Here is a 72089-nt window from a genome sequence, read left to right as displayed (position 1 = left end):
ACAAATTATCCTTAGTTGATCTGTCAAGTGGTTTACTGGGAGATCCACTCAAACGTTTGTCTTTATTTTGCCTGAGTGGAACTCTCACGTGCTAAAACCTGTACTCAGAAGACATTCGTTGAAAACATTTACAGATAAATATTTTAGTCTTTGCTGCTGAGGCAATGGATAACAGTGGGGCAAACAATACACTAAGCAAAAAGCTTGTGAGGAAAGGCTGGGGAGTGAGATGTTTTGGGGGAATAAGGGCTTCGAAAAGTTCCAATATATTCCTGGGATTATGGAAAGCTCTCTGCATGCCAGGATTCTGCCCATGCTCAGGGAAGACCTGAGAATGTCCTAAGCTCTTATCTCTGGTTGACTTTGAGGCCCTGTGCAAACAGGTAATGAAGGTTAAGTCAGAGTTGTAAACTTCTTGGCTAAGTGTTGAAGGCATGCTTTTTCCCCAGAACCAATATGCAAAACTGGGATATTTTTTGGTTCCAGACTTTAGGGAAATCTCTATCTGATCATTAGCTGACCACTAAGATAATGGAACAGAAACTTCAGTGAGCACATATGATAAAGAATACATATTTTACAAAATTAATTCACATGAGAAAGAACACAAACTTTACAAAATTAGCTTACATGATAAACCATACAAACTTTACAATATTAGCTTAGAAAAGTCACTAAACAAACAACCACAATAAGCACAATGACAGTAAATCCCAGAAAGGGAGGAAATCTGATTTTCAGAGTTCCCACATTATAACATTCAAAACGTCCAATCTTCAGGGAAAGAAATGAAGCATACATAAAACTAAGAAAGCATGAGTTATTCAGATCAAGAAGAAAGAAAGTAAAGATTACAGTGAAGGCAAATGTAAGACTGAATAGATAAATAATAGAGAAAATTAATTAAATGAAAAGTTGGTTCTTTGAAGAGATGAAAAATTGATCATCATTTAGCTAGATGGACCAAAGGGGGAAAAAAGACTCAAATTACTAAAATTGAGAATGAAAGTGGGGATATTATTATTTTCCTTACAGAAATAAAAAGGATCATAAGAATACTTTGAATAATTATATGCCAGCGAATTAGATAATCTAGATATATTGGACAAATTCCTAAAATTACACAAACTGTTATAGGAGAAAAAAGATTTATTTTCTAATCCACTGCTAGGTTCATAACTGAGTGCCATATAAGAAAGGACAGATTAATAAGAGAAAAACATAACAAATTTATTTAATGTAAGTTTTAAGTGACATAAGAGGCTTCAGAAATGAAGATCCAAAGAAACAGGAAAACCTATGTCTTTGTATACTTAGGATTGATAAAGAGTGGATAGTCATGCAGAAGTATGATTGGAGGGCAAACTGGTATGATCTCATGGTAATAAACAGAAAGAAACATAGCAACACCTGTTAGCACAGATTCTTCTCTACATCCTGTGTCTTCAGAGATAAGTACATTCCTTTCCTTAAGGTATATGGTGGGTACCTCTGGAATGGTTTTATGACCTATTTCAAGAGACAGTCAGCTCGGTTTTATGGCCTGTTTCAGGAGAGAAGGGGCAAGAAGAAGATGAGAGCAACTCTGTTGCTTCAACTCTTTTGTCAAAGGCCAAGGTGTCCTATTTTGGGGTAGCATGTACTGAACTGTATCACTACCAAAACAGACTCAAGAATAAATAGAAAATCTGCTATAACAAGTAAAAAGATTGAGTAAGTAATCAAATCGTTTCCAATAAAGTACAGCCCAAGGCCAGGTGACTTCATAGATAAATTCTATTAAATGTTTAAAGAAGAATTAATACCAATCCTAAAATTATTCCAAAACATAAAAAAGGTGTGGGAACACTTTCTAACTCATTCTACATGGCCAGTATTACCTTGATACTAAAGTTAGAAAAATACACCAAAAGAAAAGGAGGCTACAGACCAATATCCCTTATGAATATCAATGCAATCACCATCAACAAAACACTACCTAACCCAAGTCACCAGCATACTAAAAGGAGTATACACCATGAGTGAGAATTATCTCAGAAATGTAAAATTGGTTTAAAAATACACGAACATCTCAATAGATGCAGAGAAAACATTTGACAAAATCCAACACCCTTTCACGACAAAAACACTCAACAAACTAGGAATAGAAGGAAACTTCCTTAACCCGATGAAAGGCATCTATGCAAAACTCACAACATCAAACTTAATGGTGAAAAACTTTTGGTTTCTGTTGTAGTGATAGAGTTCTAGTCTGAAGGATGTCTACTCTCACCATTTCAATTCAATATTGTACTGCAAATAATATCTAGATACATTAGGCAAGAAAAGGAAATATAAGGCATCTGGACTGGCAAATAAGAAGTAAAACTATATTAGTAGATGACATAATCTTATATATAGGAAACCTTAAATAATCCACCAAACCAACCAACCAACCAACCGACCATAACTCTCCCAGAGCTAATAGTTTATTTCAGTTGTGTTTCAGGATGCAAGGTCAATATTTTGTATTAAATACAAAAATTAATTGTATTTCTATACACTAGCAATAAACAAATTGAAAGTGAAATTAAGAAAACAATTCAATTTATAATAGCATCAAAAATAATAAACTACTTAAGAACAAATTAAGCCAAAAAAGGCAAGCCATGTACACTGAAAACTACAAATCATTGCAAAAGAAATGAAGAAGTCCTAAATAATGGAAATATATCCCGTGGTTATTGACTGGAGGACTTAATGTTGTTAAGATGGCAATAGTACACCAAGTTACCTACAGATTCAATGCAATCCCTTTCAAATTTCTAACTACCTTTTTTTTTTTTTTTTTGCAGAAATGGACAAGCTAATTCTAAAATTCATATAAAAATGTAAGAGACCCAGATACCCAAAACAATATTGAGAAACAAGAACAAAATTGAAGGGCTCACACTTCCCAATTTTAAACCTTTCTAGCAAGTTTTAAAATTGGGAGGTCATTACAGTAATTAAAGCAGTACGATACTGGCATAAGGATAGACATATGGCATAAAGGCAGACAATGGAATAGAATTGAGCTTCTAGAAATACACCTATACATCTTGGTCAATTAATTTTTGACAAAAATACTAAGATCGTTAAATGAGGGAAAGAATAGTTTTTTTCCACAAATGGTGCCGGGGCAATTGGATATCCACATACAAAAGAGTGAATTTAGATTCCTATATCACACAATATACAAAAATTAACTCAAAATGGATCAAATCCCTAAATATAATAGCGAAAACTACAAAACTTTTAAAAAGGAAACAACTGTAAATCTTCTGACCTTAGTTTAGGCAATGTATTAGGCTGCTCTTGCATTGCTATAAAGAAATACCTGCCATAACAAAGTACCCGTAGACTGAGTGGCTAAAACAACAGAAATTTATTTTCTCACTGTTCTGGAAGATGGAAGTCTGATATCCAGGTGCCAGCAGGTTTGGTTTCTCCTGAGGCTTCTCTCCTTGGTTTGTAGGTGGCCACCTTCTTGCTGTGTCCTCACATGACCTTTTCTCTGTGCACCAAATTCTAATGTCTCACTCGTCATATAAAAGCACCAGTCAGATTGGAACAGGGCTCACCTGTATTACCATAATTGTCTTTTTAAAGGTCTGATTTCCAAATGTGGTCCCATTCTGAGGTACAGTGGGGGGTTGGGACTTCAACATATAAATTTTGTGGAGACACAATTTGGTCCATAACAGGTATATATATCCAAGAGAATTTAAAATATATGTGCAGCCTGATTTTACCTCCACAATTAAAGTTGAAGAAATTCTGAAGTTAAAAAATAAAACACATACTCATACAAAATCTTGTACAAGGCAGTTCATAGCAGCACTCTATACAGAAGCCAGAAAGGAGAAACAACTCAAATATGTGTCAACTGATGAATAAATAAACAAAATGTGGTATATGTCCACACAATTGAATATTTGGTCATAAAAAATGAAATACTGAAACATGCTCCAGCATCAATGAACCTTAGAAACATCATGCTAAATTAAAGAAACCAGACACAAAAGGCCACATATAGTATATCATTTATATTAAATATCCAGAACAGGCAAAATTGAGATAGAAGGCAAATCAATAGTCATCAGGGGATAGGGGGAGTGTGGAATTGGGAGGCACAGGGTTTCTCTTAGTGATGATGTAAATGTTTTGTAATTAGATACTGGTTATGTTTGTACAGCATTATGAATATGCCAAAAATCAGTGAACTGTACAATTTAAAATTGTTGAAATAGTGAATTTTATATTATGTGAATTTTAGCTCAAAAAAGTAAAATTAACATAACTTACCACAATTGATGAAATACTACAAATATTCCAGTAAAAATGTAATAATCTCTTTATTCTATTTTCATGCTCCCCCATTAGCCTGGGAACCAATGTACACAGCCTGATGTGAGTCCATTCACACTTTTTTACTCTGCCCACTCAAATAAGAATGTATGAGCATACATGTGCACACACATACATTTTTTATTATTTTATTTGCTTTAACACTAGTGGAATCATACCATATGCTTTATATTACAGCTTACGGACATCCTTCAGGTCAATAAACAGGGCTCCATCTCATTCTTTTTTGACAGCTGTATAAGAGTCCATAATTGTGTACTAGTGAGGGTTCTCCAGAGATACAGAACCAATAGGATGTATATATAGAGAGATAAAGAGATTTATTTTAAGGAATTGCCTCATGTTATTATGTAATCTGACAAGTCTCAAGATTTCCAGTCATCAAGCTGGAGACCCAGGAGAGCTAATAGTGTAGTTCCAGTTTGAATGTGAAGGCCCGAGAATCAGGAGGGCTGATGGTGTAGTTCCTAGTCTGAATGATGAGGGAAGGCTCAAGACCCAGGAAGAGTCAATGTTTAAGTTTAAGTCTAAAGGCATTTGCATTTAAAGCTTTAAATCATGGTTATTTTGGCATCGTGAAATTATGTTTAATTTTTATTTGAATTTGCATCTTCTTGGTTGCATTTACAGTGTCTTTTATCATGCTTTTTCCTTTTTGTTTTTGTTTCATAATGCTTTCAAATATTCCTGATTTTTTTCATTATGGCTTCAAAATTCCTTTCTTCTTTAGGATGATAATTCTCACCCTCACTATAGAGATTATGCAAATATTCTTCCAGTTTTCATATTTGTATTTTTAAAATTTAAATTCTGAATTCATCTGGCATTAATTTTTATATGTGGCATAAGATAAGGATCTAGCCTTTTTCCTCCAGATGGAAAGTCAGCTATGCAAACACTTCTGCTAAAATAAGCCCTCCATTTTCCACTAAGTTAGAATAAAACCATTGATGAACATAAAGTCTTCACATTCATTTGGGTCCATTTCTGTACTTTTTATTGTATTTCACTTATCTGTTTATTTTTGGGTCAATACTATTTTGAGTATATAATTTTATAGATATTTGGCAAGGCAAGTTCCTCTTGCCACTCTTTTTATTTTTGATGATGTGCTTGACCAATCTTTGGCTATTATTCATGCATATAACTTGTAAAACCATTTCTTTTTTTGAGATGGAGTTTTGCTCTTGTTGCCCAGACTGGAGTGCAGTGGTGCGATCTCTTCTCACTGCAACCTTCTCCTCCCGAGTTCAAGTGATTTTCCTGCCTTAGCCTCCCGAGTAGCTGAGATTGCAGGCATCCACCATCACGCCTGGCTAATTTTCTGTGCTTTAGTAGAGATGGGGTTTCACCATGTTGGCCAGGCTGGTCTCGAACTCCTGACCTCAGGGGATCCACCTGCCTCGGCCTCCCAAAGTGCTGGGATTACAAGCATGAGCCACCACGCCCGGCCTGTAAAACAATTTTTTATGCAACTCACATAACAGAAATGTTAATTAGAACTTCAATAATGTTCTTCATTAATTAGAGGATTATTTACATTTTTATATAAAATGAAATTCAGGTGTGGTGGCATGTGCCTGTAGTCCTAGCTACTTAGGAGGCTGAGGTGAAAGGATCACTTGAGCCCAGGAGTTTGAGTCCAGCCTGGGAAATAAAAAGAGACCCCATTGCTAAAACATATAATTAAAAGAAAGATTACAAAAAAAAAGATACTCCTATCACTCCTGTCACTCAGGAATTACAAAAGATTCAGGGGCTCCGTGTCAGGAACTGGAGACAAAGGCCAAAATATATATATTTTTTATTAAATATCCTGGAAAATCAAGAAGTAAATTTAGATATATAATTACAATGGTCAAGTAAGTATAATTTCTTTCACCTTGTTTTCATTCATTCATTCAACAAAAATCTATTAATTAGAACCGTCTGTAAGATTACATATAATAGAAAGCTTTCAGACACATAATAATTATTATTTTTATTATATTTTAAATTCTAGGGTACATGTGCACAACGTGCAGGTTTGTTACATATGTATACATGTGCCATGTTGGTGTGCTGCACCCATTAACTCGTCATTTACATTAGGTATATCTCCTAATGCTATCCCTCCCCTCTCCCCCGACCCCATGACAGGCCCCGGTGTGTGGTGTTCCCCTTCCTGTGTCCAAGTGTTCTCATTGTTCAATTCCCACCTATGAGTGAGAACATGCGGTGTTTGGTTTTTTGTCCTTGTGATAGTTTGCTCAGAATGATGGTTTTCAGCTGCATCCATGTCCCTGCAAAGGACATTAACTCATCCTTTTTTATGGCTGCATAGTATTCCATGGTATATATGTGCCACATTTTCTTAATCAAGTCTATCATTGATGGACATTTGGGTTTGTTCCAAGTCTTTGCTATTGTGAATACTGCCGCAATAAACATACGTGTGCATGTGCCTTTATAGCAGCATGATTTATAATCCTTTGGGTGAATACCCAGTAATGGGATGGCTGGATCAAATGCTATGTCTGGTTCTAAATCCTTGAGGAATCGCCACACTGTCTTCCACAGTGGTTGAACTAGTTTACAGTCCCATCAACAGTGTAAAAGTGTTCCTATTTCTCCACATCCTCTCCAGCACCTGTTGTTTCCTGACTTTTTAATGATCGCCATTCTAAGTGGTGTGAGATGGTATCTCATTGTGGTTTTGATTTGCATTTCTCTGATGGCCAGTGATGATGAACATTTTTTCATGTGTCTGTTGGCTGGATGAATGTCTTCTTTTGAGAAGTGTCTGTTCATATCCTTTGCCCACTTTTTGATGGGGTTGTTTGATTTTTTCTTGTAAATTTGTTTAAGTTCTTTGTAGATTCTGGATATTAGCCCTTTGTTAGATGGGTAGATTGTAAAAATTTTCTCCTACTCTGTAGGTTGCCTGTTCACTCTGATGGTAGTTTCTTTTGCCGTGCAGAAGCTCTTAATTATTAAATACCATTTTCTGTGTGCCTCACAGAAAATTGAAGTTAGGAAAAAAATTAAAATGTTTAATATATTGTGTAAACACAGTAATTTATAAAACAAATCAGATTTACTGGTGTTCAAAACCTCAGTTTGGTAAGTTTTCTCATGAATTATTTTCCAAAATGTTTATAAGAAATTCTTAGGAGCCCTAAGTCTCCTTTATATTATTTGCAAAATATAAATGTTCAAATTTGTGTACAAAGATGTTCTCTGTAACATGGTTTGACTAGTGAAATTGTTAAAACAATCTAAATGTCATTAAAAATATATTATTACATATCCAGACTTTGTAATTTTTTTGTAGGCATTAAAAGAATAATGTATAGCTATATATTATGACATGGAACACTTCCAGTATATACTAGTTAAGTAAAAAAAAAGCACATGGCAGAGAAAATATGCACAGTATATTCCTATGATGTAAAATTTTTGCAGACACATGTGTATATAATACATACAATTTATATATGCATATAAAAAGGCCTGGAAATATGTATAATAAATGTTAACAGTAGTTACCATTGGGAGTGGGAGATGGGGGAAATGGGATGTAAGGGAATTTCACTTTCATTTTTACATGTTTGCATTGCTTTAATTTTTTTCAATGCACTTGTTAAAATAAAAAGCAACTTTAAAGTAAATAAAAAAGTGAATACAGTGTGTGTCTTCACTTTAAATGTTGTTTTACATTCTGTAAAATAATTTTTAAAGGTGTCTAATACAGTTTCTATAGCTTTCTAGTTAGATGTATTATTAGGCAATTTCCGTATTAAATGGTTATTGCCAATGTAGATAAGAGGAATTGATTATTATATATTTATAAGTATATACAGGGTTTTACCAATTATTTAAAATTAATTTTAGCAGTCTGAAAGTCTCTTGGGATGTCTAGATATAGAGACTAGGCAACTCTATGTAGTTGTTGTTTTGGTAGTTTCACTATTTTAATCACAGATTTTGTAATTTTTAAGTGTTTTACCATAGTTTTTATGGTAAAATATTTTTACCATACAACTGTTAAAATCAGAAACAAAAACTATTTCATAGAAAAGCTAGTCTTAAAGTTGATTTTAACTAAAAATAATATTTTTTTCAGAAAAAATAAATTGAACATGAGTTGAACTTCAAAATCAATAGGAACCATCATGATTAATATGACTTATTGATTATGCTTACATCATTTAGAGTCAGTTTTTCAGATTTTCAGTAATTGTGTCTTTGGTCAAATAAAAAGGAAATAAAAGGGGAAAAAAGAGAAACAATGATCACACAAACTATTTGATGCAATCTGGATCGTATGAAGTAGATACAGCCTCACCTGTAGAAGAACATTCTAAGTTTCAGACTCTTCTGTCTGCTCCCTCATTATTAGCAGCATCCATTTATTCATATGACAGTAGATATAGAGTTAGAAGTCCAAATTATTACTATCAAATAGAACAAATAGAAGTTCATTTGAGGAGTGCAAAAGAAATTTAGATGTATTCTATCTCTTAGGCTGAACAGTTGATATAAACAAGTCAATTTCCATACTCCCATCATTTAAAATCATAGATTATATGGCCGGGCGCGGTGGCTCATGCCTGTAATCCCAGCACTTTGGGAGGCCGAGGCAGGGGGATCACAAGGTCAGGAGATCGAGACCACGGTGAAACCCCATCTCTACTAAAAATACAAAAAATTAGCCAGGCGCGGTGGCGGGTGCCTGTAGTCCCAGCTACTTGGGAGGCTGAGGCAGGAGAATGGCAGGAACCTGGGAGGTGGAGCTTGCAGTGAGCCGAGATCACGCCACTGCACTCTAGCCAGGGGGACAGAGCAAGACTCTGTCTCAAAAAAATTAAAAAAATAAAAAAATAAAAATAAAATAAAATCATAGGTTATGATTATCATTATCATCATCATCATCATCATCATCTATGTTTCTAGCAGTTAAGAGGAATTGCCACAACATAATTAAAGAAGGAAAGAAGTATTCAGTTTTCTTTGTTTTTTGAGACAGTTTCCCGCTCTGACATCCAGGCTGAAGTGCAGTGGCTCAATCATAGCTCACTGCAGCCTCCAACTCCCGGGCTTAAGTGATCTTCCCTCCACAGCTGTCAGAGTAGCTAGGACTAAAGGTTGGCACCACCATGCCTGGCTATTTTCTTTTAATTGATTTTATTTTATTTTTTCATAGAGACGAGGTCTTGCTATGTTGTTCAGGTTGGTCTTCAACTCCTACACTCAAGCTAACCTTCCACGTCGGCCTCCCAAAGTTCTGGGATTACAGGTGTGAACTATCACCCCCAGCCAGTATTCAGTTTCCATTCGAGAATATTATGGAGAAAAACCCCTTTGTAGCTCTGTGTTTGGTGGATTTTCTTTTAATATGTAGAACTAAATAATTCTGGGTAAACCGACCATATAAGTCTGAAAAAGGCTATCCATTAAAAGAATAAGAATATCTCACTTATAAGCTAATGCTGACCACATTTTCATGAGTTGAAAAACATCTGAAACAACAATTCTTAATACACACAATGATAGCTCCTTCACGCGTTTCCTACCCTATATCCGGAAGATATTCACAAACAATACTTTTTAAAATGCCTTCTACAACAATGAATTTGTACTTCAAAAGTTACATAACTCATCCTGGCCAACATAGTGAAACACCGTCTCTACTAAAAATACAAAAATAAGCTGGGCATGGTGGTGCGTGCCTGTAGTCTCAGCTACTCAAGAGGCTGAGGCAGGAGAATTGCTTGAACCCGGGAGGTGGAGGTTGCAGTGAGCCGAGATCACGCCACTGTACTCCAGCCTGGCGACAGAGCAAGACTCTGTCTCAAAAAACAAACAAACAAAAAACAAAAGTTACATAACTCAAAGAGTAGGTCTATTGCAGCCTTATTTTATTCTGTCATGCTTGATTGTGACAAGCCCCTCAAGAATGCATCCACATGCTAATAGCCACAAAATATTCATTAATCATTTGTGTCTATCTGCAAGGAAAATAATATCAAAACCATTGGCAACAATAGATAACAGGCACCACAGGCTAGCCAGGACCCAGATCCTGCTTGGGTCTTGGTCCTGCTTGTCCATGGAAATTGCTAGATACATGAGTCCTTATGAAATATACCATGATAGTTTCTAAGGATCATCATGACAATAGTCTACACCTTAGGCAGACAAAGTATTAATGATGGGACAATTATCTTTCTCAGCTATTACATAGTTTTTGCCAGCTGCACATTCTGGTCTCTGCTGCCATCAGATACATGGCTTCTCTGAACTGAAACTGAAATTGTCTTTACTCCCAAAGCACCCTGAACTAATCTCAGTATACCATTCCTAGTAATTCCAAACATACTTGAGACCCTTCAAAACAGCCACAATTAATTTTAAGAACACTAGATCTTAAAATTTTAATATCTTATAACAATTAAAGATATGGTAATTGCCTAGAAAGTTAAGTGTAACCTAGCAGAAAAATCTCTAAGCAAGCCCACTATAACTTTACATACAAATAATTGAAAAATGAGTTAGAGATGTCCAAGAAGAGATCAAGGCAGGATTTTACAGGGTGGCACAATCTTGGTGGAATCCTATAGATTGGACACTGTTACTCATATTTGCAGATCTGGCAAATTAATTTGTCAGTCTGCTTTGTGCTAATTAAGGTATCAGAGACAAACTACATCTAACCAAACTTATAAGAGACAGATGTATAAACTGCATTCAAATAAATGTATTGCTAAAGAGTTTCTCATAAACTAAAGTGACTACACAATTTATTGTCCAAACTGACACGGTTAAGATTGAAAATGGGGAACTATTAATAATTAAGCTGGAACAAGAGTTACAAACTATGACTGTCCAGGACAAATCAGGACATATGGTCGCTCCACCCATGATGCAAATACTCATCTCCATGGTCCAGTGCATCTCCCATCTACTGTGTATTGAGGTCTCCAAGAATTCAAAATAGTAATTTAAATTTACATGGTCAGCATAAACTTAGACAAAGGAGATAGACAGTTCTGGCAATCGATACATCTATCTAGTAGGGTAGGCAGGCACAGTGCATCAGAATCTATTTGTTGATGTGCATCAGAATCTACTTGTTGACTGTAACATAAGGATGCCACTCAGGCCCAGTGTGTCATCCTCTTCGGACAGAATTTTTTACTCCTCCTTTCTAGGTCCAGCTTTCCTCTATTTATTCAGATTGGATACAATTCAATTGATCAGATTTCAAAAATTTAGGTTACAAAAACCATTTCAGTCTTGTCTCCCTGAAGAGGTATCCTCATCACTTGAACTCAGGAATTTTCCACATCTTGTCACCTACATCCACATCAACCATATCTTAGTTTATAGCTACAGATGTTTATTTTTGTCTGTTAAGTGTTAAAAATAAAATAATCTTTTGAAAATGAAACAAGGGAGAAGAAAATCTGAAGTTTTTATACTTCATCTTTATGTACTGATAACAATCTTGCTCTGCACTGATTTATACAAGATAATATTAAAGCTATGTGTAATTTATAGCTAAAATAAAACATATTATTAAAGGAGATCAAAGGGTTTGTGTGACAATTCAGAATAGAGCAATTACCACTGAATTTATTTCAAGCTTGGTTAATGATAAGTTAAGAAGATGTATAACAACTGGTTAAACAACTAAACCTACAATTGGAGGAAGTAAAGCTTTGGCATCAGTGAGATGTAGATGAGAATGACGAGCTTAATCAGAACTTAGTTTTGATACCAACAGCAAGCAACCTGCAAGCATGTGCTTATACAAGGTGTCTTCAATATATCCATGAAAAATGCTTATTATAAAAAAACTATGCACAGATCTCAAAAATTTTTTGCACCAAAATAGCTTATACCAATTTCTTATAATATGTCAGAACAGAATCTAGTTGGAGGCACTAAGAATAGACATCAGTTTGAAAAAAAGCCCGTACCAGAGAAGCATGAATTCTGATAAAATTGAAGCAAAAACAAACATCAAATGTATGGTGAAGCTTGGGTAGAGGAATAGTGAAATCATTGATGCTTTACAAAAAGTTTATGGGGATAATGCCCCAAAGAAATAAGTTTCTAAATGGATAATTCATTTTAACAAAGGACGAGATGATGTGGGAGATGAAGCCTGCAGCAGCAAACCATCCACAACAATTTTTGAGGAAAAAAATTAATCTTGTGCATGCTTGATATGGTTTGGCTGTGTCCTCACACAAATCTCTCATCTTGAATTGTAATTCCCACAACTGAATCTTGCAGGCAGGTATTTCCTGTGCTGTTCTCGTGATAGTGAATAAGTCTCATGAGATGTAATGGTTTTCAAAACGGGAGTTTCCCTGCAAAAGCTCTTTTTGCCTGCTGCCATCCATGTAAGATATGACTTACTCCTCCTTGCCTTCTCCCATGATTGTGAGGCCTCCCTAGCCATGTGGAAACGTAAGTCCAATAAACCTCCTTCTTTTGTAAATTGCCCAGTCTCAGGTATGTCTTTATCAGTAGCATGAAAACAGATTAATACAGTGAATTGGTACCAGTAGAGTGGGGTGCTGCTGGAAAGATATCCAAAAATGTGGAAGTGACTTTGGAACTGGGTAACAGGCAGAGGTTGGAACAGTTTGGAGGGTTCAGAAGAAGACAGGAAAATGTGGGAAAGTTTGGAACTCCCTAGAGACTTGTTGAATGGCTTTGACCAAAATGCTGATAATGATATGGACAATGAAATCCAGGCTGAGGTGTTCTCAGGTGGAGATGAGGAACTTGTTGGGAACTGGAGCATAACTCTTGTTATGTTTTAGCGAAGAGATTGGTGGCATTTTGCCCCTGCCCTAGAGATTCATGGAACTTTGGACTTGAGATAAATGATTTAGGGTATCCAGCAGAAGAAACGTCTAAGCAGCAAAGCATTCAAGAGGTGACTTGGGTGCTGTTAAAGGCATTTGGTTTTAAAAGGGAAACAAAGCATAAAAGTTTGGAAAATTTGCAGCTTGACAACGCGATAAAAAAGAAAATCTCATTTTCCGAGGAGAAATTCAATCTGGGTGCAGAAATTTGCATGAGTAATGAGGAATCAAATGTTAATCGTTAAGACAATGGGGAAAATATCTCCAAGGTATGTCAGAGGCATTTGTAGCAGCACCTCCCATCAGAAACCCAGAGGCCTAGGAGGAAAAATGGTTTCATGGGCCAGGCCCAGGGTCCCCATGCTGTGTGCAGGTTAGGGACTTGGAGCCCTGAGTCCCAGCTGCTCCAGCTGTGGCTGAAAGGGGCCAACATAGAACTCAGGCTGTGGCTTCAGAGGGTGCAAGCCCCAAGCCTCGGCAGCTTCCACATGGTGTTGAGCCTGTGAAGGCACAGAAGTCAGGAACTGGGGTTTGGGAACCTCCACCTAGATTTCAGAGGATGTATGGAAATGCCTGGACGTCAAGGCAGAAGTTTGCTGCAGGGGCAGGGCCCTTGTGGAGAACCTCTGCTAGGGCAGTGTGGAAGGGGAATGTGGGGTTGGAGCCCTTACACAGAGTCCCTACTGGGATACTGCCTAGTGGAGCTATGAGAAGAGCTCCTCCAGACCCCAGAATGGTAGATCCACCGATAGCTTGCACTGTGTGCCTGGAAAAGCCACGGACACTTAACACCAGCCATTAAAGCAGTCAGGAGGGAGGCTATACCCTGCACACCCACAGGGGCGGAGCTGCCCAAGACCATAGGAACCCACCCCTTGCATGAGCGTGACCTGTAAGTGAGACATGAAGTCAAAGGAGATCAACTTGGAGCATTAAGATTTGACTGCCTTGCTGGATTTCAAACTTGCATGGAGCCTGTAGCCCCTTTGTTTTGGCCAATTTCTCCCATTTGGAACAGCTGTATTTACCCAATGCCTGTACCTCCATTGTATCTAGGAAGTAACTAACTTGCTTTTGATTTTACAGGCTCATAAGCAGAGGGACTTGCCTCATCTCAGACGAAACTTTGGAATGTGAACTTTTGAATTAATGCTGAAATGAGTTAAGACTTTGGGGGACTGTTGGGAAGGCATGATTGTTTTTGAAATGTGAGGACATGAGTTTTGGGAGGGGCCAGGGGCAGAATGATGTGGTTTGGCTGTGTCCCCACCCAAATCTCATCTTGAATTGTAACTCCCACAATTTCCACATGTCGTGAGAGAAACCCAGTGGGAGGTAATTGAATCAGGTGGGCCAGTCTTTTCTGTACTGTTCTCATGATAGTGAGTAAGTCTCACGAGATGTGATGGTTTTAAAAATGAGAGTTTCCCTGCTCAAGCTCTCTCTCTTTGCCTGCTGCCATCCATGTAAGACATGACTTCCTCCTCCTTGCCTTCCACCATGATTATGAGGTCTCCCCAGCCACATGAAACTGTAAGTCCATTAAACCTCTTTCTTTTGTAAATTGCCCAGTCTTGGGTATGTCTTTATCAGCCACGTGAAAACGGACTAATACAGTACCTTAACTGAAGATGACTGATGATTAACTGCACAATAGTCAACATAATAAACATCTCAACTGGTTCAGCTTACACAATTCTAACTGGAAAATTAACATTAATCAAACTTTCCACTCGATGGGTGCCAAAACTGTTGTGCCCAGATCAGCTGCAGGCAAGAGCAGAGCTTTCAATAGAAAATTTCAATAAGTGGGATCAAGATCTTGGAACATTTCTTCCAAGAATTGTAACAGGAGATGAAACATGGCTTTACTAATATGATTCTGAAGACAAAGCACAATCAAAGCAATGACTACCAAGAGGTACAAGTGGGCCAATCAAAGCAAAAGCAGAATGGTCAAGAGCAAAGGTCATGGAGACAGATTTTAGTGATGCTCAAAACATTTTGCTTGTTGACTTTTTGGAGGGCCAAAGAATGATAACATCTGCTCATTATGAGAGTGTTTTGAGTAAAGCTATCCAAACCTTTAGCAGAAAAATGCCCAGAAGGTTTCACTAGAGAGTTCTTCTCCACCGTGACAATGCTCGTGCTCATTCCTCTCATCAAACAAAGGTAATTTTGTGAGAGTTTCAATAAATCATTAGGCACCTTACAGTCCTAATTTGACTCCTTCTGACTTCTTTTTGTTTCTTAATCTTAAAAAATCTTTAAAGGGACAGATGTAATGGCTCATGCCTGTAATTCCAGCACTTTGAGAGGCCAAGGTGGGAGGATAGCTTAAGACCTGGAGTTCAAGATGAGCCTGGGCAACATAGTGAAACCCTGTCTTTATGAAAACGAAATGTAAAAATAGCTGGTATGGTGGAATGCACCTATGGTCCCAGCTACTTGGGAGGCTGAGGGGGGAGAATTGCTTGAGCCCATGAGGTCAAAGCTGCAGTGAGCCATGATCACAATACTGCACTCCAGCCTGGGTGACAGAGCGAGATCCTGTCTCTAAAAACAAACAAAGACAACTTTAAAGGTTGCCCATTTTTTTTTCCATTAATAATGTAAAAAAAAACCCACAAAAAACAAAAAACTGCACTGACATGGTTAAATTCCCAGGACCCTCAGTTCTTTAGGAATGCACTAAATGGCTGGTATCATTGCTTGCAACTGTCTTGAACTTGATGGAGCTTATGTTGAAAAATAAGGTTTATATTTTTTATTCTTATCTTTTAATTCATTTTTTCACAAACTTTTTGCTGTTCCCTCATAAGTGCATAAACAAAGTAGCAAAGGCCAAATCAAATGCAATTTAGAAAATAGCACTTGTAAGCCATTCTGGGAAAGCATCAAAATAAAGAAAGAGCAAATTTTGCCTATGAAATATTGAGAATATGAAGAATACAATGGAATTTGCTGATACAGTAGAATATTTTGAAAATGCATTCCGAGGAAAGAATATGGCGTGTTTCTTGGTCAGACACTAAAGCTTGCATAGAAAGTAAAGCGACTCCTTTCAGTAATCAGAGTTTGAACATACACTGACTATCTGTGCTTTATCCAAGTAAATCATCTCATAAAGCCAGTTTCGGAAGGCAATGCTTCTATTTCATTAGATTTTTACTCTAAAATGAATAAAAAATGAGTGTTGTGACCATAAAGACTAAAAGAGAAATAAAATCAGATTATATAAGAGCAACAATAAAAATTCTAGAACAGGGCAGGAGTAAATTTAAATTGTTAAATGATAGAATTAAACACAGACAATGAGAATTAAGAAATGAAATTGACAAAAAGGCTTTGGAAGAACCCAAATATTTATACTTCCACTCTACCACCAACACTGAGAGGCAGTAATACAAAAGCCCTCACCCATACCTATTGTCTTAGCCCATTTGGGCTACTATAACAAAATGCCTTCAACTTAGTAATTTACAAGCAACAGGAATTTATTGCTCATAGTCTGCAGGCTGCGCAGTAAGCTTAAGGCACCAGCAGATTCAGTGTCTGGTGAGGGCTCATTCTCTGCTTCAAAAATGGTACCTTCTTGCTGCATCTTCACATGGAGGAAGGAGCAAACATGCTCCCTTCAAGACTCTTTTGTAAAGGCCCTAATCCTACTTATAAGGGCAGACGGAGCCTTCATGACCTAATCATCTCCCATAGGCCCCAACTCTTAACACTATTACATTGAAGAGTAGGTTTCAACATACAAATTTGGTGGGAACACAAACATTCAGATCATAGCACCTGCCTTTCTTGATCTCTCTGTGACCCTTTTCTTTGTTCTATAACCTTTTCATTCAGGAGTAGGTTCAGTGCTTTTCCTTCTTCCCTTCCATGAGTAAAACTCATGTCCCAGCCTTCACACAATAGGAGAGGCATTTTTTCAAACTCATGGAAGAAATACAATGGTCTGAGCCTGTTTTAGTCAAAATAGAATTGAGTTATGAAGTGGTAATGAGCAACCCTCAAATCTTGAGGGATTAACACATGAAGTTTATTTCTTGAACACACAAAGTTTGTTGTAGATCAGGTGACCTAGCAGTGCAACTGTCTTCCATGAGATGACTCAGCACTGCAGTCTGCTTCATTATTGCAGTTCTGCCATTTTAATGCACCACTCTTGTCTCACCACTGAAAGGAAATAGTGAATTGAAGAATTTCACTGCCAGTCCAGAAGAGACGCCTGTTACTTCTTCTTACAGTTCCTTAGTCAGTAGTAGATTCATGGCCTCACTAGCTTCAAGGAGCTCAGTAGGGTTTTGGTGAACACTAGAAATGTCTATGAAGACCTTTCGGTGCTTGGTCTTTCATAGGCTAAAAGAATTTATAAAAAATTCTCTCTCTCCCAAAAATGTGATTATTTTAGGAATGTTATTATTCCCCTGTGGATGCAAATAAAACTTTGACCCTTGATGCTGAGAAATGGCAGAATTCTCCTAATGGATGTGTCTCCCCTTCCTCTGAAGCACTGAAACCCAGTGCTCCAATAGGCAAGAAATCCCTAGAGCCTAGTTGTAGAATGTGCAAATACATAGAAATGTTTAAAAATATGATCCCATTTTACAATGATATTAAAATATAACATTAGACTTTGGTAATACCTGAGAAATAATGCTCATTTTATGTGCAGATAAAAGGGCAAAATTGGCTGAATTTAGTTTAAAGAAAAAAAAACTCACTATCTTTGAAAGCATTTAACTTCCTCATTGCAGAGTAGGAGAAACCCTAATACACAGATAACATATAAGCAAACGAAATCCTCTTCCATCTCCTGTTGCAAAAAGCACTCAACAAGTAACTATGAATTAGAAATCTAAATAAACAGCTGGTATCTAAGTATAGCCTCCTGAATATGGAGCTTTTTGGTTGACTGTATCTAAATATGTGATGGATTTTAAGGAAGTCAATGTGGTTATTTCCTTCTGTCAAATGCATTATTTAGATATAATCAGGCAGTAAAATTCTAAAAATAGGTTAGAAGGCTTAATACAAGGAGCAATGTTTAACCTGTTTGATGAAGGCTCAGGGAAGCACGTTGAATGCTGTTGAAGCGAAAAAGCAGTTTGTACATAATGAACCTCAGTAAGAAACAACATTCACAGATTTACCTGTGAAACCACACACCTCACCCTCCCAAGTATTTATCTTACCAAATTTAATTGAACTGAAGCAGATAAAACTGTTCAAGCATGGGAACCAGTAATTGTTTGTAATTCATAAAAAGGATTATTCACATGCAACACTTCCAGAGAAACTACCTGTCTCTAAAGAAAATACCTACAGTTATAACAAAATGTTCTACAAATATGCACTTTTTAATAGTCTACTTACCTACAGGAATAACGCAAGCATCACTGCCCTTGCGGGAAGTGGTGGTAAGAATTCTTGCCCATGCCCATCAGTACAGTACACAATTTTAGAAGTTACACTCCAGCTCTAAACTCACACTTAAAATACAAGATTTTGCTTCTAAGGCTTCATTTACATGCCAAGCAATTAAGTCAGTTAGGGTCATTACACTCTAATAAAGTTAGAAGAAGATCTATTTCTAGGTCTTCCATGCTGACAAATTTCCCAAAGGTATCCTTGGGAAACTATCTTTGTTGATAATTTGATTTATAATAAGAAATATATTTTATTTTTGGTCCCTGGCACAGAGCTCCTAAACAATCAATAGTAAACTTCTAAAAACATAGGGGTGCTAGGTTTATCTTTTTTTCCTAATATTTGCTATTTGACCCCAGTTGCTGACACAGAGCTCCTAATCCCTTGGAATTTCCTGAGTGATAAGAATATCTTTTGCCATAAAGAGGTGACTCTTGGTGAGTTCCTGTATGGTTCCTGGACCCCAGAGATACCAAACCTTGATTAGAAACTTGGAACTTTCAGGCCCATCCCGTATCCTCTGGAAAGAGGAGAAGAGCTGGAAGTTGAGTTAATAGTCGATCATGCCTACATGATGAAGCCTCCATAAAAATCTCAGATCTATGACTTTCAGAGAACTTGTGGGTTGGAGAACACATCCATGTGCCAGAAAGGTAATATACTCCAATTCCATGGGGAAAGAAGTTCCTATGCTTGGAGCCCTTCTGAGCCTCACCCTATGTACCTCTTTATCTAGCTGTTCATCTATAGTCTTTATAATACCATTTATAACAAACGGGTAAATGTAAGTGAAGTGTTTCCTTAAGTTTTGTGAATCACTTGAGTAAATTATCAAGCCTAAGAAGAAGGTCATGGGAAGCTCTCATATGCAGTCAAATCAGACAGAAATTTTGGGTAACCTGGGAACCTACTACTTGCAATTGGTATCTGAGAAGTATTGTGAGAATATAGGATAGGAAAAAGCAAACAGTTTTTTTCTTTAAACTTCCTTCCACCATGCATATCAACACAAGGCTAATAAGGTAAACTGTGTATACATATTAATCCATTCATAAATTCATGTAGTAAATTTTAACTGGACATATACTAAGTACCAGGTATTATTTATGGACACATGCTGGACTCAAGACTTATGGCCCAGAAGACATTTATGCAGCCAACAAACATAAGAAAAAAAAAAAAACTCAACATCACTGATCATCACAGAAATGCAAATTAAAACCACAATGAGATACCATCTCATGCCAGTCAGAATGGCAAATATCAAAAAGTCAGGAAACAACAGATGCCGGTGAAGCTGTGGAGAAATAGGAACACTTTTACACTGTTGGTGGAAATGTAAATTAGTTCAACCATTGTGGAAGACAGTATGGCGATTCCTCAAGGATTTAGAACCAGAAATACCATTTGACCAGCAATCCCTTTACTGGGTATATATTCAAAGGAATATAATCATTTACTATAAAGACACATGCACATGTATGTTTACTGCAGCACAATTTACAATAGCAAAGACATGGAACTAACCCAAATGCCCACCAATGATAGACCGGATAAAGAAAATGTGGTACATATATACCACGGAATGCTATGCAGCCATAAAAAGGAATGAGATCATGTCCTTTGCAGGGACATGGATGAAGCTGGAAACTATCATCCTCAGAAAACTAACACAGGAACAGAAAAACACAGCGTGTTCTCACTCATAAGTGAGAGTTGAACAATGAGAACACATGGACACAGAGAGGGGAATATCACACACCAGGGCCTGTTGGGGAGTTGGGGGTGAGGGGAGGGAACTTAGAGGATGGGTCAGTAGGTGCAGCAAACCACCATGGCGCATGTATACCTATGTAACAAACCTGCATGTTCTGCACATGCATCCTGTTTTTGTTTTTTTTTTTCTTTGGAAGAAATAAAGAAGAAAAAAAGACTAATGGCATGACCAGTGCTGGCCACAATACAACAATGTGTGCCTTATAAAGTAAGCAAATGAGAGTAAATGAGTTATTGCTCAATACCAGTTAATTACTTAGTTGGAAGACTTCTCTGGAACAATAAGAATAGAAATGCTATAAAAATAAACAAAATTATTTTTGCCATTCAGAGAAAGGGACAGTGGGATATTTTGTGTGTGGCTGACATGAAGCCATCTGGGAGCATTTATTCATACAGAGAAACTAATGATATCACTGAAACGCTACGCCAAGAAATTTCTTCAAAATGTACAATGAGGCTTTAAGTAAATAAGCCATGAATATACCACATTTAAAAATAATAGAAAATGCCACAAATTTGAAATGCTTTGGGAGACACTGAATTCAGAAGGAGGCTTTAGGAGAATTCACAATGGCAGCGAACACTGACGCATTCACTACACATCTGCAGGGACTTCATTCTTCAAGACAGAAAAATATGCTTCCCACCAGTTGTGACTCTATTATTTCACCATTACCTCTAGAATTTATATGAGTGCAGGATCATTGCCCAGAACCAACACACAGTTGGCATCTTTCCAAACCTGCAAACAATTCTCAGGCCACTGAGGGGACCTTAAGTCTGAGAGCCTGGAAATTACTTGTAATTAGTTTCCTTTTGTCATCAGTGGGCAAGAGATGATAAAAGGTAACATTCATACCTGTCAGGAACCATCCGCCAGGGAGCACGCTTTCTTGGAGTCAGCACTCAGAAAGGCAATCCTTCTGTGGAGTTAGAAACTATAATTTGGTTGGAAGAAGGAGATGCATTTGTCTCAAGGTCAGCCTGAATGCTTTACAGATTCATGTATTAATTTGGTTCACAAATACACAGCTTCATTTCCCCCCATCATCATCCAGAAGTGACCTTCGCCAAACTCTGGGTGTGGATTGAGTTTTTCATCACTACTTTTCTACAAGATTCATCTCTCAGTGGATGCTTATTTTCTGACTGGGGAATTTAAGCTTTCCGCTCGGCGATATTACACAGAAATGGGTCTTGTGGCTGTACTGCAGCCTGCTCTTTTAGTTTGGCTATAAACAAATATTCCCTAAAAATCAGGACAAAAGGACGAAAGTAGTAAGTCAAAGATCTAGTTGTCCCAGGACTACTGAAAAAGAATCATCTCAGATATGTTCACCATATAGAACCCGTGAAATGACTACTGTTTTCCGATCTAATTCATGTTCATATTCTGGTTATTTTAAATACCCGTATCCAATTAACCTTGCTTACTAGATTAAAAATGTATCTTATGAGCTGTTCAAACATTGTCTTTCTTCTTCTCTCCAAATTCAGGAAACTTAGTAAACTGGGCTGGCAGGACCTTAATAAATCTGATGGCCACTGGAGCTTTAACAAACAACCAGGCTTTGATGACCTCAAGTGGTGGGGTGGGGGCGGGGGGAAGGGCTTTAACTGGCTTCCCATTGCCATCACAAAGATCTGTCATTTACAAGCAGTTCTAAGCATGCTTAGAAAGTGAGGAGATGTAACTGGTCTGTAGCTAATCAAAGGTTTTGTTTCAAAATCACATAATTCAGTTAATGTTGCGAGGTAAGGTGAGAAAATGAAAAATATCACTCTCTCCCATTTCATCATTCTAAGCCACAGCAAAATATGAACATGTCTGCTTCTCTGTTTGCCTCATCTTAAATAATTTCTACAAACCCTTTTCCTCACTGTTTTTCTTGACCACTTCCGAAACGTGGTGTTCAGCACATCTGGAAAAAGATATCTATTTTCCAATTTTATATTCCATTGTATAAACATACTTGTTTGATATTCTGTTCATTTTTATAAGATTTTGATGATATTCAGACTAACTTCCTAACATGTCTTTATGATTTCCGGTGACTGAGATGAATACTAGTATAGCCAAGAAATTTCAGGGTAAGAGCTGCAACTTTAGCGAAAGCCAAAGGCTAAATTTTACATGTCCTCGTTAATGTTAAGCTGACGGAGGTAGTACAGACCCTGCTCTTTCTAGTGAATAGAAAATTTCAAGCCTCTTCTGTGAATTTTTAAGTAATCTAATCTGCTGGAGGTTTATTCTTTCTTTATAATCATGTTGCCAGCTCAGTCTGGGATTTGGGACCTAAATAATGATCTTTGAGAAAATTATAAGGTGAACCTCCTGGGTAAAGACAGAAAAATGCCAAGGATTTGATTACTAATTGTACCAATAACACAAAAGTCAGATATGCCCAGAGATCTAATGAATGTTCAGACACGTTCTCATTTCTTTCCCCAAATCTAATAATATGGCTAGAGCACTGATTTCCTAATATGGGTGGTATGGTTGTTGCTGTGCATGCTCTGATCACATCTGGACTCTGAGGAAGAAAGTGTGGGACAGGGGGTTGGAAATTAAATGTCAGGCCCTTCATTTTCTGTGACTGGAGCCAGTAACTTTGTGCCACCATAAGAATCTCACTTAGCCTAGTGTATTAGTCCATTTTCACGCTGCTAATAAAGACATACCTGAGTAATTTATAAAGACAGAGAGGTTTAATGGACTCACAGTTCTACGTGTCTGGGGAGGCCTCACAATCATTGCGGCAGGTGAAAGGCACCTCTTATATGGCAGCAGGCAGAGAGAACGCGAACCAAACGAAAGGGGTTTCCTCTTATAAAGCTATCAGCTCTCGTGAGACTTACTCACTACCACGAGAACTGTATGGGGGAAACCGCCCCCATGATTCAATTCTCTCCCACCGGGTCCCTCCCGTAACACCTGAGAATTGTGGAAGCTGGAATTCAAGATGAGATTTGGCTGAGGACACAGCCAAACCATATCACCTGGGCTTCTTTTTCCTCCTTTCCTCCATCACTGTGTCTCAGAGCAACATATTTTCCTACTGGAGCGTTTTTCACTGATACAATGGATATAATTTGGGAGCCTTTGATGGAAAGACTTGAAAGAGTCATTAACTTCATTTGCTTCATTTGTTTTCCAAGTCAAAGAATCCCAAAGAGAACTGCTGTGAAAAATAAGAGTATCTTAATTGACTGCCTTGAAGCTATGCATTTAAACATCATAGTCAGAAAGGCTGGGCTATTTCTTCAGGATGGACTGTTTCAAAAATTTAACTATTATCTAAAGTTGGAGTTCTTCCACTTTATGTGAAGGTTTACCCTTTTATATCCTCCAATTCCCTTCCTTTGAGTATTGTTCCTCCCTTTGCTCTTTAGTATCCTACTCTGTCCAGGAAAGGGAAGACTTCAAGCGTTTTTTTCGGTATTTTTAAGTAATGTTATCTGCTTGAGATTTACTATTTCTTACAAATTTTTAGCTTACTAAATAGTGATTCAAGAAACGTCCACCTGAATAAGTAGTATTTTACCATTTGCCTAACTGACTCACGACATCTTTTTCATTGGGTTCAAACACAGGCTACACCATTTACTAGCTGCGTGACCTCCAGCAAGTTACTTAACTTAGTTTGCTTAGTTATATAATAAAGATAAAAAGAATAATACCTACCTCATAGTATTGTTGTAAGGATTATATTAGCTTAATTTAAAAGTACTTAAAATGGTGACTGGCATATAGTAAAAATGTCAATATGTGTCATTGTTATTACTCTTACTAATAGGATTATTATAATTTGTAAATTTTCAAGTTAAAAATAGGCTTTCCGGTCTCCTTCTCCCCTGGTGGCGGTGGTGGCGGGGCCGCGGCGGCTGATCGCAGTGTGGGGCAACGTGGAGGTGCTGTACCAGCAGCTGGAGGGAGCCGGTACGGTGTTCGGCAGCAAGGCCCCCGGGCCAGCCATGTATGAGCGCATGTCCCGGGCCCTGGCCAAGCTGGGCTACGAGCAGACCCCGTCCCAGTGCCAGGAACGCATCAAGCTGGTTGGATACCCAGAACTGAATACTGTGCTCCAGCTGCGGCCTCACCGGTGCTGAATAGAGAGCAAGAACCACCTTCATAGCTTACATGAGCTGGAGTCAGATGGCAGCACTATGGAGGACTATTCACAGGAGGACTGGGGAAACCACAGTCAGGATCTCCATGGCTATCCAACAGATCAGGAATTGGATGAAATACCTGTCACAAAGAGAACATTAAAAATAAAACAAGAGTCTTCTGAGGAAGCACAGAGGAGAGACATCATGCAGAATATTGTACAGATTTTGGAATCGGTACAGTTGAAATGGGAACTTTTTCAGAGCTGGACAGACTTTTCAAGGCTCCATCTTTCTAATAAACTGGCCATTTTTGGAATTGGTTATAACACCCATTGGAAAGAGGATATCCGTTACCATTATGCTGAGATCAGCTCCCAGGTGCCCCTTGGCAAGTGACTTCGGGAGTACTTCAACTCTGAGAAGTCTGAAGGACGGATCATTATGACCCGAGTGCAGAAAATGAACTGGAAAAATATTTACTACACATTTTTAGAGATCACTATTAGCGAAGCTAGGTGCTTGGAGCTGCACATGGAAATTGACTGGATACCCATTGCCCATTCCAAACCAACTGGTGGGAATGTTGTTCAATATTTATTGCCTGGGGGTATTCCTAAAAGCCCAGGCCTTTATGCCATTGGCTATGAAGAATGTATTGAGAGGCCCCTCTCACCACACATGGAGCAACCTTCCCTGGACCCAGGAAAAGAGGGCCGGGTTGACCTGAGAACTCTTTCAGCACAAGCCTCATTATAGGTGGAAATAGAACCCACCCGAATTATCTATTGCTACCTCTGGATTTTTGAGGTCAGGACTCTGCAGCAGTGCTTATTTTTACATTTCCAAGTGAATGCCAAAACCTTCAGCAAAGATTTGGTTGGTATTAATGGGTTTTTGTCTCAGAACTGTATTGTGGATCCCGGAGTTTCCCCCAAATCCATCTACATCAAATTTGTAGAAGTAGAGAGGGATTTTCTTTCCGCAGGCTCTTTAGTTGAGTGCCTGGAAAAAGCCATTGGATACCCCTTAAAATTTAACAACTGAATGTCATCCTTCATAAGGATTTGGGCTCTTAGCTCCTTCTTCTCTGCTCACTTCCCATTACCGGTACCACCCCTCATCCAGATGCCACCATCAGACTCTTCATGGACACCCTTTCTTCGATTGGGCCAGCATGACTTCTAAGGAATCATAGTAGACTTGGGCCAGAAAAAACAGACCTTACCTGAAAATGCTCATTTTGAGCAAGCAAGATATATAGCGAACTTGCCTGGTGGGTCAGCTATTTCTTTTTTAAAAATAGAAAAACAATTTTTAAATGGATTTTAGAGCCCTAATACAAACAAATGTAGGTACATTCCATATTGGACAAAACTTACACTTTGAGTTTCATATGAAATTGAAAAATTGTATTTTTTTCACAATGTTTCATTTTTACACATCTCTGTGTCTCTATATAAGTAATATTTACAACCCTGAATAAATAAGCAATAGATTAAAAAAATAGGTTTTCAGTGTACTAGCTTTTTTGCATTAACATAAACTGTGAATGTAGGCTGCCTACTCATGAAAAATAAAATATGCAGTAACATTTTAATTTGTGTTTCACTTTCTTTATAAAATTAAGAAAATGCAAGAGCAGTTTCCCAAAGTCACATCTTAAGAAATGGGACTTGAGACACTGGTATTTACAAGAAAAGCATGATGACAGATTAGTCAGAAAAATTACATATAAAAGGTTTAGTGTAATTATCAAATGCTAAGGATTGCATAAGATAAAATAGAAAACTGTATAGGTTATTAACGTAGAGTTAGAGTGTGTGTGTGTGTGTGTGTGTGTGTGTGTGTGTGTGTGTTGGATAAGTGTTGCTTAAGCATAGATAGGACAATAACTATTGTCAAGTATTTTTATACTTGAACTTTTCCCACAACAATCCTGTGAGATCCTTGGTTATAGATAAAGAATCTAAGGACTAAATAAGCTAAGGTTGTAAACACATGTCTTCAGAATGTAGTATTCCTTATGTCGGACTGAAGTGTAGCGCTCTTTTGACTCTACAATAATTGTACCTGTATTAGACAAATGGAATATGCCAGAACAAGATGTACATAGTCCCTGGCTTCTCAATACTTCTAATTTAACACACACAAAATTTGAAAAAGTAATTAGAAATGTTTAAAAAAATTAAAAGGAGAACTTCTAGGTAGCTGAAGACAATGGTGGTCACCAAGCTACCACTCTCCCACCGTATCTTCCTAAAACAATATCAAATAACAAGATGGCAAATGTAAATTTACACAGAAAAAGCCCTCTGCATAACTTGAAGACATAGAATGTGAAAACTTCCAAGTAACAATAGGTTAAAAAAATAAAAATTACCAAATTCCAGTACAATCTTCCATGCTACCACCTTAATCCCCACCCTCCAGCCACGAGGCAAAAGAGAAAAACTGTAGGGAAGACAGAAAAGGAAGATAAGGAAGGAGCCAACTGATCCAAAATTATCCTCAGAAAGATTGATTCTACCTTAAATCTGAATATTCTAAAAAAGCATCTGACTAGATCAGAACATGGATCACAGGGAAGGGATTTCAAAGTACCTATGGTTTAAAGGGGCAATCTTTGAAACACATAGCTTCTGAAAGAGAAAAAAAGTCAATAAAGAAGGTAAGAAACTCCACTTGGTAATTAGGTGGTGAAAGGAAAAAGAAACTAAAGGGAAAAATGTAGCATCCTATAGAACAAAAGAGAATCATAAAACCAGAGGACACACAGCTCTGCCACCCCACCTAAACAAACAAACAAATCTGTTTACAATGTATGAACTTTGTTATGTAAAGAGAAAGGGCATCACTAAACTAGGAATCTTGTGAAACATCCCAATGCAATAAAAATGAACAAAATGCAAATTAGCAAATTCATATAGAACTGTTCTTAAGAATCAGAAGACAAACTTTCACACAAATGAGAAAATTTCACACATACAAAGAGAAGTCTCTGAAAAAAAAGCAGAAGAAAACTAAGAATTAAATATATAATCAAGTATGTGTTTGAGGATATGAAAAACCTTGTAAGAAACTCAAACCCTAAGAAGGAAAATGGAAAAACAACAACAAAAACCAAGGAGATATGAAAAGAGAATTGTCTTAAGAAAGAACTAAAGTGAAGACAAAATATCTTAGAAATAAAGAATTAGTAATAAGGTACCCAAGGTAGAATATCAAGTGAAACTTAATAAGGAGCATAGAAAAAAGTCAAGAAAACAAGTAAGATAATGAAAAGAAGACCAAGAAAGAAGCAAAATGGATGAGAGACAAACTAGTAAAAATGAATGACAGTAAAATAATAATATTCATATCATTAGAGGCACCTACCACAATCAGTTAAACCCATCTACAAAATGATTATAGCACTATGGAATAATCTGAACTAGAGGAACCCTACTAGTCCATCCTTGGATTCCTGTCCCTAAGAAACTACAGGATAAAAGTCTATAGTTTTAAGCCCCCACGTTTCAGGGTAATTTGCTACATAGCACTAGATGATGAGTACAGATTTTGTTACCTGGAACTCTTGTACTGACATACAAATAACTAAAACTGTGGGCATGGCATTGGAACTGGGCAGTGAATTTTGAGGAAAGTGTCAGTAAATGTTTAAAGTGCCTTGAACGTGCTGTAAAGTTTGGGACTTTGAAGAAGATACTAGTGAGAGCTTAAGGGAAAGTGAGGAAAATGTTATTGGAATCTCAAAGGAAGGAAATTCTTTTAAAAAAAATTTTTTTTTTTTTAAGAGACACGGTCTCACTCTGTCATCTAGGCCAGAATGCAGTGGCATGATTATATGACTATAGCTTACTGTAACCTCAAACTCTTGGACTCAAGCCTTTCACTTCAGCCTCCTAAGTAGCTAGGACTACAGGCACATGCCACCACATCTGGCTTTTATTTTATTGTATTTTATTTTTATTATTTATTTATTTATTTATTTATTTATTTATTTTTGTAGAACTGGGGTCTAACTACGTTGCCCAACCTGGGATTCTTATAATGTAGTGGCAGAATGTAACTGTTGTCTGTGGTTATGTGAGAAGTAGAAAATGTGCTTAATAAACTGGGTAGTCTAACTGTGGTTATTTCTAAGTAAAGTGTTGAAGATACCACCTAGTTGCTTCTTGATACTTATAGTAAAATGTGAGAGGGGAGAGATAAATTGAGGGAAGGGTGTGGTGTTTTTTAAAAAAGAGCCAGGACTTATGGCTTTGAAAATCTTAGCCTCTCCAAATGGCAAATAATGCTAAAATTAAGAAATGACTTCTGGGTAAAGATCAAATCTACGGCACTTCCAGGAATCGTTGTCTAAAAATGAAAAGTGTGACTGTAAAATCTCTTGTTAAAATTTAAGAAATATCAAAGATTCTATTTAGATCTTCAAAGTTATATTCAGTCACATAAAAGGCACTTTAAAGAGATTAAGAGTATGCCTTATAGATCCTTTAAATCAAAAGCTTAAAGGTGCTGTTTCACAGCCCTATGGGTAGGAACACAAGGTAGAGAAGAACTTATCTCAAGGGGGATTTGTAGGTGTAGCTTTTCTCTAATGAAGTAAACCTTAATGAAATTTACAGGAGACCCAGACAGTTATTGATAAAACCGTATCAGCAAAAACATTGCCAGCTTGGACTGAAAGGGACAAAGAGAAAACAAAATGAAAAGAGGTTCTTGGATCCCCAAAATTCTACTAGTAGGTAGCAAACTGAGGAAACCACTCAGCTGTGAATTCTGATTCAGAAGGCTAAACCAAAAAGCTAGGCATGTAAAGCCAAGTACTCAGACCCAATCAAGGAATATCTAACATTTGCCTGGATGGATTTAAGATTTCTGCAGACCAGTGATTCCGTTTTGCTTCCCATTTTCTCCCTTTTTAAATAGGAATATCTATAGTGTTAATCCCATGTCTGTTCCACAATTATATGTTGCGTGTGTTGGGAGGAAGATAACTTGGCTATTTAATTTTACAGGTCCACAAGACAAGAGGAACTTCACCCAGGTAGCAGCACCTGGACCTGATTTAGATAATGAGATTCTAAACCTTGAGCTGGCACTTTAACAATTTATGAATTTTGAGGACCTTCGGAGGGGGTGAGTGTATTTTGCATGTGGAAAGGAAGCAAATCCTTGAGAGCCAGAAGGAAAACTGTGGTAGGTAGCTTTTAATCCCCAAAGAGTCCTACCTCCTAGTATTCAAGCCTTTGTGTAATTCCCTTCCCTTGAGTATAGACTGAAATTACCCACTACCTTCTAATGAATAGTATATTGCAAAAGTGATGAGATATCACTTCAAAGATCAGGTTACAAAAAGATTGTGGCTTTTGTCTTATTCTCTCTCACTGCCTTGCTCGCTTGTTCTGAGAGAAGCCAGATGCCATATTGTGAGCTGTCCTGTAGAGAGGATCACATGGTAAGAAACTGACAACTCCAGCCAACAACTAACAAGAATATGAGACTTGACAACAACTAGAAGAGCTTGGAGGTGAATCTTTAAAGTGCTGAACCTTAAGATAACTAGCCTGGCCAACAACTCGACTGGAGTTTTATGGAAGACGGTGAGCCAGAGATCCCAGTTAAGAGACTCCCTGATTCTTGACCCAGAGAAACTATACCATAATAAATGTATGTTGTTTCAAGCTGCTAAGTTGTGGAGTTGTTTGTCTGGCAATAGATAATGATGTGGTAGGAAACACTACCCCAAAATACAGCATCTTGACATACTGAGTATTTTAAGCTGAAGTAAATTGAAAAACAAACAAACAAAAAAGCAGGAACTTCTCTCTGACTTTCTCCTATCTCTTCTCTTATAAAGTGGGCCATAGAAACTGAAACTTCCCTTGTTCCTTCTTCCCTGAAGTAGGCCAGAAAACCTAGGAAGGCTACTCTCTGATCTTCTCCCTCCCTCTTACCTTGAAGACCTTCATGTGACAAGTAGACTACCCCATACTGAGAGGGAAGGAATGTCACACAGAGAGGCCAAGAAGAATCTGAAAAAACAGGCCTTGTTAAGTTTCCTGCAGCTTCTTACCATTTACCCTTTTGTCTTCTAATTATATCTCTGCATGATTGTCCACAAAAACAGTTTTTGCTGAGTTTTTGGGTCTTCATTTCTGAAGGCTCCTGTGTCATGTACAACTTACACTAAGTGAATTTGTCGTGCTTCTCTCTTTTTAATCTATATTTTGTTACAGGAGTCTCAGCCATAAACCTAGTGATGTGTAAGAAAAATATATTACTTTTCTCCCTAATAACTAATACATTCATTTATTTTAAAAAAATATTTTTAATTTTCTCACAAAGCACACCACAACAATATGCCATGGACATGATACATACCTATAATTAAGAAATTTAGAAAGGCAAAAATAAACAAATGAGAAAGGTATACTAAACAGAAGCAAAGGAAGCATAGGCATAGAGATGTTGGTATCAGCAAAGTTTAATTTAAGCCCCAAAGCATTAAATATGACAAAAAGGACATTTTTTTGCATGTGGCTAAACATTGCACTGCAAAGTGGAGCCATAATGTGTGTGAATATTCATGCACTAAATGTAGACAGCATCCATATTTTTGAAACAAAAGCTACAGAACATTCAAGGAAACATATAAAAACATAGGAATCATAACAGATGTTACTATAACACTCTCAGTGCAAGACAGATCAAAAGGACAAAAAGAAAATAAGGAGAAAAATACCTAAACAACTTGATCAATAAAGTAGATTTTATGAACATATATGAGCTGTACATTCTGATATACCTTCTGCTCAAGCACCTATTAATCCATTCTCAAAATCCAATCCTACATTAGGTCACAAGGAAAACATCAGTAATTTACATTATGTTGAAATAGTTCAAATAACATATCTGATCACAATATAATAAAACTGGAAATTATTGACAAAAACAAACAAGCAAACATATAAAACAAATTAGCTCTTTCACCTGGAAATGAAAAATCCTATGAAACAACTCCTGGGTGAAGGGGAAACATAGAGTAAAATTACAGAATTTATACGAATAAAGACAATGAAAACAGTATGTATCAGAATCTAAGAGATATATGTAAAGCAGTGATTGCAGGAAAATTCATGTTTTTTAAAAAGAGCTAGGAAAGAACAAAGTAAACCAAAAGAGAGCACAAGAAAGGAAACTATAAAGGCAAAAGCAGAGATTGCGAATGGAACAAAACAGACCTCATTAATAAATCAAAATCACTTTATTAAAAACAAAAAAAGCAGATACACCACTAGCTAACTTGTCCAAGAAATGAAGGGATAAAGTACAAGTACGCCAATTAAGAAATGACAAGAACTGTAGAAACAGAAGAGATTTTTCTCTACAGAAATGAATTTGAAAATGAAGATAAAATGGATAATTTCCTATGGAAATACATATTACCAAATTTACCCTACTAGAATTAGAAAGCTTAAACAGACCAATTTTCATATAAAAATATTGAGAATATCATTAAGAAATAGCCCTACAGAAAAACAAGGTCCAGATGTTTTCCCAAGAAGACTCTACCAAACCCTCAAAGATAAGATAGTTCTAATGTTCTACACATTGTTTCAGAGTTCTAATATTCTACATATTGTTTGAGAGTAAAGGGAAAACTTAATTACTTTTGTGATGCAAAACCTGATAAAGAGAGTACATGAATGCAAACTACAGACCAATATCACTCGAATGTAAATTTTAAGAAATAACAAAATATTAGCAAACAAAATTCAACATTACAGTAAGAAAATAATATACCACGATTGAGTGGGATTTATTCCAAGAATATGGGTCAATATTAAGGAATTCATTAGTACCATACACCAGATTGATATATTGACAAAAAAATGACTGCACATCTGGTTATTTCTACAGATGCTGGAAAAGCCATTGACAAAATTTAAAAGCTGTAATACAAAATGAAGCTATAATATGTGTAAATATTTATGCACTAATTTACATATATGCTGTAAACATATATAATAAATTACTAAATTACATATACAAATACACACACACACACACCCCTTACTTCTAAAACCAATATTTTATATAAAAAGAAAACACTAGAGGCATTTCTGCTCATATCAAAACAAAGCAAACAAACACAAAAAACTAGAGATCCTGAGAGACAGAACAATCTCCCACTGTCCTTTGACCACTTTTGTAATTCAAAATTGCAAATTGCAGTGAAAGTTATCTCACCAGCACCCCTCCTACTTGGGGCCCAAGTAAATAGCAGTTTAGACAAATTACACAGGAGGTTCTGTGGTGGATACCAACCATGTAGCTCTTAATGTCATTGCTTGTTTCAGTGCTGAGAGGAGCCATTTTAAGTCATTATGAGATGAAGAAAAAAGAGGAAGGAAGATGACAAAGGGTGAAAGGGAACTCATGGCAAGAACATCTGGTTATCAGGGGCAGAACAACCCAACCCAGCTGATGCTCCAGCTGACAATGGTTGTATGAGTGAGCTCAGGTGAAACTAACAAAGAGATTTCCCTGAAAACTTACACACAATGGTGAGACATAATATTCTGTTGTTACTTAAAATTACTAATTTTAAATAACAATTTTTCAGGTGGCTCATTTTGTTAATAAAAGGCATCTGTACCAAGAGAAGAACTACTCTGACCAAGACGTGAGACAGTGATAAGCAATAGCATCAGGTCACTTTATTCGAGTGAAGGAACCCACTGTAGGTTCAGCTAACTTGGATTTCACACAAGGTCCACTCTCCTTTTGAAAGTCTCTTCCAGCAATAAACAAGCTATCTGCAAGAATGAGCTGTTCTGATCCCTCGGCCACACAATGTTGTCTAAAACTAATTTCTGTGAAATTGAAAAGTTGCTGGCATTTATACAACTTACCCTCCTTGTCTACCTCCTTCTACCCCAAGGGTGAAATTGGAGCATTTGAAGGAGTAAAATAATTAAATTATGCATCCCAGTATTCTATCATGGAAGATAAAAGTGCATTGTTTTACAAGCACAAGCTCGTCACTGTGCAGGATAAATCCGGAGCATGTGTCTCTCAGTAAGAGTTTAGATGTATTGCCCAACAACTTCCAGCTACTTGAACATGCAACTCCCAGGACTCACTCACTATCTCATCCTTCGCCTACCCCCTCCTTTGTACACATGACAATCCTATAATGTGTAATTCCTCATGTCTACTTATTCATGCTTTGGTGCCTTCTTTAGGATTCCCAAAGCCCATATGCTGGTGTTAACTAGCAGTTTTCTGGTTCTGCTTCTAAGTAACCCATTTCTAATTCTCCATCATGGACTAAATGAGAGGCAAAAGGGCACCCAGACAGGGCCCTTCAACGAGAGTTCGGTAGATTTATCGGTTGTACATTTTGGATTTTGGGCTAACTTTCCCTTGAAAAAAACAGTCCCACTCTCCCCTATGCTCCCTTATCTACCAAGTAAGAATTTAAAATATATATCTTGGAGAAAAAATTCTGGACTTTAGAGAAAGTATTGATGGGGTTCAGGATATGCCATCCCAAAATATGACTGAGGAAGATCAGGATATGCTATTCCAAATTATGCCACTTTGGCATATTGATTACTTTGAGCTAAAAGAAGTTGAGAATTGGCCGAAGAGGGAAAAGCTTCACACCTCCCCTTCAATTGCAAACTGTAAAACTCCCCTTTTGTAAAGGAAATTTTTGTTAATAAAAGGCATCTGTACCAAGAGAAGAACTACTCTGAAAGAACTTTTTTTTTAATCACCTGAAGACATATCTGCATACCAAGGCAACCTTTATTCACTAAATTTTTCCTCCCTTCACCTTCTCATAATATGCCCCCATCACTCCTCAGATATGCCAAGTCTCTTGTTCTGAGCCCCTGTACATTTGGGAGCAGGTACAACTAGTCAACATTATGTGCAACTAGAATCTCAAATCCCAACTTACTCTGGGATATCTGCGATTCAGGTGTTGTTTCTGCATATCTTGAAAAAATGTTCAGTGTTATATTGTCTTTCTAAGCAATAATATTCGTATGCTGTAATAAAAAATCCAGTAGAACTCCAAATATGACTTTCTGTTCACTACTACATATATATATTTAGAGCATTTTAAGAGGTTTCTCTCCTAAAAATGAAAGTGACACTGTGATAACTGTAGGCCTTAGACCTTAGGAGATATTGCAACTTCTATGATTGCTCTCCCTGAATGCTGCAATGAGACTATCACATAAGGAAGCTTATCTATCCTATTTAAGGATGACAACCACAGTGCACCAGCTGATGATTAGAATCAACTGCCAGACATGTGAGCGGGGATCTTGGGCCTTGCAACCCAGCTGATGCTCCAGCTGACAATGGTTGTATGAGTGAGCTCAGGTGAAACTAACAAAGAGATTTCCCTGAAAACTTACACACAATGGTGAGACATAATATTTTGTTGTTACTTAAAATTACTAATTTTAAATAACAATTTTTCAGGTGGCTCATTATGCAGCAATAGATAATTGATAGAAGCACAAATATTACTTGAGACTGAGCATGATGGTTTATGCCTATAATCCTAGCACTTTGGGAGGCTGAGGCAGGAGGATTGCTTGAGCCCAGGAATTCAAGACGAGCTTGGGCAACACAGTGAGGCACAGTCTACAAATAATACAAAAAGTAGCTGGGAGTGAGGGTGTGCACCTGTGGTCCCAGCTACTTGGGAGGCAGAGGCAGAGGCAGGAAGATCACTTTAGCCCAGGAGGTGGAGGCTGTAGTGAGTCATGATCATGCCACTGTACTCCAGCCTGTGCAACAGAGAGAGATCTTGTCTCTAAAAAAAAGAAAAGAAAAGGGAGCAAGATGGCCAAATAGGAACAGCTCCAGTCCCCAGCTCCCAGTGCGAGCGACACAGAAGATGGGTGATTTTGCATTTTCAACTGAGGTACCAGGTTCATCTCACTAGGGAGTGCTGGACAATCGGTGCTGGTCAGCTGCTGCAGCCCGACCAGCGAGAGCTGAAGCAGGGTGAGGCATCGCCTCTCCTGGGAAGTGCAAGGGGGAAGGGAATCCCTTTTCCTAGCCAGCGGAACTAAGACACACAACACCTGGAAAATCGGGTAACTCCCACCCCAATACTGTGCTTTACCAACGGTCTTAGCAAATGGCACATCAGGAAATTATATCCCACACCTGACCGGGAGGGTCCCATGCCTGAGGAGCCTCCCTCATTGCTAGCACAGCAGTCTGCAATCAAACGGCAAGGCAGCAGCAAGGCTGGGGGAGGGGCGCCCGCCATTGCTGAGGCTTAAGTAGGTAAACAAAGCCACTGGGAAGCTCAAACTGGGTGGAGCCCACAGCAGCTCAAGGAGGCCTGCCTGTCTCTGTAGACTCCACCTCTGGGGACAGGGCACAGCTAAACAAAAAAAAAAAAAGCAGCAGAAACCTCTGCAGATGCAAATGACCCTTTCTGACAGCTTTGAAGAGAGCAGTGGATCTCGGAGGTTGAGATCTGAGAATGGACAGACTGCCTACTCAAGTGGGTCCCTGAACCCTGAGTAGCCTAACTGGGAGACATCCCCTACTAGGGGCAGACTGACATCCCACACCTCACATGGCGGGGTACACCCCTGAGACAAAGCTTCCAAACCAAGAATCAGACAGGTACACTTGCTGTTCAGCAATATTGTATCTTCTGCAGCCTCTGCTGCTGATACCCAGGCAAACAGGGTCTGGAGTGGACCTCAAGCAATCTCCAACAGACCTACAGCTGAGGGTCCTGACTGTTAGAAGGAAAATTATCAAACAGGAAGGGCACCTACACCAAAACCCCATCAGTACATCACCATCATCATCAAAGACCAGAGGCAGATAAAACCACAAAGATGGGGAAAAAGCAGGGCAGAAAAGCTGGAAATTCAAAAAATAAGAGTGCATCTCCCCCTCCAAAGGAACGCAGCTCATCGCCAGCAACGGATCAAAGCTGGATGGAGAATGACTTTGACAAGTTGAGAGAAGAAGGCTTCAGTCCATCAAACTTCTCAGAGCTAAAGGAGGAATTACGTACCCAGCGCAAAGAAACTAAAAATCTTGAAAAAATAATGGAAGAATGGATAACTAGAATAATCAATGCAGAGAAGGCCATAAACGAACTGACAGAGATAAAAACCATGACACGAGAAATAAGTGACAAATGCACAAGCTTCAGTAACTGACTCGATCAACTGGAAGAAAGAGTATCAGTGACTGAGGATCAAATGAATGAAATGAAGTGAGAAGAGAAGTCTAAAGAAAAAAGAGGAAAAAGAAATGAACAAAGCCTGCAAGAAGTATGGGATTATGTGAAAAGACCAAATATACATCTGATTGGGGTGCCTGAAAGTGAGGGGGAAAATGGAACCAAGTTGGAAAACACTCTTCAGGATATCATCCAGGAGAACTTCCCCAACCTAGTAAGGCAGGCCAACATTCAAATACAGGAAATACAGAGAATACCACAAAGATACTCCTCGAGAAGAGCAACTCCAAGACACATAATTGTCAGATTCACCAAAGTTGAAATGAAGGAAAAACTGTTAAGGGCAGCCAGAGAGAAAGGTCGGGTTACCAACACAGGGAAGCCCATCAGACTAACAGCAGATCTCTCGGCAGAAACTCTCCAAGCCAGAAGAGAGTGGGGGCCAATATTCAACATTCTTAAAGAAAAGAATTTTAAACCCAGAATTTCATATCCAGCCAAACTAAGTTTCATAAGTGAAGGAGAAATAAAATCCTTTACAGATAAGCAAATGCTTAGAGATTTTGTCACCAACAGGCCTGCCTTACCAGAGACCCTGAAGGAAGCACTAAACATGGAAAGGAACAACCGGTACCAGCCATTGCATAAACATTCCAAAATGTAAAGTCCATCGATGCTAGGAAGAAACTGCATCAACTAACGAGCAAAATAACCAGTAAATATCATAATGGCAGGATCAAGTTCACACATAACAATCTTAACCTTAAATGTAAATGGACTAAATGCTCCAATTAAAAGTCACAGACTGGCAAACTGGATAAAGAGTAAAGACCAATCAGTTTGCTGTATTCAGGAGACCCATCTCACATGCAGAGGCACACATAGGCTCAAAGTAAAGGGATGGAGGAAGATCTACCAAGCAAATGGAGAACAAAAAAAAGCAGGGGTTGCAATCCTAGTCTCTGATAAAACAGACTTTAAACCATCAAAGATCAAAAGAGACAAAGAAGGCCATTACATAATGGTAAAGGGATAAATTCAACAGGAAGAGCTAACTATCCTAAATATATATGCACCCAATACAGGAGCACCCAGATTCATAAAACAAGTCCTTAGAGACTTACAAAGAGACTTAGACTTCCATACAATAATAATGGGAGACTTTAACACCCCACTGTCAACATTAGGCAGATCAATGAGACAGAAAGTTAACAAGGATATCCAGGAATTGAACTCATCTCTGCACCAAGCAGACCTAATAGACATGTACAGAACTCTCCACCCCAAATCAACAGAATATACATTCTTCTCAGCACCACATCGCACTTATTCCAAAATTGACCACATACTTGGAAGTAAAGCACTCCTCAGCAAATGTACAAGAACAGAAATTATAACAAAGTGTCTCTCAGACCACAGTGCAATCAAACTAGAACTCAGGACTAAGAAACTCAATCAAAACCATTCAACTACATGGAAACTGAACAACCTGCTCCTGAATGACTACTGGGTGCATAACGAAATGAAAGCAGAAATAAAGATGTTCTTTGAAACCAATGAGAACAAAGATACAACATACCAGAACCTCCAGGACACATTTAAAGCAGTGTGTAGAGGGAAATTTGTAGCACTAAATGCCCACAAGAGAAAGCTGGAAACATCTAAAATTGACACTCTAACATCACAATTAAAAAAACTAGAGAAGCAAGAGCAAACACATTCAAAAGCTAGCAGAAGGTAAGAAATAACTAAGATCAGAGCAGAACTGAAGGAGATGGAGACACAAAAAACCCTCCAAAAAATCAATGAATCCAGGAGTTGGTTTTTTGAAAAGATCAACAAAATTGATAGACCGCTAGCAAGACTAATAAAGAAGAAAAGAGAGAAGAATCAAATAGACACAATAAAAAATGATAAAGGAGATATCACCACTGGCCCCACAGAAATACAAACTACCATCAGAGAATACTATAAACACCTCTACCAAATAAACTAGAAAATCTAGAAGAAATGGATAATTTCCTGGACACTTACACTCTCCCAAGACTAAACCAGGAAGAAGCTGAATCCCTGAATAGACCAATAGCAGGCTCTGAAATTGAGGCAATAATTAATAGCCTACCAACCAAAAAAAGTCCAGGACCAGATGGATTCACAGCTGAATTCTACCAGAGGTACAAGGAGGAGCTGGTACCAGTCCTTCTGAAACTATTCCAATCAATAGAAAAAGAGGGAATCCTCCCTAACTCATATTATGAGGCCAGCATCAACCTGATACCAAAGCCTGGCAGAGACACAACAAAAAAAGAGAATTTTAGACCAATATCCCTGATGAACATCAATGCAAAAATCCTCAATAAAATACTGGCAAACTGAATCCAGCAGCACATTAAAAAGCTTATCCACCATGATCAAGCGGGCTTCATCCTTCGGATGCAAGGCTGTTTCAATATATGCAAATAAATAAAGGTAATCCAGCACATAAACAGAACCAAAGACAAAAACCACTTGATTATCTCAATAGATGCAGAAAAGGCCTTTGACAAAATTCAACAGCCCTTCATGCTAAAAACTCTCAATAAATTCGGTATTGATGGAATGTATCTCAAAATAATAAGAGCTATTTATGACAAACCCACAGCCAATATCATACTGAATGGGCAAAAACTGGAAGCATTCCCTTTGAAAACTGGCACAAGACAGGGATGCCCTCTCTCACCACTCCTATTCAACATAGTGTTGGAATGTCTGGCTAGAGCAATCAGGCAAGAGAAAGAAATCAAGGGTATTCAGTTAGGAAAAGAAGAAGTCAAATTGTCCCTCTTTGCAAATGACATGATTGTATATTTAGAAAACCCCATCATCTCAGCCCCAAATCTCCTTAAGCTGATAAGCAACTTCAGCAAAGTCTCAGGATACAAAATTAATGTGCAAAAATCACAAGCATTCTTATACACCAATAACAGACAAACAGAGAGCCAAATCATGAATGAACTTCCATTCACAATTGCTTCAAAGAGAATAAAATACCTAGGAATCCAACTTACAAGGGATGTAAAGGACCTCTTCAAGGAGAACTACAAACCACTGCTCAGTGAAATAAAAGAGGACACAAACAAATGAAAGAACATACCATGCTCATGGATAGGAAGAATCAATATCGTGAAAATGGCCATACTGCCCAAGGTAATTTATAGATTCAATGCCATCCCCATCAAGCTACCAATGAGTTTCTTCACAGAATTGGAAAAAACTGCTTTAAAGTTCATATGGAACCAAAAAAGAGCCCGCATTGCCAAGACAATCCTAAGTCAAAAGAACAAAGCTGGAGGCATCACGCTACCTGACTTCAAACTATACTACAAGGCTACAGTAACCAAAACAGCATGGTACTGGTACCAAAACAGAGATATAGACCAATGGAACAGAACAGAGTCCTCAGAAATAATACCACACATCTACAGCCATCTGATCTTTGACAAACCTGAGAAAAACAAGAAATGGGGAAAAGATTCCCTATTTAATAAATGGTGCTGGGAAAATTGGCTAGCCATAAGTAGAAAGCTGAAACTGGATCCTTTCCTTACTCCTTATACAAAAATCAATTCAAGATGGATTAGAGACTTAAATGTTAGACCTAATACCATAAAAACCCTAGAAGAAAACCTAGGTAATACCATTCAGGACATAGGCATGGGCAAGGACTTCATGTCTAAAACACCAAAAGCAACGGCAACAAAAGCCAAAATTGACAAATGGGATCTCATTAAACTAAAGAGCTTCTGCACAGCAAAAGAAACTACCATCAGAGTGAACAGGCAACCTACAGAATGGGAGAAAATTTTTGCAATGTACTCATCTGACAAAGGGCTAATATCCAGAACCTACAAAGAACCCAAACAAATTTACAAGAAAAAAACAAACAACCCCATCAAAAAGTGGGCAAGGGATATGAACAGACATTTCTCAAAAGAAGACATGTGTACAGCCAACAGACACAAGAAAAAATGCTTGTCATCACTGGCCATCAGAGAAATGCAAATCAAAACCACAATGAGATACCATCTCACACAACTTAGAATGGCAATCATTAAAAAGTCAGGAAACAACAGGTGCTGGAGAGGATGTGGAGAAATAGGAACACTTTTACACTGTTGGTGGGATTGTAAACTAGTTCAACCATTATGGAAAACAGTATGGCGATTCCTCAAGGATGTAGAACTAGAAGTACCATATGACCCAGCCATCCCATTACTGGGTATATACCCAAAGGATTATAAATCATATGCTGCTATAAAGACACACGCACATGTATGTTCATTGCGGCACTATTCACAATAGCAAAGACTTGGAATCAACCCAAATGTCCATCAGTGACAGACTGGATTAAGAAAATGTGGCACATATACACCATGGAATACTATGCAGCCATAAAAAAGGATGAGTTTGTGTCCTTTGTAGGGACATGGATGCAGCTGGAAACCATCATTCTCAGCAAACTATCACAAGAACAGAAAACCAAACACCACATGTTCTCACTCATAGGTGGGAACTGAACAATGAAATCACTTGGACTTGGGAAGGGGAACATCACACACCGGGGCCTATTATGGGGAGAGGGGAGGGGGAAGGGATTGCATTGGGAGTTATACCTGATGTAAGTGACGAGTTGATGGGTGCTGACAAGTTGATGGGTGCAGCACACCAACATGGCACAAGTATACATATGTAGCAAACCTGCACGTTATGCACATGTACCCTAGAATTTAAGGTATAATAATAATAATAATAATACAACATTTAAAAAATACAATATTCCAGAAACAGTTTAAAAAAAAAAAGAAAAAGAAAAGAAAAGAAAAAAAACTACTTGCCCGAGTCAGAGTATTATTATTTTCAGCATTTTTGTGAAAAGCAGGTACAAGTTGTCCCTGTTCAGCTGAGTCACATGGCTTGGTAGGCAAAATCAGCTGCAATTCTGAAAACATAGTAACTGTGATATTGTTTCTGTTCAATGAAGACAAATGACCTATTTTATTATCTAAATTTTAAACACTTTAATATGCTTCCCCAAAGGTTGTCTGATTGAGAATTTAAAAAAATCACGAAAGAAAACTAGCGAAAAGCATCACCTAATAAATGCAATGATTTTCTCAACCTGAAACCAGAAAAATAGAACATTCAAGTATTGAATGAGGCATTTTAGTTCAAACTTTGAGGAAGTGACATTTCAGCATAGAACTGAAGGCAGTGAGGGAGTTTGCTGTGCAGTCATCTCGAAGAAGTGGACCAGATAGAGGGAATAAGAAGCTCATGCAAAGGACGCAGTTCAGGAATGCACTTGTCATGTTCTTAGTATGATTAACTTTTGATGTCTATTTATAGTGAGAACAGCGTAGAATAACACAATTGAAAATAAGCTAAACTTTATGAAATTCCTTATTTTCAATATAAAGCAGGATACAAAGTTGACTAATAGAAAAGCAGCTTCTGTCTCGCTTTCAATAAAAAAATACTAAAGGACATTGGCTTTAAGTATTTGCTAGCTCAGAATCTGGTTGTAATCTATGTCTCTACATTATTGCCTGGCTCTAATCTCTACCCCTAAGACCAACCCAGGTGTCTGGGAGTCTAGTCTAAGTTCCTTGTTCTGAGCCCCTGTAAGTTTAGAAGCAGGCACAACTAGTAACCATCACATGCCACTGGAATCTGAAATGCCAACTTATTTTGGGTGTTCTGGGATTCAGGGTTTGTTTCTGCATTCCCTGAGAAAAATGTTCAGAGTGTTACATTGTCTTTCTAAAAAATAGTATTTATGTGCTAATAAAAATCCTCCTGAAGTCTAAATATGATTTCTTGCTCGCTACTAGATGTACATTTATGGCATTTTAAGAGGTTTCTCTTCTAATTTTTTTGTCTTCATAAAAAAGTATCAAATTTATTTTAATATGTAGTTTCATTTTAAAATTAGAGCTGTTGGACAACTTTTTGTAACTTAAAATTTATTATCAGAAGTGCATAAAACATTAACCAGTTATTAAATACTGACGGTGGATAAAATTACTGGACCATGTATTTATAAATGCCAGGTTTAATAGTAAGAAGCTCCAGTTATACTACTCAGCTAAAAGAAACATGCTTAAGGTTGGGCATGGTGGCTCGCGCCTGTAATCGCAGCACTTTGGGAAGCTGAGACAGGTGGATCACGAGGTCAAGAGATCGAGACTATCCTGGCCAACATGGTGAAACCCCGTCTCTACTAAAAATACAAAAATTAGCTGGGCGTGGTGGTGCATGCCTGTAGTCCCAGCTACTCAGGAGGCTTAGGCAGGAGAATCGCTTGAACCCGGGAGGCTGAGGTTGCAGTGAGTTAAGATTGTGCCACTGTACTCCAGCCTGGCGACAGAACGAGACTCCGTCTAAAAAAAAAAAAAAAAAAGGCATGCTTTAGCTCTTCTAGTAATCGCATTTTTATTTTGAAATAATTTATTCTTACCCAATTACTACTATGTCCAATGAAATTTTCTAAATTTTAAGACGTTCTTTACTACTTATGAAGTATGACTTAACTGTTAACTCTTTGAGAGTTCTTGAAACATCATTTGAAGTCTTAATTTTCACCTTGAACCTATTCGATCAAAAAATATTGGACATTATTACCACATAAATTAAAACAGAGAATGGGATAAAAAACCAAAAGTGGATCTATATAATCAGCAAATTATGGGATAGGACATTCTATTTCACAGTGGTACTTAGCATATGAATAAACTGGTTCTTGGCCGGGTGCAGTGGCTCACGCCTGTAATCCCAGCACTTTGGGAGGCTGAGGCGGGTGGATCACGAGGTCAGAAGATAGAGACCATCCTGGCTAACACGGTGAAACCCCGTCTCTACTAAAAATACAAAAAAAAAAAAAAAAAAAAAAAAGCCGGGCTTGGTGGCAGGCGCCTGTGGTCCCAGCTACTCGAGAGGCTGAGGCAGGAGAATGGTGTGAACCCGGGACGTGGAGCTTATAGTGAGCCGAGATCATGCCACTGCACTCCAGCCTGGGCAACAGAGCGAGACTTCTGTTTCAAAAAAGGAGAAAAAAAAAAAAAAAAAAGAATAAACTGGTTCCAAGGTACTACAGCGTTTGGCATATTTATTGCAAGCTTTAAATAATAGTGTCACTTTTCTCAACAAGTTATCTCTAAGAAATGGCAGTGCTTTTAGGTACAAAAAGTGTTATATCTAGTAGACAAAATTCTACAGAGTCAACATAAAAGAATTTTTTATAAAATTATGTTTTAAAAATGCAGAACGTCTTGATAATTACCAGTTGTCTGAAAGACTAAAATCAGAAAAATGCAGCAATTAGATGTACTTATTGATTAATATTACTTTGCTTTGATAAACCCAGAAATGATTCTATTCCAAGAAATACGCAATAATAATAAAATATGTGATTAATGTACTGTATCTCTTTTAAGCCAAAGCATACTTTTCACCTCAAAGAGGACAATCCTGAATTTTCACATTCTTAATTTTCTTTACCCAGAACAGGACCCCATTTTAAGCCATTATTTGAATAGAGTTCATAATCAAAAGTCATTTTTCTCCAAAAGATATTTTCATTTCAGTACAAAAGCTGCAAAATGGCAAATGACTAAGTCAGTTATAAATAATTTGTACCATAATAAGTGCTAATTTGTAAGAATTGTCAATAGATACCAACAAACTTCTATCCCCAAGCTTAGAAGTTGCTATAGTAATAAGTTAGAACTAACATAATTCTTCCATATGGTCAGATTTTCTTTGCTAAATAAGACTGTTATGAAATCGAAAGAAGAAATCTTAATAGGTCTTTCCAAGGCTGCAAAATTTTCCAAATTATTTTCCTTTGATTGTAGAGCCTGCTCATTTTTTCAGTCCTTTTATAGTTGTTTAGCTTTTGCAATATTTTCTTGATGTTTTTGTTTCTTCTGTTGCTCCTGGCCTCAATCGTCTTGGCCAATTTCCAAAACAGTACAGCACCTGCTGGTAACAGTGGAGTAAAGTCCAAACTATCTTTTGTAAGAAAACCGTATGGGTCCTTGGCAGCCCATTATGCAACATATTCGGCCCAAGCCTTTATATCAGACATCTTTCTAGTAGTTTCACTTATTCTTGATTAATGATCTCTCATTTTGTCCTAGGATTATTAGCGAGCCAATCACAATTTTAGATTACCCTTAGTTGTTTGTCTTCTTTAGTTCCACTGTACACGTCTGAGAGAAGGTTTAAATTTCTAAGGGGACCATGTTCACTCCTGCCCCTGAGCCTTGGCAAGTGTGGGTTCCTCATCCCACCGTGAGTCAGGTAGGACTTACAGATCCCCAGAAATGTGGGGATGACACACTACAACTTGTTCTGCCAGCACCAAAGCCGCCATCTCTGCTGTGCACTGGGACAAGAACCACTGCAGCAGTGGCCACCAGCCTTTCCTACAAACTGCAGGTTCTCAGACTTCCATTTCCATTTTCAATTAACTAATGTTTTAACGTGCCTAGAAACCAAAGTAATGGCTTTAAAAAAGAAGTTAATTAACTTTAGATAATTTAATTTTATGAAAATATATGCTATGTTGAAAATTTCAAAGATTTAGAGAAGCAAAAATAAGCCAGATGCAATTCTGCTACTCAAATATGGAGTTTCTATTTTATATTATTCTATTCTTGAGCATATACCTGTCAATAAATATATGATAAAATGGACTTAAATGCTGTGCACTATTTGTAACCTATTGTCTTACCTTATTGATACATAATGAAATTCTATCCTTCTTAATAAAAATATGTCTATATTATCATTTTTGATGTCTACACATGTCTCCTATTTAACTAATAACATGTTGAACAAGTTTGATTTTGTAAATACAGAATGGTTATCATGACGTTGTTTCCATGTTTATATCCATGACTATTTTCAGTTTCTGGAAGTGGTTTAAGTGGACAGTTATTATTCATATGCTCTAGCAGCTCATTCCTTTGCAGAGTCATTTTGCTATACCACCAAAACTCTTTTTAATCCTTTAGAATTAAAATTCTTTTTCAAGTTTTAGAACGCTAAATTCTTTATAATTTAGAACTCTTACAATTTTTTTTTTAAGAGTTGGGATCTTGCTCTCTTGCCCAAGTTGGAGTGCAGTGGCACGATCCTAACTCACTGCAACCTCGAACTTCTGGTCTCAACGGATCCTTCTGCCTCAGCCCCCAAGCAGCTGGGACTATAGGTATGCCACCACTCCTAGCTAATTTTTTAAAAAAACATTTTGTAGAGATGAGGTCTCACTATGTTGCCCAGGCTGGTCTTAAACTCCTAGCCAAAAGCAATTCTCCTGCTTTGGCCTCACAAAGTGCTGGGATTACAGGTGTGAGCCACTGCACGTGGCCTAGAATTCTTTTTAATCATTGCCAATAAATATGGAATAAATTGTGTCTAATTTTAAAAATTTGGAATTTTGGTTACTAGTATTGATAAACAATTTCCTACAAATATTAACAATAATTTAATAATGTCGTCAGATATTCAGTACCTATTAACATTGCCCCAACTATCTCAATGTCTTCTATGTTTTTTTTTTTTTAAATGAGGGCCCAATCCAATTTATGCATTGCATTTAGCTATTATGCCTCTCCTCATCCTCATTTTTATGACATTGATTGTTGAAGATTTTAGGCCAGTTGTTCTGTAGAATACCATCCATGCTTGATTTGTCTGATTGTTTCTTCATGGAGTAATTTAACTTATCCTTCTATTTTCTATGTATTATAACTTTTTTTCTATGTATTATTTTCTATGTATGTATAACATTAAAATCTCAACTTCTTGTTTTTTCATCTCTCTTTTTTTTGAGACGGAGTTTTGCTCTTGTCACCCCCAGGCTAGAGTGCAATGACACGATCTTGGCCCACTGCAACCTCTGCCTTCCGGCTTCAAGCGATTCTCCTGCCTCAGCTTCCCGATTAGCTGGGATTACAGGCGCACGCCACCACCTTCGGCTAATTTTTGTATTTTTAGTACAGCCAGGGTTTCATCACATTGGCCAGGCTGGTCTCAAACTTCTGACCTCAGGTAATCCGCCCTTCTCAGCCTCTCAAAGTGTTGGGATTATATACATGAGTCACCACACCCAGCCTCTTTTCTTCTTTCTTAGACAAAGGTTTTTTGTTTCACCTTTTGTCAACAACATTACACAATGTCAGTGATTAAATATTCCTCTCTTCCCTCAAAATATTTTATTGGTCTAAGTTCTAAACAATTACTATACTTATTGTTAGGCTTCAATAATTTATATATACACTTCAAATTAGCACATTTTTGTAACATTTATTTAATAAACTTTGTATTCAAATTAATGAAAATTAATTTAGAGAACTCCCATTTATATGGTGGGTCCTCAACACATGCCCAATCAGCTCCACACTCCTCTCAAGAATAAGTCCATAATGGTTCAGAATCATTCAAGCTCACTTCAGCACAGTTTCCATCTCTTATCCCTGTGTTATTACACATTATTGTGTGTATATAATAGATTTGAAATAAACAATGATAGCACGGTGATGATAAAAATAAAGAGAGCTTGAGTTACTTTAATTCTGCTCTTTCTGTCGATCTCTGTAAACATTTAGAATTTTTATTTGAGTTTAAACTTTAAAATGATGAAACAGGATGTGAATTGTAAGGAGAGATATTTTTGTTTGGTAAATCTGAAATTTAGTTTATAGATGAAATCATCTTATTGAATTTAAATAATATCATCAAAATTAAAATGTATTCATCTCCTCAATTTTTAATTATTTGTATTAATACTAAAGACCAAATCAAGAAAATGGTCATTATTATTTATTATTGTATAGTTATTACTGCAATAATGTTATCATAGAAAGGAAGGGGTTGTTAAAAAATGATCTACTCCTGTGTGAAATGAGCTGTGTTGATTCGATAGATTATTTTAGAAAATACATCTGCCAAGTTTGTGTTACCGAAACACCAGGGGATTGGTCTAGGTCCCATTGCTCACTGCACAGAAAGCCAATCACTGAGACAGTGAGTATTGCCAGGGAAGAAGGCTTTTTATTTGGGTGATGTAGAGAGTTGGGAGCCAAGTCTCAAATCCATTTCTTCCAACCAACTAAAATTGGGGGTTTACATAGGCAGTAAGGCATGTAACTACATGTGGGAAAACAGGAAACAGGGAGAGGTAAGGAAGCCATCATGATGAATGAGGGGTCTGGCATCTCATTGCCTGGATGCAGTGATCTGGTGGGTTTCAGTTTCTTGTCTGAGGATCAGTTTCCTGAGGAAGAAACTAAGGTAAGACAATTGGGCCAGTTTCGTTTGTATCACAGTCTAACCACTCACATTAACACTTATTCTATCATTCAGCTATTCATTCATTCAACACTTGTTTATTGAGTCCTACTTTCTGCCCAGTATTATTCTACATGCTGAAGATGTAAGTTGGAACAGGAAAAATTCCATGGTCTCATAGAAATTACATCCTAGTACAGGAAACAGAAATCTAAATAATTAAGATTTATAATATAATGCTATATAATAATAAATTCTGTGAAGAAACAAAATAAAGCAGGGAAAAGGAGCAGTGGGTGATGTATGTGTGAGGGAGTGTGATAGTTTAGATAGAGTGGTCAAGCAAGACCTCTGTGGAGGTGACATTTGGGCAGAATCCGGAAAAACAGCATAAGCAAAATGGCCGTCTGTGGAAAGAGAATAATAGGTAGGAGGAACATCAAGTGCAAAGACTCTGAGGCAGAATTTTGCTAATCACTTTATAGGAGTAGAAAAGAAACCAGTGACATTAAAATAGCATTAGTGAGAGCAGAAGGGTTAGATATGGGGTCAGATATTTGTTTGGTCTTGTCGGTTAGGGTAAAAGTTTCAAATCTGACTTGTAGTGAATGAGAAGCCATTGGAATGTTTTGAGTCAAATATATCTGACTTACCTTTAATGGTAATCCCTCTGGTTTGGAGTAGAATAGTAACTTTATCTAACTTACCTTTAATGGAATCCCTCTGGCTTCTTTGTGTAGACTAGACCAGAGGGGAGTGGGAAAGCAGAGAGACGTTTAGGAGTATATGTTCTCTCTTTAGGGGAGAGATGAAGTGTCTTTGACCAGGCAAACTGGGGTGGAGAGGGTGAGACCTTGTTGTATTCTTAATACATTTTGAGAGTAGACCAAAGATATTTCAGGATGCAGGAGAAAGTTAGCTTACGCAAATTAGCAGGATCACTAAAAGTAAAATTACAGAAGGAGGTTACATAAAAGAGCAAATCTTTAATTTGACTAAAACTGAATTATTTGGAAGAAGGATCATGTAGCACATTATCATTCAAAACACAATTCCAGGAGCTAATGCAGTGAGAGCTTGCATATTCAAATTGTTCCTGTTTTCAACCTAAGCATTCTCTTGCTCTGTCTCTGCAACTCAAATTTGGTTCAGATCAGTATTGCCTTTTTGTATCTGACATATATAACAAAATAGTAATTTCCAATTCAATTGCTTAACATTTTTAAAGAAATAGAAAACACATGAAATAAATGGCACAAATCACAGGTTTTCTGCTCACAAAATAATAATATGAGTTACCATCCAAATAAGAACTAAAATATTACCAGCATTCTGCAAGTGATCCCTGTGTTCCCTCCGAAGTGCAAACCCCATTCACCTCCTAGATGTAACCAATATCTTGTTTCCTAACCCCATGTTAATTTCCCGTGTGAATTTTATATAAATGGAAGCATGCAGCATGTGCTCTTTTATGTCTGGGTATTTTGCCCAACATTATATTCATGTGGACAATTCATCACTATCATTGCACATAGCAATAGTTCATTAATTTTTATTGCTATATTTTACATGAATATACTCAATTCATTTATCCACTCTACTAATGAATATCTGAGTGATTTTTTGTGTTTGGCCATTATGAATGATGTGTCTATGAACACTCTTGCACATGACTTTTGATGCACACAGATATGTATTTCTTTGGGCATATATCTAAAAATTATTTTATAGGATATGCAGTAAATAGTAAAACTCCCAATTTCCAGAAGTGGTTGTACCAATTTACAGTACTGCCCATAATATATGAGGGTTGTAGCAGTTCCAAATCCTTTAAATTCTTGATATTTTCATTCTTCTTAATTTTAGCCATTCTAGTAAGTATGTTGTGATATCTCATTGTGACTTTTTAATTTGCGTTTTTATTTTTTTAATTATTTTTGAGACAGGGTCTCACTCTGTTGCACAGGTTGGAGTGCATGATCACGGCTCACTGCAGCCTCAATCTCCTGGGCCCAAGCCATCCTCCTGCCTCTGCCTCCAGAGAAGCTGGGACTACAGGCATGCACCACCACACCCAGCTAATTTTTTATTTTTTATTTCACTGTGGAGACTCTCACTATGTTGTACAAGCTGGTCTCAAACTCCCGGGCTCAAGCAATCCTACCACCTCAGCCTCCCAAAGTGCTAGGATTATAGTCATAAGCCACCATGACTGGTCTAATTTGCATATTTAATAATGAATAAAGTTAAGTACTTTTTCACATATCCCAAGGAATAAGGAAAAGATTTGCATTTAAGTTTACAAATTCCCTTACATATATAGCTTTACGTGTATTCCATAAGCTATGACAGCTTGTGTTTTAATTATTATTCAATTTGGAATATTTTATAATCTATATGATTATTTCTTCTCTGACCTATTGTCTATTTAAAGGTGTGTTTTTAAATTTTGAAACATGGGAATTTTCTGGTTATCTTTTTAAAAATAATGTCTAGCTTGCTTCCATTGTCATAAGAAACGTACTCTGAATAATTTTATTCCTTTGAAATATGTTATATGGTAAATTTTGGTAAATGACTCATATGTCCTTGTAAGAAATAAAATAATCTACAATTTGAAGAGTCAATCTTTTATGCATGTCAAATTAGAACAAGCAGGAAACAAGCAGAAGATTTGAACAATAAGATACACAATTTTCATTTGCTTTGACATTTATAGAAGAAGCAGAAAATATTTTCTGACCACAATAACACAGAAGTGGAAGTTAACAACAAAAGTAAAATGAAAAAAATTCACCTCTAAATTAAAGTGAAATACAACTTTGTTTCCAAACAACCGATATAAGGGGAAAACTATCAACCCCACAATAAATGCATACCATTATATAAATGCTGTATATCAGATAAAAATTGAAGCATTGCTCTGAATAAAAATTTTAGCCCCAACTACTTATTATAATAATCAAGAAAAATAAATGTAAACTAAACTCAGTAAGTTAGGAAAAGAACATATTAAATCTAAGGTAAAGAGAAAGGAAATTAAGTAAAAACAAATTATTGACATGGAAAACAAATTTGCTAGATTTAAAAAATAAATCAAAGAGCAAATGAGTAACATCACTGTATTAGTCAGAATAAACTAAGCTTCAGCTTAAATTATAAACAATCCCTAAATGTTAGTGGCTTATCACATAAATTTTATTTCTCGTGCACTCAAAGTCTACTGTGAGTTAAAAGACTCTCCAAGGCAGCTTTTTTTTTTTTTCCCATATAGTAACTCAACAACTCAGTTTTACTCGACTTGAGATTCTGCTTTATCAACACATGCCCTCCATGCTCACTGCAAGTAAGGAAGACACTCTGGAAGATTTCAGGACTTTTCACCCTCAGCCTGGATGTGACACATGCCCCTCTCCCTACTGCTCCCTGATTGTTGCATAGAACTAATCACACGAGAGGCATGGTCTTCCATATGCCCTGGAAAGAGAGCAGAACTAAATACCTGTGGGTTACAGTGAAATGGCTATAACAATCATTAGTTAACTTAATCAAGGAAGAAAGGGAGAAAGTACAAATACCCTAAATAGAAAATACATATAATCAAGAAACAACCACAGATACCAAGGAAATTAAAAGAATTGTATGACATTAATTTGCTCATCTCCATATAAATACATTTGTGATTCTGCATAAAATGGTTGATTTTCTCAAAGAATATAAATTTTCAAATTTATTCCAGGTAAGTGTAGAGGAGGAAAAATATATTTTCCTTCTACCCTTCTGAGTTCTTGGCTGGGGCTCCTATAATAAAAGACAGATTAACAAGAGAAAAGTATACCCATTTATTTAATACAGGTTTTACGTGACATGAGAGCCTTCATAAGTAAATGAAGATCCAAAGAAGTGGTCAAACTTGAGTGTTTTTAAGGCTTGGTTTGATAAAGAGTGGAAAGTCACAGAGCATTAGAATAGGATGAAAGGGTATGAGCTGGAGAAAACTTAGCAAGGCCTGTTTGTTTAGATTCTTCTTGTTCTCCCTGTGTCTTTGGTGATAAGGACACTTTTCCTGGTCACATCTTCATAACTCCTCCTCACCTCTCAATATCCTTCTTTCTTTGTTTCAACAGAAGTTGGTGTTTAAGCCTGAACTCTAAGCCACTGTTTTGAAAATTACTAATTCCTTGCATATTTTCTATGTATATGTTAATGGAAAAGCCAGACTGTAAAATATTTTTAGAGGGTTTATTCTGAGCCAGTAGGAGTGAACACAGCTTGAGGAAACATAGTCTCAAAGAATCCTGATAAAGTATACCCAATGTGGTCGGATTATAGTTTGATTTTATACATTTCAGGGAGGCAGGAGTTATAGGCAAAGGCACAAAGCAATATATGGAAGATATACATTGATTCGGCCCAAAAAGGCAGGATAACTTGAAGCAGGACCTTCCAGGTTATAGGTGGACTCAGAGATTCTTTAATTTGCATTTGGTTAAAAGAGTAAGGCTCTGTCTAATACTTTGAGTCAACAGAAAGGCATGTTTTAAGTTAAGGATGTTATGTAGCAAGATTGATGGCCTTCAGACGGGACTTAACCCTTGCCTTATATGGTCTTAGGTCTTGTTTATAATTTAGTATGCCACAGAGTATCTTTTGTCATTCTTATGATCTCTGTTTTAACATCAGTGCTGGTCAGTTGTGCCTAAACTCCAAAAGGGAGGGTATATAACAAGGAGTATCTGATCTCTTTTCCCATCACAGCTGGAAACTCAGTTTTTAAGGTTTCCTTGGGGTCCCCTTGGCCAAGAGAGGGTCTGTGCAGTTGGTGGAGGGCTTAGGATTTTTAGTTTACATATATATGAGGTATAGATGTTAGTAAACTTCTATTTGTTTTTCTCTTGTTAATCTGTCTTTTGTTACAGGGTTCCAGCTAAGAACTCAGAACGGACAGAGAAATTTATTTTTCCTCCTGTACAATGCCATGGAATAAGTGAACTACAATTTGTTTAATTATCAGTAGCTGATAGACATTTGACTTTTATTTTTTAATTTGAAATAAATTTTATCATATTGTACATATTGTTTAGCAATTTTTTAGATAAGTATTACACTTTTGTGATTTACTAATATTTATACTTAGAACTTAAATCTATTCATTTTCTTGCTGCATGTATTTAATATCTGAATTTAAGAAAATCTATCAAGTCTCTTCTGAATCGGCATTTTATATTTATACAATTTTTCTTATAAATAATGTTACAAAAAATTTCTGTGCATTCTCCTTGTGCACATGTGCAAATCAATACACTTTTAATATTTATATTTATTCATATTATCCTAAAAGTAAACTCAAGATTTCTGGAACAAGGTAGCTTATGATTACTTACAGCAATAACCTCATTTGTTTCCCTTTGGCACAAATCTTCCTTATTTTAAGGTGATGCGATGAGAGCCAGGTGTCATCCTACTGATACCATGTCCTGTATTGTAGGTGAGGAACCCAAAACTATGAATCTGGGAACTTATATAGACATTATACCCCATCCCCAGAGGGGTACTGCAATCTCCCTAATATAAACAATTTCTCCTTGGAAAAAAGAAGGGGAAGTTCTCCAGACTTTGAAATGTAAATAAATGTCTTCAGGTGGAAGATAAGACAAAAATCTCTGTCCTCAGGTTTATAACCCCTGAGATGTTTTCATGGCACCAGGGAGATAAGTTTTATCGTTTGAAAAGGAGCAGATGGCTTCAATCTAATACCCTAGGAATTTGAGGAGCCAATGGGTCTGAGGTTAAGGAGGCTTTCTCTAGCAAGTCAATTTTCTCTCCTCAGGAAGTCAAACAGTGCAAAAACATGAAAATATTCAATTCTCGACATAAGTGTTTACTAGAAAACAATTAGAAGTGAAATTACTGGGTTGTAGGACACACATCTTCAACTTTTCTAACCACTGCTAAATTACTTCCCAAATTAGTGTTATCAATTTAAGCTCCCACTGATGGTGTACTAAAATTATTGTTTCCTTACATCTTCATCCACAAATACTATGAAATATTATTTTTCGCTAACCAGATAACTCTGACATGGTGTATCACTGTTTTCTAAATTCTCATTTTCCTGATTTCTAGTAAGGTGGAGGATTTTTAAAAATGTATCGTCAATTTTAGTTTCCTCTTAACTGCTTGTTCACATTCTTTGCTCATTTAGATACTGAGTTATTTGTGTTATTATTGATTTGTAGGCATCATTATACATTCTGGAAGCTAATACTTTGCTACTTGCATGCATTTCAAATATATTCTCCCAGGCTGTGCCTTATCTCTCTAATCTTTCCACTCATCTAATGGTATTCTGATTTATATAAAAAAAAGTTAATTTAGTAAAAATGTATCAGTGTTTTGCCTTATGAAGATGTTTTGTTTCTAGCTTAATGAATCTCAAACCCAAAGTCATATGTATATTTTCCCATAAGTAATTTTGAAATTTTAGTTTGTTTTTCACATTTTGAGTTTTATTCCACTTGGAATTTATTTTTAATTATATTATAAAGTTTTCAACACACTTAGTTGTTATTTTTTATAAATAACTGTGAGGAAAGAATTTGAAATTATGGCCCTTAGATTAAATGTAATGTCCGAGTCCATTGAGGTAAAAGGATATTAAACTAGGGTTAGGAGGAGGTCTATGGAGAGACAGGTTTACAGCAAGATAGAGATAAAGCTGTTGATCTGGACTATAATTATTTCTTCTCACACTAGACAAGGGATTGGATTAGATCTTGCTGAACATAATTTTATGAAAGCAGACCAATTTCCAATTTTGTGTGTGTGTGTGCGTGTGTGTGTGTGTGTGTGTGAGAGAGAGAGAGAGAGAGAGAGAGAGAGACTATTTCTTAAACAGAATCACTAAGTTGCTACTGAAAGTCTTCTGGACTAGTGATATAAGCACTCACATGACAGGACAGAAACCCAGTAAGAATTCAGCCATTTTCTGCTCTGAGGTGTCTCTGGTAGGTGTTCATACTTTGTAAATTTAGAGAAAGTGGAAAATAAAAAGGCCATTCCGATTCATGCAGCATCTGTTCTGGCTGTGTCGGGCTATCTTACTTCCATTAGGTTCTATAATTATGTCCAAATTAATTGACATTTTAAACAAGTTTTGGGGAGGGTAAGTCTCAATTTTATTCACTAGAATTTTTAAATTTCTGGTTGTCCTAACAAAATATATAGATTAGTCTGTGTTTTCCCATTGATTTGTAATGACAACTCTGTCATATACCAAGCTTCCACATAGGCATACATTTGTTTATGGCCTCTTTATTCTGTTTCTTGGGTTTATTTGCCTATCTCTGTGACAATAATTCACCATTATTAGTTATTGTATCTTTAGAATAAAACTTAACATCTGCTAGTGTGAGTTTCGGCACTTGTTTTATTTCTTTTATTAACTTGATTATTTTTGGACACTAAAATCACCTTTAAAAATCCATGTGGATTTTAGGATTATCATGGTAAGTTTCAAGAAAAGTTTTGTTGAATGCTGTGATTGTAATGTTATTAAATTCAAAGGTCAGAATTGACATGCTATTGTATTGATTTGTTTTCTTCATTTACATAGTCTATCTAATCAGGACTTCTTTAATGTCCTTTCATAATGTTTTATAACTTTTCTTTTTTTTTTTTTTTTGAGACAGAGTCTCGCTCTGTCGCCCAGGCTGGAGTGCAGTGGCTGGATCTCAGCTCACTGCAAGCTCCGCCTCCCGAGTTTATGCCATTCTCCTGCCTGAGCCTCCCGAGTAGCTGGGACTACAGGCGCCCGCCACCTCGCCCAGCTAGTTTTTTGTATTTTTTAGTAGAGACGGGGTTTCACCGTATTAGCCAGGATGATCTCGGTCTCCTGACCTCGTGAGCCACCCGTCTCGGCCTCCCAAAGTGCTGGGATTACAGGCTTGAGCCACTGTGCCCGGCCTTTATAACTTTTCTTACACATATTTTGTTAGACTTTTTTTCTAGAGATTTCTTGTTATTTTGAACATTATTATTGTTAAGTTACATTTTCAAATCATGTGGCAGCGATAAAAGTGATTTTCTCAGATTTCCATTCAGTGAAAACCTGTTGCAGCACATTTGAGATTTACTGCAGTGTATGAGTCAAGGGCACATTCTCTCCAGGCAGTTCCAGTGGCAGACTAAGCACAACAGGAGTGCCAGGACCTAGCCATTGCCACCTAAGGTAGAAGAACTCCTCTAGAAACAGCCTTTACACTGAGGTGCCTTGTTGCACTGGCCATGATTTTCTCAGAGATGCTCCTCAGACTGAACTTTTTTTCTACATAATATCCTTGCTCCACTCCTTTATCAGGTGACATGCATTGCAGCATGAGGGCTTTCCCTGTTGACTTGTTTCATTTCCTCTTATCTTTCAAAGGTATTAGTCGCAATAAAACTCTTGCACTTCTAATTCTATCTTAGCATCTACTTATCAAAGGACCTCAACTGATACAACTTATTATCAGAAGTGGTACAAGAAAGCATGCATTAAGATAAAATTTAGAGACTGACTAACTTATTACTTGGCTAGAAAAGAGAACCCCATCTCAAGTGGTATGTGGCGTACTATAGATAATCCCGGGCATAAAATAGTGGCAAAATTGCTAAAATGTTAATTGGCAATGACTGCAAATAACATTCTGATGAAATGAAACACTGACCAATGGGATGTCACAAATATTGGAAATGTATGAGGTGAGCAAAATATACAAGGACAATGAGCTTGAATAATTATCATTAAGTTGCATGGAAAACCTACAGAAGGATAATGAGAAAATAAAGGCATTTAAAAAAATAAACACTAAATATGAGGACCTTTTTGGTAGCTTACAGATACACCAGCTGAGAAAAAAATATCAAAATCTGATAGGATTAAGGAGCTTCAAATACAAGTCGATGCTCAAAGTAAGTCAATTACACTAAGGTCACAGAAAAAGCTGGAAAAGTCTAGAACCCTAACATGCGAGATGAAGACTTCTGGGTGTATATTCCCAAGGATTATGGCTAGTCAGACTTCTCTGAAACATAAGGAGGCTGTATAGATGGCCCAAGCACCTTATTAACCCATTCATGCCTGAGGTTGTAATTTTTGGAATTTTTGCAATCAGACCTTGGCAATGACCTTGAGCAGTAGGATATAAATAACTCCCACATGCTTAGCATCCAATAATGGAACACTAGGCATAAATAGGTTAAAAGACAGGAATTCCCCTGTGTAAAAAGCACTACGGGGGCCAAAAGACAGCAATTTCCCTGTGTGAAAAGCACTACAGGGGCCTCTCTCATGTGGGGCAAAAGGTGCTCCCTTCAGAAGCTTCTCCCACCTCCTCCTTTGTGTACCAGATTGATAACTAAGGCTAAATTCTAATACACACTGGCTGAGGTTATGCTGTGTGCAATAAGGAAAGAAAATGACTGCACCCAATAGGAACTGCAAGAATTGGCTAGTATTTACTGGCAGAAACCAGGGGAGTATACATGGAATTAGATATTGAGGGTGCTTGATCAAGTGGGCCAGAATATAATATAGGATAAGCAAGAGTTCACTGACTTGGGCCCATTCTTTTAGGACAAAGAAAAAAATACCCAGGCAAGCACTCCAGGGGATGAAACAAAGTTTCTTCTAATATGACTCTGAAGAGCCCAAGTTATAGCTTATATAGAACAAAGTAGAGATGCCTGAGTTTTCCTAGCAAAGAATGGAAGAATAAAGTTAAAAAGTTAGAGAAATGGCCATGCTGGAATATATACGTTATGTGAAGCCAGAAGACTTACCAGAGGTTTATATTCCATGAAAAGGCCCAGAGGACACAATATTGACCAAAGCCATCAGGTGTGTACTATTGGGAAGAGCACCAACACTACTAAGGAGTTCCATGGTGGCTATCCTTCGTGGGCCAGGGCTGATGTTAGAAGGAGTACTCACGTAGTTTGGCTCATTGACAGCAATGGGGATGATGGCCACAGCTCACCCAAGCAATGTAGGCCTAGTGAAGCTGTTCACTTGTTTCTTTCCCTCTTGCCGTCTCTGTCCTTTTACTGCTTCACTCAAGTTGCCTAGATTCCCCATCTAGGTCAAATTTGGCAATTGGTAGTACTTGTATCATGGTGCTATTCTGAGTGTGGCTAATTCAGTTACAGAGATATCTGGCAACTCTATGTCCTTTAATGTCCCAGGTCTTCTGTGTTTAATGAGCTGATGCCCTAGTTAGAAACTGGCAGAGGCAATTTTCAATCTCTTTTCAGGAGGCATAATCTCAGGGATGGGCCTTGATTCTGGCTGCCGACTTACATGAAGATTTTAAACCCTGGTCATCTCTGTTTTCAGCCTTGATGTCCAGCCAGCTTGTGACTTCAGCGCTGTTCACAATTCTGGCTTCTATTTCATATTTTATTATTATTATTTTTGCAATGCTTATCTGCCTATAAGCCCAGTTATAGCTTCTTACTTTCTCTTTTTAATATATTTCCATCACTCTTATGTGCTTAAAGCAGAAGAGATGTTAAAAGCATAGACTTAAAATATCATCCAGGCAAAAGGACATTCCATTTATACAGAAAAATCGTCCTTCCTTTCTTCTCTCTTGAGGTTATCATCTTTATCCTTGATTTCTCTCATTTCACTAACATGTTTCCAGAAAAATTATTTTTATTCATCTTGTTTGGTACTTTGAATGCTTTTTGATAAGACCCATGTCTTTCTTCAATCCTGGTAACTTCTAAGTATTTTTTATTTCAAATATTACTTTGCCACCATTTCACCTATGCTTGTTCTAGGACTCTTATGAAAAATGTTTGTCCCTCATTTTCTTCCTTTCATCCTTCTTATTTTTTTCTTCCATGAAATAAATTCAGATTCACTGGATTTTTACTATGTGCAATGCACACTGAAAGGCTTAAAATGCTATCCCAAAGTTACAGAGGTCTTGAAATTATTAAACCAAATGCTTTGGGACATTTGAATGGAAACAAAATGGGTGATGTTCAAGAAAATATCCCCTTTAGCTTCTACTTACAAGCTTTTTTTTTTTTTTTTTTTTTTTTTCTCAACACCAGTCCAGGTCAATAATGGAAGAAAAACTTCAATACAGTTCCTTAGTCTCTCTTTCTAAATTATTCATGCCAATTGGCCCAACTTAAACACTCTCATGCAAGTGATTCCTGGAGGGCTCTTTCCATGAAGAATACATACTCATGTTGGGGCTCAGAAGATAATAATCCAAAATATGGTGCTTCAACATGCTGAACTAAAGAAGAGAAACCTCAAGGTTTCTCTCTGATCTCCCCCTGCCTCCAGGTCTCTCTGACCTTATTTTTCCAAAACACCACTAGGAACTCTTGCTGGAATCTCCTTATCTGACTAGGAAAACTTCTTTCCAAAAGAAATGCAATTGTCTTTCCCCCTTCCTAGGAGTCTCATTAAATAATCATGAAAGATTAACCATTAAAGAGGAGAAGAGAACGGAAGTTGTCACCATGCCTAGACAGACTTTCAATCTATTCTTCTGAGGGAAATATTGAGAGATTACCTGGGAGGCTTTACCTACATAAGACAACCTTCATTCAAAGTAAAGTTCCACACCCTCACCGCACCTTCCCATTACCTCCTGCAGAGCTCAGAACTTTGTCCCAGACCACTGTTCCTCGGGCTCATTTATTTTCCCAGAAAATCGTTCATTTCTATACCTCTATCTCCCATTCTTCTATGAAGCAGGGTATGTAAGCATCTGGACTTCATTGGGTTATTGGTTAAACATTCTTCTGTGATTCCCACATGCTATACATGTTAAAATAAATTTTGTATGACTTTTTATGCTATTAAAAGGTCTACTGTCAGTCCATATTAAGCAAAAATTCAGAGGACAGACAGGAAGCTTTCCTTTGGCCCATCCACTCACTATGGGCATGTAGAATGCCCAGCAGTGAGTGAAGATTTCATAAACCTGGAAGTTTTGCTACTCTGGTGAAGGCAGTTTTGCATGTTCTATATTTATTATTGGTATTTCTAGGCAGTATTTAAATTTACAATTTATTGGTACTATAGGGAACCAGAATATGCCACCCCAAAATATGACAGTAGGAGACCAGAATGTGCTACTCCAAATTATGCTTCTTTGGCATAAAGATTATTTTGAGTTTATTATTTTGAGAAATAACAGACACGTAGGAAGCTCTGAACATAGACTAGAAATTATTCTTTTGTAAGAGAAATTTATGTTTATAAAGGAAACTTCCATTTGTAAGGATGCCTCCCTCTCTGTACCAGGAAAAGTAGGATAAATAAATCACAAGAGACTCTTATCAATGGAGAAGACACCGACTTAAATCTGCATGACAAACCTTACCTTTGTTTACTATATGTTTCTGGTCACCTCCCCGTATATGAGTCCCCTAAGACACACATACACTCTTCTTTCTTTGTTTCAGCAGAAGATGGCATTTAAGCCTGAATTAAAAGCCATCTCTTTGGAGGCTTACACATATTTTCTGGATATCTCCCATATATACATAAGGTATACATGTTAATAAACTTCTGTTTGTCTTTCTCTTGTTAATCTGTCTTTTGTTACAGAGGTCTCAGCCAATAGTCCCATAATGGATAGTAGGAAGAGATATTTTTCTTCCCCTACAATACCAATAAACAAAAATGGCTCCAGCTTATTGGCTTTAATAGAATAACAAATGGCCAAAAATTAAATAGATAATCAGTTACATCTTTAGATATGACAATCTACTTTGGCAACTTTTTGTTTTAATGGTCATCATCAGAAAGAAAAAGAAACAGAGTATTACCAATACCATAAGAATGATCCTGTATCATTACATCACAGCCTGCAGCTCTAAAAGCTGTTTTCTCTCCAAAGATAATCACTAACTTGATCTATAATATATTAGAATTCCTCTTTTATGAGCTTTCTATACATGAAATCGTGCAGTTGTATAGGAACAAAAAGGTACAGTAACTTTTCTTCACCCATTTCAAGGTCCACAGCTGACTTCTCTAAACAAAAGACAGCTTAGCAAGAGAAAAGCATAACAAATTTATTGAACACAGTTTTACATGATACAAGAGCCTTCACAAATGAAGATCTAAAGACCCAGGGAAAACTGAATGTTTTTATGCTTAGGTTTGATGAAGAATTGATAGCCATGTAGAAATGTGATTAGACAAAAAAGAAACGATCTAATGGTAACAAACTGGGGGGAACTTATCAAGGCCTGTTTGTTCAGATTCTTCTTGATCTCTCTGTGTAGTATTCTTTCCCCTATCTCTGAAGCGGGACCTTTCTGGAATGAGGGTCTTATAGTCTACTTTCAGAAGCGGTAGTTCAGAGTGACCTCTCTAGGTTTTATGGCTTGCTTTAGGGAAGCTAGTTTCTATGAACCACCTTGGAGAAGAAAAATTCTAGTTTCTATGATCTTCTTTGGGGGATAAACGGTGGATGAAGAAAGAAGAGCAGGAGAAAGTAATAGAGAGAACTTCTTGCTTCTGAGGCTCTTCTGATCTTTAGTTCAAATAATTCAGCATGAAAAAGTGTAATAATTTGGGGTATTATGTCCTGAGCCACAACAGTAGGAACATATGTTTTTGTCTCAGTCAATTTTGTGCTGCTATAATAGAATACTTCAGACTGGGTAATTTATAATAAACAAAAATTTATTTTCTCACAGTCCTGGAGGCTGGGAAGTCCAAGGTCAAGTTGCTGGCATCCGGCAAGGGCCTTATTGCTGCATTATCACATGGCAGAAAGCAGAAGTGCAAAGACATAAAAGGAGGTAGAACTGGCCCTTTTATAATGGCATTAATGCCACCTATGAAGGCAGATCCCTCATGTCCTAGTCACCTCTCAGAAGCCCCATATCTTAATATAATTACAATGGCAATTACATTTCAACACAAGTTTTGAAGGGAAAATCATGCAAAGCATTAGCAGTGTGTGTCTGTTTTTTTGCTCAATATTATGTTTCTGAGATTCATTTATGCTGTTAGATATAGCAGTCATTTATTAATTCTCTTTGTTATATATTGTATTTACTATGGTCTGAATGTTTTTGTCCCTCAAAATTCAAATGTTAAAATCTTAACCCTCAGGGTGATGGGATTAGAATGTGGGGCCTTTGGGAAGTGATTAGGTCATAAGAGTGTAGTGCACATAAATAGAACTAGTGTCCTTATAAAAGAGAAGGCAGAGAGCTAGTTAGCCCCTTCCACCATGTGAGTATGCAGTGAGAAGGCACTGTTTATGAGAAATGACCCTCACGAGACACAGAATCTTCCAGTCCCTTGATTTTAGATTTTCCAGACTCCAGAACTGTGAGAGATAAGTTTCTACTGTGTATAATCTCCCAGTCCATGGTAATTTGTTATACCAGTTTTAACAATCTAAGATAATATTTTATTATATTAGAACACCACAGGTTATCATCTTTTTATGGATGGGCATTTGTGGAGTTTCCATTTCTGAGTTATGAACATTCTTATACATGTTTATGTCTGTGAACATATGTATGCAGGTATGTTATATGTATATATACACACACATATATATATACACACTCACATATACATATGAAGAAATAATAAAAGTGTTGGGTAATAAGACATGCACATGTTCAAATCTAGTAAATGATGCTCAATAGTTTTACAATAATTTTATAAATATGTACCCCACCAGAAATACATAAGAAATGAAATTACTACACATCCTTGCCAATATTTGATATTGTCAATTTTTTGCATTTTAACCATCTTGATGGGTGTATAGCGGTATTTTGTTGTTGTGTATGTGTGTGCATACAATTCTAAGAGTTTTAACATATGTGTAGATTCATATATAACTACCACCAGAACAATGATACAGAACTGCTTCATCATCCCCAAAATACTCCCTCATACTGACCCTTTGTAGTCACAAACTCCCTTCACCCCAGTCACTGGAAATCACTGATCTATTCTCTGTTCCTATAATTTTGCCGTTTTCAAATGCCATATAATTGAAGTTATACAGTATATAATCTTTTGAGGCTAACTTGTTTTCACATAGATAGTGCCTTTGAGATTTATACACGTAATGGCATGTATCAATAGTTTGTTACATTTTATAGCTGAATAGTATTCCATTATATGAATATACCAGTTTGTTTATCTACTAAGCTGTGGATGCCCATTTGGGTTATTTCTCATTTAGGGCAATTATGATTCAAACTGCTATAGAGATTCATGAACAGGTTTTTACATAACTATAAATGTTTATTTCTCTAAGGTAAAAACCTAGTAGTGAGACTACTGGGTCATGTAAAAAATATATATTTAACTTTATAAGAAACTACCAGGCTGGGTGTGGTGGCTCACACCCATAATCACAGCACGAGGTCAGGAGTTCAAGACCAGCCTGACCAATATGGTGAAACCCCCATCTCTACTACTAAAAATACAAAAATTAGGTGGGCATGGTGATGCATGCCTATAGTCCCAGCTACTCGGGAGGCTGAGGCAGGAGAATCGCTTGAACCCAGGAGGCAGAGGTTGCAGTGAGCCAAGATCATGCTACTGCACTACAGCCTGAGCAACAGAGCACGACTTTGTCTCAGAAAAAAAAAGAAACTATCAAACTATTTTCCAAAGTGTCTGTATCATATTCCACTTCAACCAGCAATGTATAATATGACAGCTCTAGTTGCTCTGCATCTTCATCAACACCTGGTGTCATCAGATACTAGTTTTATTTTAGCCATTTGAATAGCTGTGTGATGGTATCTCGTTGTGATTTTAATTTGCAGTTCTTTAGTAGCAAGTGATATTCAACATCACTTTATATGCTTATTTGCCATCTATATGTATCATTTTGGTGAGGTTCAGATCTTTTGCCCGTTTTTAACGGGATTGTATGATTACTTATTATTGAGTTCTTTATATATTCTAGATACAAGTTCTTCATCAGATATGTGAATTGCAAATTTTTTTTTCCAGTCTGTAGCTTGATTTTGTTCCCCACAGTCTTAACAGGGTCATTTGCAGAGTAAATGGTTTTAATTTTGATAAAGTACAACTTACCAATTTTTTTCTTTCATAGATTGTATTAGTCAGGGTTCTCTAGAGGGACAGAACTAATAGGGTGTGTGTGTGTGTGTGTGTGCGCGCGTGTATATATATGAATTTATTAAGTGTTAACTCACATGATCACAAGGTCCCACAATAGGCCGTCTGCAAGCTGAGGAGTAAGGAGAGCCAGTCTGAGTTCCAGAACTGAAGGGCAGGAAGCATCCAGCATGGGAGAAAGATGTAGGCTGAGAGGCTAGGCCAGTCTAGTCTTTTCACATTTTTTTTTTTCTGCCTGCTTTATATTCTAGCCATGCCGGCAGCTGATTAGATGGTGCCCACCCAGATTAAGGGTGTGTCTGCATTTTCCAGCCCACTGACTCAAGTGGTAATCTCCATTGGCAACACTCTCACAGACACACCCAAGATCAATACTTTGCATCCTTCAATCCAATCAAGTTGACACTCAGTATTAACCATCACATAGATCATGCTTTTGGTCTTGTATCTTAAAACTCATTACCAAGCTCAAGGTCTCACAGATTTTTGCCTATATTTTCTTCTAAAAGTTTTAGAGGTTATGTTTTACATTTAGGTCTATAATAAATAATGAGTTGCATAGTTGGAAATTTTTTATTGAATGCATACATTGTGAATTTTACCTTGTTGAACCCTGGATATTTTTCTATTTCTATAAATATTTTTAAGCTTTTTCTACTGGAATATAATTACAGTACTTGAAAATACTTGATGCCTTATGCCTTGCTTTTATAATTTGTTAGGTCTGGAGCTGTGCCTTGTGTAGGGCTAATTATTCTCCTGCACTTTCTAACTTGTACTTTCTAACTTGTGATTTTCTAACTGGTCCACCCAATATCCCATGAATTACAATTAGTTTTCATCTGGCTTGTGCAAAACAGCACTATTCTCAGCCTTTTGTGAGTACTGTGTAATACTTTAATCCTTCTAAATGTTTCTTCTTTTGGCTTTGGATACTTTCCTATCACAAACTATTGGATCTCTGATCAACATGCTGCTGCGTACTTAAGGGCTCTCTATAGATCTCTGGATCTCTGGGGTTCCCTCTCTGCGAATCTCTCTCCTCTGGTATTCTGTTCTGTAAACTCTAGACATCTTGGTCTTTTTGGATTCTCAGCTCTCTCCCCAACTCAGGGAGTCTCTCATGTGCCCCCTGGATTGCCCCTATATGTGCTTCAGTCAGGAAACTGTTCAGGCAGTAACCTGGTGCAATCACAGGGTTCACCTCATTTGTTTCCCTTTTCATAGGAATCAGCATCCTTCATTGCCTGATATCCAGTGTCTTAAAAATCATCATTTTATATATTTGTTTCCCTTTTATTTAATTGTTTCAGGTATGAAGGTAAATTCAGTCCCTGTTACTACATAGTGGCCAGAAACAAAAGTCTTAATTTGAATTATTACTAGTGAGTTTGAATATCTTATATACCTACTGACCATAGTATTTATTATGCAAAATGGCAGTTTATGTGTTTTACTTATTTTTATACTGTAGTAATTTGTTACTTCTCATTATTTTAGATAAGTTTTAAATATATCAAATCCATGTCTGTCATATACATTGTAAATATTTTATTCATTATTTGCTTTTAATTTTCATTTATTTCATTTTTTATTGCAAACTCTTTTTGGTTTTGCTTAATCAGGTCTATTATTCTCTTGATAATTCTGTATTGATTCTTCCATTGAATAATGCACCAATATTACACACACATAGTGTCTTCTAAATATTTTATTATTTGTTTTAAAATCATAAGGAATTATAATGAAAGTAAGGAATCAGAATCCAGTTTTTTGAAAAGGCTACAGCCCAAAGTACTTTCGTGACATTCTAAATTCAAGGGTTGGGACTTAGATAGAACAGGCTGAAACAACCTAGGTCCCCACACAGCTATTGTTTCCAAGAAGAGTAGTGCTGTCTTTCATACAGCTAGACTACAGAAGGGAACATGCTTAAAGATCTTCCTCTAAGAATTGGCTTGGCAGACTTAGACTGAGGACTCAACTAAGGGTCTCAATCTGTGATCACACTAACACCTGTGGAATACTAGCAATGGCTGAGTGCATCACTTCGAGTAGGAATCAGTGCATAGTTAAAAAACAAAGTGAAAAATCAGGTTCTACTACAGATTCTTTAACTTATTTTCTCAAGACAACTTTTCATTCTCAGTTCCACTGACTACAGTCTTCTTTCTTGTCCTAGATTCCACACATTCCTTTAACCACAAGTTTCCTCTTCTCTTTATAGGTGTTTCCACTCATACCTAATTCTCTCTACCTCCATCCCTCAGAGTCCCTCCCAATTTTAGGCATTTTATTATTAAAACCTCCTAAAATACAGATAATAAAATGTATTCAGAAAAATAACTTGAGAGATGTTTCCAATTTACATAATTCTTATTGGTATGGTTCCTTGTCTATACCATGATTTTATTGTGTATCAGTTGTCTTTTGCTAAAAATGCTGTGAATACAGTATTCTACAATTCAATGACTTAAAACAATAAGAATTTCTCAACTCATGAAACCTCGGGTTGGTGGGGCAATTTTTCTGGTCTCAGTTGGGCTTACTCATGCATCTATAGTCAATTTCATATTGGTTAGGCAGCTCTGATCTTTTGGCTAGGTTCTGGAGTTTGGCTGATGATCATCTTATTTAGAGTAGCCCCAGTTGGGTCAATTTAGTTATGTAGAAGAGTAAAGACTTTCCCTCTACTCTCTGAGGGTTTGGTAAATGAGCCTAGGAAATAAACTGACAACAGGTAGATTAAGAGGAGAAAAAAGTATACAAATTTGTTATGTGCATAGGGCATCACAGGAAAGAAAAGTACCCATTAAACCAGTGATATTTAAGACCTTATGTATCCACTTCATAGAGGAGAGGGTAAAGAGGATACAGATGAGAAAAGAAAAATAGCTCAGAGCTGTCTGAGCTGTATGAGGTCTACAGGTCCAGAGATATATGAGCATGGGACTTCGGTTGTGCCCCAACCCCTGCTTGCATTCCCGAAGGCACTTGTTTATACTCATGTTTTTCCTGATTAGCTGCCTCACCTATTCTCTTTATGTTCCTGGAGTTTGTGATACAAAGAAACAATGTATAGCCAATCAATAGCTTATATTATTTTAATGTAAATTCTTGTTAAACAACTCAAGAACTGCCTCTTCTTTTGCTTTAAAATGCACTTCTAGGCCAAGGTGGGTGGATCACCTGAGGTCAGGGGTTCAAGATTAGCCTGAACAACATGGTGAAACTCTGTCTCTACTAAAATACAAAAACTAACTGGGCATGGTGGTGGGCACCTGTAGTCTCAGCTACTTGGGAGGCTAAGGCAAGAGAATCACTTGAACCCAGGAGGTGGAGGTTGTAATGAGCTGAGATCACGCCGTTGCACTCCAGTCTGGGCAACAAGAGTGAAACTCCATATGAAAAACAAAAGCAAAAACAAACAAACAAACAAACAAACAAACAAACAAACAAAAATACACTTGTAACTGCTGCTAATCAAGTGTATATTCAGGGCAAGTTGAATCTATGCTCCTGGGTTTCAATCCTGAAGCTTAGCCCAAGTAAACTCTCTACTTATATTAATTTTGCCTCAGTTTCTTCCTTTTAAGTCAACATATCTAGTGTAGTATGATTCAGAGTAACTCCCTGCAACCACCTGGTATTTCTCTCTGAAAGTGGTGCTTGTTACGAGCACAAACTCTCTGTCTTCAGAAGTCCTATGGAGTGTATTGAGGGAGTTCTCCTCAAATTGGACCACCTCCCACTCTGATTGAAGGTCTAAACTTTATTTGGGCTGTTTTTTAAACCCTTGTTTCTCATTAAGAGTGGGAGATTCAATCTCTGTCGTTGGACAGGAGATTCAGGTAAAAAGCTCTGCAGAGAACTGCATTTTTTTCTGCCTCTGTCTCAGGACCACAGGTTTGGGTCAAGGTTTTTCTACCTCTGTCTCACAGCAGAGATTCAGGTAAAAAACTGGCACTTAGGCGCTGGTGGTTTCATCTTACGTATCATGCTTTTAAGAAACTGTTTTCTATCACTTAAAACTTCAGACAGCCTTTCATTTGTGACCAATTCCTGTTAGTTCTTAACTAAAGCATGTGCCCCCTTTTGTTTTTCCAGATGGGGATAATATGAGGATCTGGTCCCCCACACCTTGAGCACTCTGCTGCCACCTGACAGTTAGAGACAGTGTGAGACACACACACTTAGACCCTAAATGCATTCCCAGCCTTAGTCACTTTGGAAATTTTTCTAAATTACAGGAAATCAGTCTTCTAAATCTGAGTGTTCTTTTTAGAAATACCAGCTGGATTTACATAATAATGAGAGAGGAGTAAGGAAAAAACCTGGTCAGGCAGGCAGTTAGGGTGGGTCCTAGATTGAATCCTTTCAAACAAAAGAACAGTCTGCAGGCACAGATAAGGGAAGTTGCACAGGGGGGCTTGCCTAAGACATGCCAACAGCGACACAGATATGAAAGGCTACACAGATGACTTGCCCAGACAAGTCTGCAATGGAAAATTCCATCCCCTGACACATGCACAGTAAGGGGAACAAAGCAATATGGAGTAGCTCAGAGTAAGGGTCCACATGTACATTAGGAGGACAGAATAGAGCTACCAGAAATTCGTGCCTGATGCAAATGAGATGCCAAGCCCTCATCACTTTCCTACAAAACCTTTGCATTCAACCACAAAAATGACAACCCTTTTTACAGTACCCGTCTCTGTAGCAGAGAGCTGTTCTTTGTCTTTCTCCTATGAAATTTCTGCTCTAAACCTCTGTGTTGTTGATTTCCTTGGCCTTGAGACCAAGGACTCTGGGTGTCATCCCAGTCAATGAGATCGCTTCATTGTGGGGGCTCTACCAGGGGATCATTGAAAGAGTAATAGAAAGGAACTTCAACTCTTTACCTTCACTTTTGAGGCCTCCTGCCCTCAATGTTAAAATCAAGCAAAAACAGAATTTTTCTGTTGGCCATCTAGATGTGGTTAGCATGCACTACTTGTCTGAAGACTCAGATGACAGGATTCCCAGAGAGGACTTAGCTAATCCCCCAGATCCCTCAGGGTGTTGGGAATGTTGGCTTTGTTCTGAACTGGTTTTCTTTTGCAGAGAGCCTAGCTGTCATGTACGGCTGGAAGAGATCCTAAGGCAACTGAAGGTTTCTGGTCAGGGACTCACCCTGGTGTTACCCAAAGGCTTCTGGACTAACCCCAGCACCTTACCAGCTGGTGGGCGTTGTCATCAGGATCTCTAAGCTTTTCCTATAGTAGTTTCCTCCTTTTCTTAGTATGGCCACTATATCTCCTATCACCTGTCTGTATGCAATGATGCAGGAATTTTTATAGACCAGGGAGATGATCCTGTTAGGATCAGCAAGTGCCATAGTAACTGCAAATATAGCTCAAGGGATTTCTGTTTTTGTAATTTTCTAGAAATAGGAGGTTCTTCAGCTCCCAGTGAATGTCTCTCTCTCCATTTTCCCATGCGAGAAGCTTATACTGCCCAGTTGAACTAGATAGTCTCTCTATGAGACAAACTAACTTTCTCTTACTAGGAGGCATGTTGTGGGGACAGCCTGCCATGCCTCAGATCTCTCTCTACCCTTTGTCTGAAGAACACAAGGAAACACAGCTACTCCCTGCTACTTCAAGGCTTACAGCGTGACCTAGTGGAATGGAAATCCTTTCCATGGGTGCCCTTGTTGGCCCTTTGCCAAAAACCTCTAGTTTTCCAATTCTTCTCCCTTTTGTGCCCCTGTACTAGAAACCAGGCTTTATGCCCTTCTGTGAACAGGAAAACTCTGTCTTCAACAGTGAGGAGAAAAATGTCTTTTGAAACCAAAGTTTAACCTCAATACTGTCTCCATCAACAGGAAGACAGCCATTCAGTCCCTATGTTCTTTTAAGACACCTATTTTGCATTCAATTACAATGGTATTTAAATAGAAAGGGGATTTTATGTCTGGAAGTCAACTGGAACCACTGCTTAACAATAAATATTTTAGCCTGGGCCATAATAGCAGAATATAGAGCTCAGCCCAGAATACTTTCTCCATTAAGGGTCCTGGACCAAATGCTACTGTTACATAGTCTCTTCTGAGATCCATCTATCAGGGAGCCACAAAGATTATGCAAGTCAAGGAAATCAAATGGAAATCACCAGTTGAGAACTGGGGTCTCACAAGTAAGCATGACTATTTCTTCCGCCTAGCTCCTCCAGATGCATAGGTGAGGGTTATTCCTGCATCCATGGGTGGCTCCTATGACTGTTGCTGGGACTCAAAGGAGTTGGGAGGGAAGATGAGAAGAGGAACACCCTTTCTGTCTTTCTTTCTAGGTCACTCCAAAAGAAGAAAGGAAACTAAAGGACACCTTCTTCTCCCCTCTTTTTCCAGATGGTTAACAACCCATCTTCAGCCTACACTCACCTCGAGTGCAGCCTGAATCATTGGGACTCCTTTGACTCCCAGACTCTAAAAGAAAAAGCACCTCATATTCTTTTGCACTAGGGCATGGCCATCTCACCAACTGCAGAACAAGGGGGTGTGGGGGTGAGTGTCCTCAGGGAAGTGCTAATTTCAATACTATCTAACAACTAGGTCTTTTCTGCAGGTGAGAAGACAGACGATCTGAGGTCCCCTATGTGCAAAGCTTCTTAGCCTTGTGAGACAATCCAGATCTTTGTCAGCATTGTAAAATTAACCCTGCTCTCTTAGCAAACCTATCAGGCAAGCCCACAGGAGATAATTTCCCAAAGTCAAAGAAACAAACCCCGGGGAACCCTCAAATGCAACTTCCAGATGCCCCAGCTGTTCTTGCCCCCTTATCCACATCATAGCTTCTCCAGTTCTACCACCTAAACCCTCAGAGACTTTTCTATGGTATTTTTCCTTCCTTCTTTCATGGTTTGAAATGGCTTCTATCTCTTCTTTTATAATGTCCCTTCAAATTGGGAAATGTTAATTTCCCAAACCTTAAAATGCTTGGCTTAGTGTTGAGCTCAGGGAAAGGAAACCCAGAAGTCTGACATGCCAGCCAGAGGGTAAAAGGCCTTTTTTACTAGTTGGGCTTTTGGCTTCTCTCTCACTGTGCAAACTGGTAAAAAGAATGGTAAGGCCCACTTTTTACATTATCTGTAAAGTTTCAATTAATGAAAAAGGATTTGTGAGGTTACTCTTAAGCTGTGGTCAGTCTGGTGTGCTTTGCATGTCTTTCTGTGTGATTATGTCAGAAAGAGGGGTACCTTAGAACAGAATGTGAGCCTGGAATTCCATAAGCCTGCTGTTCAAGCCAGCCCAGTTAACTGGTCAGTATCAAACTTTACTGTAGGCCTCCATCTTGTTTCATATCCTTGGGAGAGTGACCTGCAACCATGTGGCAATACTTTGTTTCAGTCTCTGCCATTTTACAGTGGTGGCCTGAGTTCATTCCTGGCTTCAGGAATAAGTACTTTCAGGTTAACATCTGTATAACTTTTGCCATTTGCTTATTCTCTTTCCCTCCATAAACAACTTCTAGTTCCCTTTCTTAAATCTTTCTTTCTCTGAGTTGCCTTTAAAGATTCTAGATTTTGTAAAAGTGTGGCTCTCCAGTGGGTTCACTTTGTCCATTGCCTAAACAGAGCTGATTTATAGGGACTAGGAAATTGCAGTGAAGAGGGTGTGATTCACATGGGGGCTGGCTGTGCAGGAGACTTGGGTTTTGTTGTTGCTCAGGTCAATCTCCCCAAGCATTTGGGTGTCAGAGTTTTTGAGGATGGCTTCATGGGTTGGGGGAGGCCA

The 72089-nt window shown here is 37.5% G+C and overlaps 2 pseudogenes; one reads left to right on the top strand and one right to left on the bottom strand.

Annotated features, from left to right (window-relative positions):
- The first annotated feature begins 24431 nt into the window (after positions 1–24431).
- Positions 24432–25628, top strand: LOC707852 (myb/SANT-like DNA-binding domain-containing protein 2; annotated as a pseudogene).
- A 19113-nt stretch (positions 25629–44741) lies between these two features.
- LOC100425439 (small integral membrane protein 15-like) lies at positions 44742–44959 on the bottom strand (annotated as a pseudogene).
- Positions 44960–72089: the final 27130 nt, after the last annotated feature.

This window comes from Macaca mulatta, chromosome X, assembly GCF_049350105.2.
Source record: "Macaca mulatta isolate MMU2019108-1 chromosome X, T2T-MMU8v2.0, whole genome shotgun sequence".
Classification (NCBI taxonomy): Eukaryota; Metazoa; Chordata; class Mammalia; order Primates; family Cercopithecidae; genus Macaca; species Macaca mulatta.
Note: the sequence above shows the minus strand (reverse complement) of the source record. Positions and strands in the feature narration are given on the sequence as shown.